Genomic DNA, 72,089 nt, shown 5'->3' with positions numbered 1-72,089 from the left:
TTCTCCTTTTATTTTTTGACTATTACCTCTTCTACCACCCTTGCATTTGTATTTAACCCCTCTCCTTCCCCAGCAGTCTGCCCCTCTTTATGACCCTCTCTTTGCTTGTTGACAAAGTAAGAGAAAAAAAAAAGGAGCTTAACCAGAACCTAAATGCCCTTGGCCCTTACTGAGTGTTAATATGCTCATTTAATGATGGCTATAGCATTTTCCATAAGGTTGGTAATACTAGAGTACAGTTACCATAACTACTCTGACCTTATATACAAATGTACAGAAATATACAAATGTACAGAAATATAAAAGGATCCTTTGCACATTCTTCAGATTTATAATAACTCAGTATTATTCCAATTGTAAACTCAGGCTTTTGTTCTAAATAAAAAAAATGTCCAAAAAAAAGAAAAAAAGGCTTGTAATGCAATAGGTTCACTTTCATACTCATTGTTCCTCAAACACGAGAAATGTATTGTGCCTATTGATATCTCAAACAGGAAAATCTCACAGGAGAATCTCAAACAGGAGAATTACAGGGGAAAACTCTAGTAAATACTTATGTGCCTTCAATATCAAGTTTGGTTGGTGACAATTTGTTCCTGTAATATTATACAGCAATGACAATGTGATAATCACGAATAGTTTACTTACTGTATTATTCACAATATCCCATTCAAAGAGACAGGGGAATGACATTGGAAACCTCTGGTAAATACTTATTCATCTTTATGTCAAGTTTGGTTGCGGCCAATGTGTTGTTGCAATATTATATAGTAAAGACAATGTAATAGTCAAGAATAGTTTACTCACTGGATTATGTACAATATCCCCTTCAAAGAGATCCAAACCTGAAGCTAACAAACACAGATCATGTTAAAAAAAAATATAGGATTTTTAAAAATAACATTAAAAAATATATTTAAAGGGGAACAGTGAGGATAATTCTAAGGGAGCTGAGTTTGAATGGGGCAAACTGATGAAATGTTATCCAAATTCTAGATTTATTGATCTAATACAATATAAGAGAAAATGAACTACCCAACATTTGCCATCATCCAAAATTAAGAGGAAAAAGGGAAATTGTGGAGAGCTGTGGGCTAGAAAACCAAAACACAGCTTGTTCTGCACAAGAACACAAGACTGGACTTTCTAAGGCACACCATAGAATGAATCATAGTGACTCACAGTTTAATAAAAGACGTAGACCTAAAGATCAGATAGGATTATGCAATATATGATGTACCTAAATACTGTGAACTTATAAACAATAACCTACACGTTTCTTCCATTTATCCTTAGAGATTATATGGGCTAGAAATAGTCTTAGGTTATTCGATTTTAGTACTCTTGTTTTTTGTCTTGTGTCATGTATGTATTTAATGAGGACAACTTGTTTTTTGCCCTCACTTTTTAATTATATTCAATAAATATTTTTTTATTAAACTGTGAGTCGCTACGATTCATTCTATGGTGTGCCTTAGAAAGTCCAGTCTTGTGTTTTTGTGCAGAACAAGCTGTGTTTTGGTTTTCTAGCCCACAGCTCTCCACAATTTCCCTTTTTCCTATTGATCTAATACAGTAAAGGAAGATGGGAGTTCAGACTTTTTAGAATGTACTGCTTTGTTCTTGGTTGGTGACTTAGGTAATTCTTTATCTCCCATATTTGAATCCTTACCAATTCACATTACAGCATCATAGTTAGGAAAGAGTTGGTCAAGGGTTTTACCAGACCCTCAGTAAACTGTGCATGCAAAATATTAGGGGCCCTGGTGGGTGATGTTAGCAGGGAATGTGGGTTGGCAAGAGGTTACAAATTATGTTCTAGACAGGTAGTGCTTTACCAAATTTAGTAGTACAAGTTGCTGGAAGTCTGGTGGAGATAAATCCTTACAAATGCCCTATTTGCTACTTGTAGTTGTGAACTTAAGGCAGCCAAAACTATGATAATAATAGGTGCCCAAGCCAGCCAAATTTTAAAATATAATGGATGGTAGTAGCAGGAAACTTTTGTACTGCCCTGAGATAGGGAGGCTGTCAGGGGTTTCTGCCTGTTTCTCCTGCTAAAATCTAAAACTATCCTGCCGGGCAACTATTCAATTGATTGAATAAGATTGGAAAAATTGATTCTATTGCTATTGTTCCTCACTTAAATTTACAGCATCAATAGCCTGTGACACTCACCCCACCCCTTAGTACATTACCATCCTCAAATCTCTTGATACAAATATGTGATGAGAGAAATATGGCACCTGGTATTGCTGACCCTTCTTTTGAAAGATGATAGTTGTTTGGATGTGATGCTGAATGTATGATTTTAATTATTTAAAGCCCAAATTCAACCAAAACATGTTTCCAGTCTAACTCTGGACAGTTTAGCTCAGCAGTGGCAGCCTCCTATGCCTCTTAGTGTTGGTTTCTATTAAAGCTACTTTATGATACAGACCATGTAAACCGTTTTTTTAGGAAACTCCTATCAATATGAATACAAATACCCTTTAACTTGGCACTGTTAAGATTTCCATTTGTTTCATAACATGGAATGTACTCCCATATGAAAAAAATGTAAATTTACATATGTAATTATGAAATTAATACAACCACGTACCCTGTGGTCTTTACTGCATAATAAAACATTCTGAGAAATTAAATTAAAAAGGGGAAAAAAATAATAAAACAAAAAAAAAAAAACAAACAAACATGTTTTTAAAGAAAAGAACTATAGATAGATACCAAATTTACATACCTTGATTAATTTCAAGAATATTGGCTTGTGTCGAATTAAATGTACAATTTTTTGCTGCAAAAATACAGAAGAGTAAAAATTTAGAGGTTCAGACTAAATCAAGCTAATCAAATCTCAGTATTTGTTTTTTTCAATACATTGACAAACCTCATCTTTCATTCAACTTTCTATAGAGAATGAAAACTAGGTTATTCTAGCATTATTGCAAACTGTATGTCTAGGCAAAAAAAAACAACTTTAGTGCACATTAAGTTTATGATCAGGTGAATGCTTCAAGGTCAGACAAGAGAAGAGACATAACTATAGGTTAATTTTCACAATATAATACTGTATATGGATCACTACTGAGGTGGAGAGAAAAATTGAATAAAGCTGTACATAAAGTACACAGGAAGATGGAACCATCAAAACTGCCCCTTTTCTTTTGTAGGCAACCTAAGTCAAAATAGGATTTAGCCATCCATATTATGGTCAAAAATAATAGATGTGGGGCTCCAGGTAAGTAAAAACAATTCCATTGCCTATCGTAAAAGCCATTGTATGAGAAAGACTTTTACATACATGCACCATGTGGCTCTTCAGTATTCAAGTCCAGATGGAGTTGTTTGCTCCCATATTTTGGACATTTGTCAAACAAAACATCTGGTTAGGTGATGTAGAAAGAGCTTGTCCAACTACATGTATCTATAGACTTCAGAGAAGGATATCTATGAACCTCAGACCTCAACAGACACCACCAACAAATGGATCTCCAAGGAAGTCTATCAGTCCAGGGGCTATTAATCTTCCAAGATAAAGGAAAACAAGCCTGAACATCTATATAATAAACATTACTGATATTTGGGATTTTAAAAGGCACATCTTGATAAATACATTTATAAAAATATTTATCAAAAAAGGATTTTTTATTAAAAAACATTAAAATCTTAACATTAAAAGTAAAAAACGGTGTAATTTTATACATAATCACTGAATACAAGTTACATCATGGTGTTCACGTAATCACACTGATCTGATATATCACTTGCACCTTGTATAAACGAATAAGCCGCACATTTGTAAAGAACAGATTGTCTAAATGGTGGCATTGTGATTAAATACATAACTGCTGTTTAACTAGTTTCAAGCAGATTTGTATACATCCAAAGACAAGTAAAACATAGGTAGCAGCATACCTGCCCAGTAACACGTTTAAATAATGTAAAAGATTAATCTGTGTAAATTATTAAAACATTTTTTACAAGTAAATAAAGCAAGAATTTGCATTTGTTTTCTACATGTAGGAGATATTAATCAGCTAATAGAAGGTACAAACAAACTCATTTTCAGCATTATCCTGTTACTTTACACAGAAAATACAAAATATACAGCGTGAACTCACCAGGAATATCTGGGAATGGTGGTAAAGACTGAAATAAAAGAACAAAAGTAACATTACCAGGCAGCTAATGCCAATTATACTGTAAGTCACAACAATATTACCACTACAGGCTGCCGCTGCTAGAAATAAGTATTAAAATAAAAAATCATTTTACTAAAATAGTCCACAGAGGGGCAAACGCATCAAAAGAATTTTGAGCCAAGTGGGTGACACTGACCAAGACATGGCACTTGGGGGTTGATTTGCCAATACTGGAGAGTGCAAAATCTGGTGCAGCCGTGCATGATAGCTAATCAACTTCTATGTTCAACTTCTTTAAATTAAGCTTTACCAAAAAAAAAAAAAAAGCTGATTGATTTCTATGCAGAGCTGCACCAGATTTTGCACGCTCCAGTTTTGGTAAATCAACCCTTTGGTGCAGCTGTGCATATTAGCCTTTGACAATAAAACCTAGAAGCTGATTGGTTTCTATGCAAAACTACACCAGCTTTTGCACTGTACAGTTTTAACAAAATCTCCCCTTGTAGTCAAAGGACTGATACCTCATGTGTAAAAACATTGGAGGTTGAACTAATATCAAAGCTGGTACTGTAATGCCCGATTTTCAGGTTAGATGTCCAGGATAGTTGTGTATTGCCATTTTAGTGTGTGTCTGTATCTCTATTCTACTCTTGGTAAGATGTCTTCGTCCATTACTAAAGGCTTACAAATATATAAATGAAACTATCTATATAAAATTCAATCTAGGGTGAAGATTTAGTTAAAGATTTTAGTTAAAAATGATTGTAAAAATAGTAATAGAATACAGTAAATCTGTCAATTGAATAAATATAGGCTGTCAGGTTATGATGAAATCTTACAAATTCTCATCAATGTACACTGATTTGATTGTATGGCTGTATGTATGATATCTTATGTGTACAGACTTACCAGACCGTGGACGACACGGAAAGCAATTAGTAGCAGAGAGAGAGCAAAATTCATTGCACCCATCTGGTAAAGGACACAAAAATGAATGTCTCAGAAAATTTTACAACCATAAGGTGCATTGAAATTTATCTACAGAAATATGATCCTGGAAGAAAATGTACCAGCCTTTTTGTTTCTTCTTCTTCAATAAAAAAAAAAAAAACATACAAAAGGTTACTCCCCATTCATATTTCCTACATTTAGAAAACAGCTATTTCTATAGTAGTTATAAAACACCACTCGCATTGAATTTCGCTTTTGTAGACGTGATTGAGTGCTGCTGCTTCACTTTGCATATACATGTGCTTCACACACGTAATCATTTATTTTATTGTAGATTTACGTTGATCTAATTCCCCTTCTAATTGTGATGATACACTGGTACATTTCTGATATCCAAGATTTACACAACTTATTACTATAGGGGAAAAAAAAAAAAGGGTGACTTTTGGGTAAACATCGTGTGAATCTTGTGTGAAAAATGTATAATTGACCTCTGTGGTGGTATAAAGTCTGATGGTCTTTGTTACTCGCTTTTCAAGATATTAGAGAGGAACTGAAGAAGGAAATTATAATTATCTTTTAATGGGAATTTGAACTTGAAATTTTATTATCTGACAAGACTACACTCTCTTAGATGTACAGTATAGTGTATGGAATGCCCAATATAGTTTACATAGTACAGAGTCTGTAATGTACAATATATTGTATATAGTGTGGAGGTCTGCAATGTCCTATATAGTGTATTAGTCTGTAATGCACAATATAGTGCATTAGGTAATGTACATTATAGTGTTTTAGTGCAAGAGTCTGTAAAACTGGCCACAGGCATTTGTTTTTTGGTCAGCCAGCGAACTGAACAAAAGTCAGCCAAGTCAGTTTCTCTGCATCCCCTGTACAATCCCCCCTAGGTTAGTCTGCTTCCTCAGGTGAGTTGAGTCTGAACCCAAAACAATTCCTCCAAAACTATCCCCCCAGGTTAGTATGTGCCCACTACAACTTCTCCCCTCCAGGTTCGTCTGGGCCCACTACAATAAATTTCTCCCAGGTTAGTCTGTGCCCACTACAATCTTCCCCCGGTTTAGTTTGTACCCAGTAAAATTCCCCCTTCCCCAGGTTAGTCTGTGCCCACTACAATCTCTCCCCCCCCCCCCCGGTTTAGTTTTTACCCAGTACAATTCCCCCCCCCCCATCCTCCAGGTTGGTCTGTGCCCACTACAGTCCCCCCCCCCAGGTTAGTCTGTGCCCAATATAATTTTTCCCCACCAGGTTAGTCTGTGCCAACTACAATTCCTCCCCCCAGTTAGGTCTGTGCCCAGTACAATTCCACCACCAGGTTAGTCTGTGCCCATTACAATCCTCCTGCCCCGGGTTAGTCTGACCAGAAGGGTTGTACTGGGGTACAGACTCAATCTGTCAGTCACATCTGCACGACCCCCCATTTTGTCTCTACAGATTCACAGCTCACATCAGACAGACTGGCAAGGGAGATTTCCTATCTCAAGAGGACATTAGCGCCCCGCCCCTCAAATCCCAAGGGATCCTCTGTGACAGGAGCCAGAGAGCAGGCAGTGACTGGCGTGACTACAGCCCCTCAGACCTGTTCCATTTATGGGTGTAGAGGGGATGAGGTCACCGTGGGCATCATCCCCCTTGGGGTCTGAGTGCATTGTACACATTGATGATACACCACTTCCTGGAGGTTAAGTAGAGCAGGGAATTGAGGAGGGGGTGTATGGTGTTAGTTCACCTTTTATTTTATATGGTGAACACTTTAGAGAAAAAATAATTCATAACACCAGAGGCGAAACTTAAATAATTAATGTGTATATCCCCAACTTATTTTTAAGACTACTCACATTACTATTAGGCAGATGCAGTTAGTATTCCCATCTGTAGATGACCTTGTACCTTTGCTGCATGGAAAAAGGGGATATCGTAAGGGAATTACCATAAAGGCGAGGTTCCAGTCATTCATGGAAGGCTCTCTCAATATTAATTTCACTCTAGTGGCTGGTCTGGCAGCGTGGCTCTAGTGCAGTTTGCTGAAAACACTCCTCTAGTAATTGGCCAAGGAAAACTACCCCTGGTAGATGCCATCTTCCAGTAACATGTTTTCGACATATGGTGAGACTGATGGTTCACTGAAATGTTGTAATAAGCAGAGGTGGGGGACTCGAGTCACATGACTTGACTTAAGTCAGTTTGAGGACTTGAGACTTGCTTGACTAAATTAATAAAAATACATATTCAAAAAGGCAGCGCTAAATCAGAGAGAACTGTTACAGCTCTCCATACAAATACAAGTGATGGTATAGAAATTATACATAAAAAAGTCCCAATTAAATGTATAAGGTGAAGACATCCAAGGTGGTCAGGTGAATCATACTGTGAACTTATCCCGTCACCAACACCAGAATAACAAATGCGCTCACCAGAGGATGTTGACCCAAGATAACGTAGTACAACATAAGGGTCAAAAAAGGCTTATGTGATGGTACTGCGATTCCTAAGATGGACTGCAACCACAGGTGTATATCCAGTGGGATGAATGGAGGATGAAACTCGCAGACATCAAAGACCATAAGGATAAAGACCAAAGGGAACAAATATAGTGTAAAACCCCAAAATAAAATGTATTCATATAAGGGAAATGCACTTACAAACAGTCCAGTGTTACAGGCAAAATATAAGCAGGCAAATCAGGCTACAGAGGCACCACTACTCCTGCCAACTTTGTGCAGGAAATGACAAGCCAAATCCTTGTTGGAATAGAGAACCAGCATGTGCTCTGTCCTTCAACTCCTCATGGTACCACACGCAGCATTCATAATCAAACAACCTCCAGACATGCATAATAATAACACAACAACTTCTTATTGGCAAAATCTTATGGCCACGGCCTTTATTAATTGGTTTCAAAGTATACTTATTTAAACTTCATACGAACAACAATACCACTGATAACTTTACTTTCCATACCATTTTCAACTCAGCTATTACAGCTCGAGTTGAATTACCACATCTCAATATTAAATACACTGTCCCCCAACCAGACAGGGGGTGTGCCCTGGCACAACACCTGTCTACCCCCACAGCACGGCCTTCTCAATGCATGTCTGGAGGTTGTTATTGAATATGTATAACCCGATGTCGGATAAATGCACTCCATCACCTCTATATATCCCTTCCACATTACCTTCCAACTACAAATGCCGATAGGAAAAGCCGAAATCCAACCTTAAGAATTTATCCATAACCATTATCCATGTTAATTCTTTTCCTGATTTTCTCATATGCACGGAATGCCACTGAACCTGCCCATCTAAACCTAGGTATGATTTCGGAGAAAACCACCACCGAGCTGGGATATATTGCTTTAATAGTCCTAATATCCTTTTTTAATTGAAACATTAGGTCTAAAGTTTTTTGCTTCCCCATGTCTTTCCCACCCTCGTGCACAATAATTACATCTGGCTGGGGATGAACAGATGCCATAATACCCAACTCAGCTAGCAGATCTCCCAAAACCATACCTCTCTTACCATGCCAGCAAATTGTAAAAAGTTTATTGTTCAAACCAAGGGTTTCCATATAGCTTCTGGCTTTTGCTCTTCTTTGCACCCAAAATATATACGAGTGGCCGATTATCCATACTATCTGATGGACACCTAAATGGGTTAGAAGACAGAATTAGGTCTCACATATATTTTAAAAGAATCTGATTTCCATCTACCTATTTGCTTTATCCTGTTACCTTGGAGCCCTAATCTTGCTGCTTCCGTGGCCGCCCCTATTCTGAAGGAGTGCGATGATGTACCAACGTCAAATAACCTATTATACTTTAAAACTCTCCTCAGAACCGCCTGAAATTGAAAAATTGTCATGGGTAAACCATTCTGGTGAACAAAGAGAAAACTCCCCTGTGGCGGCCTGTGCACCAGATATGAATTTAATAAATTCACCGGGCACACTAAATTATTGGAGGACGCAGATAGCATGATCCAAGAGCCTTTCCCCAACTCGTCTGTCTTTGACTGCCTTAGAAAAAATTTTACATTCTTTTCTGAGGCACGGAAATCCCCAAACATCAACCCCGTCTTACTATGAACTCTTTTTGGGGCCTATTCCAAGACTCTTAATGCAGCGCAAAAACAAACAGAAAATGCTGCTTTAGCTACCTCAATACTGGGCACTTAAACCCCCTTCCTTCCCAGACCAATTTTCAGCTTTTAGCACTGTTGCAATTTGAATGACAATTGCGCGGTCATGCAACACTGTACCTAAACCAAATGTGTGTCATTTTTTCCCCACAAATAGAGCTTTCTTTTGGTGGTATTTGATCACCGCAGGGTTTTTTCTTTTTTGGTGTACAAATAAAAAAAGACCGAAAAGTTTGAAAAAAAAAAAAAGTTTTTTTGTTTAGGTTATAAAATTTTGTAAATAGATACGTTTTTTCCTGCACTGATGAGTACTGATGACGCCGCACTGACAGGCGCTGATGAGGAGACACTGATGGGGTGGCACTGATATGCAGCACTGATGGGCATTGATAGGTAGCACTGATATGCAGCATTGGTGGGCACTGATAGGCAGCACTGATGGGCACTGATCGGCACTGATGGGCGGAACTGATGGGCACTGATAGGCAGCACTGGTGGGCAATAATGGGCACTGGTGGGCGGCACTGATAGATGGCAATAATGGGTACTGGTGGGCAGCACTGATAGATGGCATTGGTGGGCAGCACTGATAGGGAGGGCATCACTGGCAGGCTCTCTGAGCCCTGATTGCCATCCCTGGTGGCCATGGTGGGCATCCCTGGTGGTCATGGGTGGGCATCCCTGGTGGCTCTAGTGGCACAACCCCCCCCCCCCCCCCAGGGCTGCAGTGATAATCAATGTTCTGATTACCAGCACAGACCCCCCCCTGTGATCAGTGAGTAATTAGAAAAACTCACTGATCCCCCTGGCTGCAGCACAGATCATCTTCTTTTCCTCACTGACAGGATCTGTGTGAGGAGAAGAAGAGATCAAAGCCGTTACAAAGGCTGTATTTACATTACATGATGGCTGTGATTGGACACAGCCGTCATGTGATCAGGAGGGCGAATCACAGGGCCCTCCTGCCGCAACTTGTTGCTCTGTGTCCGAGGGACACAGGCACATCGAGATTGCGCCGCTGCGCGTGCCCGCGGCGGCGCGATCTTGCTCCTTCTGAAGGCAGTTCCGGAACGTTCGATCAGAAGGACGAGACTCCCACCCGGCCGTATATGTACAGTGGCCGGGTGGGAGGTGGTTAGACAATAATGTTTCATAAACGGAATAACAAACATCTTTTAGACTATTACATAGCTCGCCCAAAATCCGCATAGTGATAGGACGTCTCTTAACGGAGCGAAGTTAGCCTTCTTATATCCCTTTGCTTTATCGAGAAAAATTTTAACAAAAGGTGGGAATGAGTGCAATTTTAAGAAAAAGGAAACCCCTGATAACACCTTTTTAACGTGTGACCAGGAGTAACCCTTTTCTATTAAAGAGTTCAGGAATAGCAACCCTAGATCCTCGGAACACTCAAAAATACCAAGATTATGCACGTTCAAGAAGGTCAACCATAACAACCATGATGCCCTGTATCCTGACCATGTCGCCAGTGCCAACGATTTTATAATATTATCCATGATCATACTATTTCCCATAGTTGCGGGGGGCATGAAGATCCTCTCACGTCTGCTTCAGGAAACAACTGGAAAAAACGATCCATTTGAAATCTGGATAAAGAATTTGCTATTACATTACTCTTACCTTTTATATATTCAGCTTTAATCCGCAAATTTAGACACAAACACTTATAGACCAGATACCTAAGTAAGCATATCTCTGGCCTAGATTTGGATGACAAGCAACTTAAGGCGTATAATACACCTTTATTATCGGTTGAACATAAAATTCTCCTATTCCTGAATTGTGATCCCCATAACTCAATGGCAACCACAATTGGGAATAATTCCAATAGCACTATGTTTCTTACCAGACTGCTAACTCTCCAAATATTTGGCCATTTAGCAGCACACCAGTGGGTCTTCCATATGACTCCAAAGCCCAAAGACCCTGCAGCATCTGAATATAATTTGAAATCACTATCTATAACAAAAACTCTTCCTGCCAGGCTGATCTGCCATTAAATTCCTCAAGGAATTTATACCAAACCAACAGGTCCTCCTTTATGTCCAATGTAACCCTGACATGGGCGTAAGGGTTCTTATAACCAGCAATTGCCAAATACATTCTACATGAAAAAATCTGACCCATAGGAAGAACCCTTGTAGCGAAGGCTAAGGATCCTAATAATTGCTGCATCATTTTGACGGATACTTTCTTGAGGCGTGACACCTTCAAAACAAGACAGCAGATATGTTAAATTTTTCATGAGGTAGTCTAAACTCCATAGCTATGGAGTCTATAGTTATACCCAGAAACTCAATACAATTTAATGGGAAGACTTATCCACAGCCAATGGGATGCCGAACCTTCTGCATACTTCAAAAAATTTTTGGAGTAAGTTCTCACAATCTTTCAAACCTGACTTACCTAAAAATAAGTAATCACCTAGGTAGTGCAATAAATTATTAGACTTTGCCTCCTTAGCGAATACCCATTCTATGAAAGATTCAAAACTCTCAAAATAGAAGCAAGAAGAAATTGAGCATCCCATTGGGATACATTTGTGGAAAAAGTAATTTACCATCAAATTGAAAACCAAGCGAATTGAAACTTGCCGGGTTAATAGGAAGCAGTCTAAAAGCCGATTTTATATCAGCCTTAGCCAATAACGCTGACCGCCCTATCTTTTGTAACTTTACAATAGCTTCTTCAAACGAAGCATACGAGACCGAGCATAAATCCTCACTGTATTCATCATTCAGTGAGCTCTTATGCGGGTAAGATAGGTGGTGTATTGGTCTTTTTTGGGGATAATTCCTAATGGGGATAACCAGAAATTTGCAAATGGGGGGGGGGGGTTCAAAAGGACCTTCTATCCTACCCTCTTGCCATTCTTTAAACAGTTTATCTCTAACTACTTCAGCAAGCTCATCCACGGATTTCAAATTATGTACAAACTTACACCCTGTGCCTTCAAAAATTGGCAGTTTAAAACCTTCCACGAAACCTTTCCTAAATAACCGTGCTGTCACTAGGCCTGGGTACTGCTGTAGCGACGGCTCCATGTTTTCCACCTTCACTGGCGTGCTGGATTTTAAGAAAAATATCCTTACTCACCTGCTGCGTTGATTCTTTAAAACGATTCCTTATAGGGTGAGGTCCCGAGCAGAATGCACATTCATGGCAAAAACGACATGAATTAGGCCACTTGCATTGAGCTTCATTAAAAGGAAAAAACAAACCCCTTTCTTATAAGTGCCAACTTGACTATTAGCTACCGAGCTATTCAAACGAGGGGTAGGGGGTCTCTGAGGAACAAATCAGTTCAACCAGAGGCCCACGTCCTTGCTTCCCCATCTAATGTTTGGATTTACCACCATCTTTTGTCTAAAGGCTTCGTCATAAAAATAGCACGACAGCCCACCAAAAATTTTTGTACGCCTCCAATATAATGTCAATGTGCTGAAATAATCCTGTGCTATTTTCAGAAAACTTTTCACACATGATACTTGAGAAAATAGCGAAGGCTTGCAGCCAATTATTGAATGATCTTGCAACTGGTCTTTTTTTTTTTTTTTTTTTATCATCCTCACTCTTTTCATCTATAATAATAAAATCCAAGTGTCTCTGCGTCCAATCCCTGTGTCCGTGGCATTGCGCTACTGCGCATGTGCCCCACGGACAGCCGTTGGGGCTTGGAGCGCAGAGACTTTGCCCCGCCCTACTTCAGTCTGTTAGGGCAGGACTTCCCAAACTGTGAGTCACGACCCACAGCCACATCTGAGTGGGTTGCCGGCAGTCACTGCTGCCAGCCTATAACAACTGCCTTTTCACATTACGGTGATAAATTCTGTCATGAACAATAAAAGCCATTTAAATGTTGTATTCAATGTACTTCATAATGCTCATATATATTAAAGACTTTACATTTCATTCTGCGCAATATATATTAGAAAAGAATAAATACAGCATGGCACTTCAGCATGTGATCAGCTCTGCAGTTCTGTGGGTAATTTGCATAAACCACTCCCACCTACCAGACAGTAGAAGTTATCTGCTCAGGAGCACACATAGGCTCTGTGTACACCATCGGGGTTACAAAACAGATAAGGAGAGAGAGAGAGAGAGAGTAGGAGGCGTCTCATTACTCTGTGAAGCTGATATATATATATATATTTCAAAAGGGTGAAAACCGCGCTAGGCTCCTAATTGGTAGCAGCAACTTAAAGTGTGACAAACACAAAAAGGAAAACAAAATAAAGTAAGCTGCGCTGAATAGTGACTGTTCCCTCCCTGGTAATCAATCACTGGAAACCATATGAAATAACAGCAAACGACAATAAGTCCCAACACAGCTCAATGTGTAGACAAATAATGTCTAGGTGATATATAAGAGTCAATAAAGTCTTAGTAGAATCCGGGACAATCTCCACCTTATGAATGAGAGTCCATAAGCAGAGGTGGGGGACTTGAGTCACATGACTTGACTTAAGTCACCAGTTTGAGGACTTGAGACTTGCTTGACTAAAATTAATAAAAGACTCAACTTGACTTTGACTTGTTATTCATGACTTGAGACTTGACTTTGACTTGAGACAAATGACTCGAAATGTCTTCACTTTTTTAAGTTATTAAATATTTGCATTTTCTCAAGATGTGTTAAAGCAAAATTAATGTGCCTGTTATGTTTCTGACACCACAGTCACTTAAAACACCTCAGTGTGTTTTGATTTTTAGGACACTGGCTGTTTAACAATGGAAATACTTAACATGTTTTCAGTGACTGTGGTGTTGAAACATGACCGAACGAAGGATTTTGAGCTGTTTGGGCATTCAAAGTGTTACATAGTTACATAGTAGGTGAGGTTGAATAAAGACAATAGCCCATCCAGTTCAACCTGTGTAGGTTTTTGTGGACGTATTCATTTCTCATACCCCTGAATGTTTAGATCCCTGAGATGCGTACGTCCAAGAGTCTTTTAAAAGTAGCCATACTCCCCGCAGTTACTACCATTTGTGGCAGGGAATTCCAAAGTCTTGTAGCCCTTACAGTAAAGAACCCCCTGCGTAGCCTGAGGTTAAATCTCTTCTCCTCTAAATGTATTGAATCACCTCATGTCCTCATGCATTCCTTGCGACTTAAAATGTTTTTCTTTCTATGCTCTGATAACCGTTGAGGTATGTGTAAATTGCGATCATGTCCCCTCTCACGCTTCTCTTCTCCAGGGAGAATAAATCTAGTGCTTCTAAATGCTCTTCGTAATTAAGGTCCTCTAATCCCCTAATAAGTTTTGTTGCCCTTCTCTGTACTCTCTCAAGCTCCAATATGCCTTCTGAGGACTGGCGACCAGAACTGGACAGAATACTCCAGATGTGGTCGGACCAGAGCTTTATAAAGTGGTAGGATTATAGTTTTATCTCTGGAATACAACCCCTTCCTTATGCAAGCCAAAATTCTGCCAGCTTTGGCAGCTGCAGCTTGACAATGCATGCTATTGCCTAATCTTCCACTAAGATCCCCAGATCTTTCTCCATTTTTGATATCCCCAGAGGTTCCCCTCCCTAGCTTGTATATTGCTTTTATGTTATTGGTCCCTAAGTGCAATACCTTGCACTTATCCACATTAAACCTCATTTGCCATGTAGTTGCCCATTCTGTTATTTTGTTCAGGTCATTCTGTAAGATTTCTGCCTCATGATGTGAAGTTATTGCCCTGCCCAATTTTGTGTCATCAGCAAAAACTGAGATCGAGCTACTGATCCCGTCCTCAATGCTACTTATGAATAAATTGAACAAAATTGGTCCCAGAACTGAACCTTGCGGGAACCCACTTACCACCCCAGACCAGTCTGAGCATGCGTTGTTTATTGCCACCCTTTGGACATGCCCCTTTAACCAGTTCCGTATCCAAGAGTAAACCTTGAGGTCGATGCCCGTCGCCCTTAATTTATAAATCAAGCGTTTGTGGGGAACTGTATCAAACGCCTTAGCAAAATCCAGGTACACCACATCCACAAGTCTCCCACTGTCTAGCTCACAACTAACCTCCTCATAGAATTTTAACAGATTGGTTTGGCAAGAAAGCCCCTTTATAAACCAGTGCTGATTACTGCTGATGATGTTGTTTTCTTTAGCAAACTCTTGGATATAGTCCCTTATCATCCCCTCCAGAAGTTTACATACTATTGACGTCAGGCTGACCGGCCTATAATTGCCCGGGACATGCCTCTGTCCTATTTTGAATATTGGTATCATGTTAGCTTTTCTCCAGTCCCTTGGTACATTTCCTGTCAAAATACTGTCAGCAAAGATCAGGAACAGTGGTCTAGATATAACCTTACTGAGTTCTTTAAGTACTCTTGGATGTACGCCATCCGGACCTGGTGATTTACTTGTGTTAATTTTATCTAGCCTTTCCCTTATTTCACCCTCTGATAGTTATAGTGGCAAGTCCTGTGAAGTTCTGCTAACCAAACCGTCATGGTCAGTGTACCCCTCCTTTTCCTGTGTAAAGACTGAGAAGAAGAAAGCATTAAGCACAGTTGCCCTATTCATGTCCGTCTTCTGTAACCATCCTCCCCTCATCGTTAATTATGTGTGCAACATGCTCTGACAAAGAGGCGTACCTAGAGCATTTGGCACCCGGGGCGGATCCTATATCTGGCACCCCCAGGAGACGAACATTGACGTGTCACGTGTAAAATGTATGGAGACCCCCTTTTACATTACACAGCCCCCTTACCCCTGGACCCCTTTACATTACACAGCCCCTGTACCCCTGGAACCCTTTACATTACACAGCCCCCTTACCCCTGGACCCCTTTACATTACACAGCCCCCGTACCCCTGGACCCCTTTACATTACACAGCCCCCCATTGGAACCCTTTACATTACACAGCCCCCCAATAGAACCCCTTTACAATACCAAGCCCCCACCAATAGAACCCCTCTACAATAAATCCCCCCATAGAACCCCTATACAATACAAAGCCCCCCCCATAGAACCCCTATACAATACAAAGCCACCCCCCCAAAAAAAAGAACCCCTTTACAATACAAAGCCACCCTCCCCAGAAGAACCCCTTTACAATACAAAGCCCCCCCTCCAAAGAACCCCTTTACAATACAAAGCCCCCCCTCAAAATAACCCCTTTACAATACAAAGTCACCCCCCCCTCAAAATAACCCCTTTACAATACAAAGTCACCCCCCCCAAATAACCCCTTTACAATACAAAGTCACCCCCCCTCAAAATAACCCCTTTACAATACAAAGCCCCCCCGCCCCCCCCTAAAAATAACCCCTTTACAATACAAAGCACCCCCCTCAAAATAACCCCTTTACAATACAAAGCCCCCCCCGCCCCCCCTACCTTTTCAGGAGGAGAGCGGAGGAGGAGGAACTGTTTAAAGCAGAGAGGATGTGAGAGACTCACTGTCACTCCTGAGCCCTGAATACACAGCGATCGGCGCCTCGGCGGGAACTGCAGAAGTTACTGAGCTGGTTAATGAGCAGGTGATTGGTTGATAGGCGGTCCTAGCAACCAATCGCCTTCTCATTAACCAGCACAGTAAACTGCGGCAGCGCCGATCGCTGTGTATTCAGGGCTCGGGAGTGACAGTGAGTCTCTCACATCCTCTCTGCTTTAAACAGTTCCTCCTCCTCTGTGGTGGAAGCAGTCTGGAGGCCGGCCCCGGGTGTCACCCTGATCTTCCCTGACACCCCCTAATGTGTGGCACCCGGGGCGGACCGCCCCCCGCCCCCCCTATTGGTACGCTACTGCTCTGACCTTGTTCTTTTGCTGTTGATATATTTAAAGAATTTCTTAGGGTTCATTTTACTATCCTCCGCTATTTGTCTCTCGAAGTTGATTTTAGCCATTTTGATTTTGGATTTACATTTCTTATTTATTTCCTTGTATAGCTGGAAAGCTGATAACGTCCCCTCTGATTTATCTTTCTTGAAGGCCATTTTTTTTCCCCTAATAAGTTTATTTACATTACGGCTAAGCCAGCCAGGTTTGGCTCTTTTAAATTTATTTCCCATTGGAATGCACTGTGAGATGCTTTTGTTTAATATGTTCCTAAAGCATTCCCATTTTTCCTCTGTGGTCAGTGTTCCTAAGGTTTGGTCCCAGTTTTTTTTTCCTCTATCATTGAGCACAGTGTGGGAAAGTTTGCCCTTCTGAAGTTTAGGGTTCTTATGTTTCTTTAATATGCCAAGAAAAAAGCACCAAGCTGTTTTGTTAATGTTGAAAATAAGACAAAACCTTTCCTGACCACTGACTTTTAACTGATTTAAAAGGTGAAAATTGGGGTAGATCAGTATTTTGACTTGATTTGGGACTTGACCAAAATAAATGACTTGACTTGACTTGCTTGACTTCTAGCAGGGACTCGACTTCACTTGCTTGCTTTTCGCCACAGTAACTTGGGACTTGCTTGAGACTTGAAGGTTAAGACTTGAGACTTGCTTGTGACTTGCACACGTGTGACTTACTCCCATGTCTGTCAATAAGTGTATAAACTGCTTACCAGATCCTCATTAATTTGGAGCAAGATTCAAAAAAGATCTCCGGGTTCCAAGCCAAGATGACCCTCTAGTTGGTATGATCCTCAAACGATATACAAATCGCGGACAAAGTGCATGTAAAAAATAATAATCCTCATAGTGTGATACTGTTTATGCACTCAAAATATCTCATTCGCCTTAAGTGCAATCATAAAAATGAGTGAACTAAAAGGTGCTCAAAGGAAAAACCTCCACCGGCAGTAAGGCTGCTTACCAGATGAGAGGATGTGCAAAGCCAGAAAAGATATATAAACCGTCACCCTTAAGCTCAGTCTGCTTACCGGATGCAGAAAGTGTTAACGCAGAGAAAAGGGGAAAGATCCCAAATCCACTTCTACCAGCACTCAGAGAAGAACCGCCACCAATATCACAGCTGCTTACCAGATGCCATAGGTTTACTGGCCAAAACATCATATGTTCTCAATGGATTCCAAATGGGGATGCACTCCAAACGAAAACACCAACGGGCAATTGATCACCATGTTGTATGGAAGAAATAAATATGCCCCATAGTGTAAAACCATCACAATTTATTGTAGATAAAAGAATAAAACTTACAAACACTGGACGAACAAAGGCAAATAACATGTGAGCCACCGGCCGGTCTGCTATTGCCCCCGTCCTCAATCCTCGTAGTGGGTGACGTCAGCACGCCGCGACCTGTCTGTTTTTTTTATATATAGATGGAAGAATTAAAAATAAATATATATATATATATATATATATATATATATATATATATAGGAATATTGTCTGATTGTCTGAATATTGTCTGATTAGAGAACACAAAAACAGCTCTTATCGGAGCACATTAAAGGGGACTCTGACCACATTATTAAAGGGGACTCTGACCGCATTATTAAGGGGGACACTGAACGCATTATTAAAGGGGCTGAAGGATCAGCAAGGCATCTGAGACATAACTTCAACCCATGGCTACATTTCTATGGGAGAGCTAGGTGACCAGTCAAGGCATAAAGGTTCATGCTGTGGATCGAATCATCCTTGTTGGACTAATTGGGAAAGCCGTCTACCCTATCCAGAGGAGAAGGGATCAGCGCCATTCCTACACCAGTGTTTTCTTAAACATATATGGTTCTTTATTTTGGTAAGAGGCCATTACCTTTACATGCACCTGTGTTTTATCACAAGGTTGGATATCACATGAAAAGTACATTTTGGAATAAATTTGATTCACTTATTGCACTTACTTTTTTCCGCCGGGTAAGGAGGAAATTCACCAGGTGGAGGGATATCACAGTTATTTATTGATTTGGCTGTTTTTTTTCACATCTGTATTTTGCATCACAGTAATCACCATTATTTTGGACTGTTGGATCACCCATTGTTTGTGTTTTGACACAATACATCTGTATTAAAGTTTCATTCAATACTGTTATATATTCAATACACCACAGGTTGTATATACATTTTTATATATTTACCTTTTTAGAAATAGCGCACTTTTATATTTTTTGTTCATATATATATATATATATTTTTTTTCTTTTTTTTAAGATATAAATGGAAGAATTAAATATATATATATATATATATATATATATATATATATATATATATATATATATATATATGAATATTGTCTGATTAGGGAACACAAACACAGCTCTTATCGGGGGCACATTAAAGGGGACTCTGACCGCATTATTAAGGGGGGACTCTGACCAGGGGCACTTTAACCGGGGCTCATACAAGGGAACTCTGACCCAGACACATAAAGGGACACTAATGTAAGGAGGCACTCCGATGGGGACACTGATGTAAGGAGGCACTCCGATGGGGACACTGATGTAAGGAGGCACTCCGATGGGGACACTGATGTAAGGGAGCACTCTCCAGTGGGGACACTGATGTAAGGGAGCACTCCGATGGGGACACTGATGTAAGGGAGCACTCCGATGGGGACACTGATGTAAGGAGGCACTCCGATGGGGACACTAGATTGGATTGCTAGAGCAAGAGGGAAGCAGTGCACAGTGCGTGATAGGTCGGACAAGGAGGCTGGTGAGGGAGACTTAAAGATATTAAAAAGGACATTGTATGAGGAAACTTATACTTGGAATTGCATGAGGAAACTTATACTTGGCAAACCCTTTGACTGTAATTATTGTGGTGAAAAAAGCGAATAGAGCCATGAATAATTTTTAAAAGGAAAAAAGCTGTTGCTGTCAGGAAAAGGATCATTTAAACAGAGGAAAAAACCTGTCACACTCAGCAAAGCAAATCTGCGACTGTAGAAACGCTGTTAAAAGGGACATTGCCTGATTGAAATCTACCACTGTAAGTTAATTATTGTAAATAAAAGAAATAAAATAAAAAAAATCGCAGAACATAGACACGCTATTAAAGGGACATTTATAAGTAAACTGACTTTAGTAGCAAAGTACGCCTTACTGGAACAAGTCTGTTTTTACAAACGTTTGACCACATATGTTCTAGCGCCCATTAATTTAACGGGCTTAATGTCTAGTATTATATAATAATATTCCTTTTGGTTGGGAAGTAAGGAAAGAATTTCAATATACTCCAACCGCCAGATCTTCTCTCTTAAACTAACACTAACATGAAAACCTAGCGGTGAAAGTATACAAGGCATACATTCCCTGCTTATGTCTGACATTGTATTTTTAACTAATGCTTCTTTGTGGCTATTCAAATTTATTGGCAAGTCCACTGCTATCTCTACATCTCTTTTTAAATGCTCTGTCCCAGCATCACCCCTCCATACTTATGCTAAATCATCACTGCATTGCTTATTAACATTTCTGGTGGGAGCTGCGGACAAGCTATTAACCAGCTGCAAAAGTTTTGAAGACAGAGAAGACAGCATACTAACTGCCCACACTCACCAGCTTTGGAATTATCCTGCTCATCCCTTATAATCAGTACTTCAGCTTCTTCCTTTTGTGCTTTGCTGCTGTCATGGCCTGGTATCAAACCCATGGCCTCTTGCTGCGTACGCTGCCTTTGATGGACAGCGGTATCCTTTAAATCCCCACCTCCTGGCGGGACCTGCTTCCTCCTCTCTCCGCCCCTGCATTATTTTCTTTACTTCTTCCTCTTCTCCCTGAAGCTGCTGCAGTACCTCTTTCGCACGCTCTACTGGGCGGGGCTGGCGGGCTATAAGGTTTCTTCGGCATGCTCCTCCTCCTTACCGGCATCTTCGGCGGCTCTTCCTTTTGCCACTCTTCCGTGCCATTCAGTCATTTTAGGCTCCTCTTTGTCCATTATGGAGTCAGCTCCGCTGCTTGGACTCCCTCTGGCTTCCTTCACAGGGCGCGGCACCGCACCGGGTCCACCGCCGCTTCCAGTCATGCCTTCTTGACCCGCAGGTAAGTCCAGACAATTGCGCAGCCAGACCTCTCCACCCTCAGTTTCGGCCCTCTCTGAGTTGCCGGAGTAATGTCTTCATGCTTGCTTCCTAAGGTTGCGCTGTGTCTGACAGGACGCTAACATGCCTGAGCTCTGCCGCTTGACTCTTCCCACGACGTCTGGCACAATTTTCCAGTCAGGACCCCCTATTTATAACCATCTCGGGGGGCTTCTAGCAGTTTCCGGCACTTTTTTTTATTTTCACCTATCAGGTGCCAAGCCCCCCAAGAGACCATGCCCTCATCTGAGGGGGAGACTTGAAACACCTTATAGCTGCAGTGGTACCATGAGGAAAAGGGGGCTTTGAAACTGCTATCGCCCTTTTCCCCACATCCTGCCACAGCAGCGCTCTTATCGGAATGGTCAGATCAGGACTGTGCAGTTTGTTTACCTGCTCCCTACCCACATTCTTTGCTGGGAGGAGATTGGGGAGGATATACAAACACTGAAAAATCTCGATATGACAGCCAGTGGAGTCACCAAACAGCAATCCTTCACGCCTGCAAGAGGCATTTCTCCCCTTCAGTTTGTCAAAAATGTTAGAAGCCAGCTTTGGTCCTGCCCTCCTTCACTACTAGACTCCTCAACTCTTGAGGTCAATATGAGGAGGAGCCTGGGAGGAAGGACATACCATTGCACGCTGCACCTGAGGTCTGTGACTTGCAAGAAGGGAAGAATTGTACTGGGTACATGGGTTCTGCAGAGTAAGAAACATTTTTGCCGGCGATGGGTGTGTTAGGAGGGGAGGGGGGAGTGGAAATTTGTGCTGAGATGGGAAATAAGGGGCAACGGGAGAAAGAGTTAATCTAGAAAAGAGGGGGGGGGGATGAACAGGCAAGATTTGCTTTAGGAAGCAAAATTTAGGGGGGGGGGTAACATTGGTTCTAGGAGAGTGAGTTTTTTTTTTGGGGGGGGGGGTGTAATTTTGGTCTTGCAATGGGAAATTATGCTCCACCTGGGGGGGGGGGGGGGGGCAGTTTGGGATCTCTGCCCTGGGTGCTAGGATGCCTTGTCCCAGCACTGGTGCCCACTAAAATTCCTCCCCCCAGGTTAGTCTGTTTTCTCGTGGTAACCATACGAAAATTAGGGTAGGTACATACACAAAAAAAAGGATAAAGGCTTTTCAGGAGTTTTACCCTCCCCCCCCCCCCCACTCAGCTTAAAAAAAAATAATTATATTATATTTTATATATATATATATATATATATATATATATATATATATATATATATATATATACATACACACACACACATACACACACACACACAGTGCCTTGCGAAAGTATTCAGCTCCCTAGAAGTTTGCGACCTTTTGCCACATTTCAGGCTTCAAACATAAAGATATAAAACTGTAATTTTTTGTGAAGGACCAACAACATGTTGGACACAATCATGAAGTGGAACGAAATTTATTGGATATTTCAAACTAACAAATAAAAAATTGAAAAATTGGGCGTGCAAAATTATTCAGCCCCATTAAGTTAATACTTTGTAGCGCCACCTTTTGCTGCGATTACAGCTGTAAGTCGCTTGGGGTATGTCTCTATCAGTTTTGCACATCGAGAGACTGAAGTTTTTGCCCATTCCTCCTTGAAAAACAGCTTGAGCTCAGTGAGGTTGGATGGAGAGCGTTTGTGAACAGCAGTTTTCAGTTCTTTCCACAGATTCTCGATTGGATTCAGGTCTGGACTTTGACTTGGCCATTCTAACACCTGGATATGTTTATTTGTGAACAATTCCATTGTAGATTTTGCTTTATGTTTTGGATCATTGTCTTGTTGGATGACAAATCTCCGTCCCAGTCTCGGGTCTTTTGCAGACTCCATCAGGTTTTCTTCCAGAATGGTCCTGTATTTGGCTCCATCCATCTTCCCATCAATTTTAACCATCTTCCCTGTCCCTGCTGAAGAAAAGCAGGCCCAAACCATGATGCTGCCACCACCATGTTTGACAGTGAGGGATGGTGTGTTCAGGGTGATGAGCTGTGTTGCTTTTGCGCCAAACAGAACATTTTGCATTGTTGCCAAAAAGTTCGATTTTGGTTTCATCTAACCAGAGCACCTTCTTCCACATGTTTGGTGTGTCTCCCAGGTGGCTTGTGGCAAACTTTAAACGACACTTTTTATGGATAGATTTAAGAAATGGCTTTCTTCTTGTCACTCTTCCATAAAGGCCAGATTTGTGCAGTATACGACTGATTGTTGGCCTATGGACAGAGTCTCCCACCTCAGCTGTAGATCTCTGCAGTTCATCCAGAGTGATCATGGGCCTCTTGGCTGCATCTCTGATCAGTCTTCTCCTTGTATGAGCTGAAAAAGTTTAGAGGGAAGGCCAGGTCTTCGTAGATTTGCAGTGGTCTGATACTCCTTCCATTTCAATATTATCGCTTGCACAGTGCTCCTTGGGATGTTTAAAGCTTGGGAAATCTTTTTGTATCCAAATCCGGCTTTAAACTTCTCCACAACAGTAACTTGGACCTGCCTGGTGTGTTCCTTGTTCTTCATGATGCTCTCTGCGCTTTAAACGGACCTCTGAGACTATCACAGTGCAGGTGCATTTATACAGAGACTTGATTACACACAGGTGGATTCTATTTATCATCATTAGTCATTTAGGTCAACATTGGATCAGAGATCCTCACTGAACTTCTGGAGAGAGTTTGCTGCACTGAAAGTAAAGGGGCTGAATAATTTTGCACGCCCAATTTTTCAGATTTGTTAAAGTTTGAAATATGCAATAAAATTCGTTCCACTTCATGATTGTGTCCCACTTGTTGATTCTTCACAAAAAAATTACAGTTTTATATCTTTATGTTTGAAGCCTGAAATGTAGCAAAAGGTCGCAAAGTTCAAGGGGGCCGAATACTTTCGCAAGGCAGTGTGTGTGTGTGTGTGTATGTGTATATATATATATATATATATATATATATATATATATATATTTAGTAGTCTTCTAGCTGGAGAGATTCCACATCAAATCTTATCTGAGAAATCTCCCCAAAGAGAAACACAGGCCTCAATGTAAACCTAACAGAGGCTGACACTATTTCAAGTCTCTAAGACGTTTTGGCTGGAGCTGGTATTAGGCCATTTATATTCTAACTAGACATTAAGCTCGTTAAATTAACGGGCACTAGAACAGATGTGGTCAAACATTTGTAAAAACAGACTTGTTCCAGTAAGGCGTACTTTGCTACTAAAGTCAGTTTGCTTATAAATGTCTCTTTAACTACCTCAATACTGGGCACTTAAACCCCCTTCCTTCCCAGACCAATTTTCAGTTTTTAGCGCTGTTGCATTTTGATTGACAATTGCGCAGTCATGCAACACTGTACCTAAACCAAATTTGTGTCATTTTTTCCCCACAAATAGAGCTTTCTTTTGGTGGTATTTGATCACCGCCAGGTTTTTTCTTTTTTGGTGCACAAATAAAAAAAGACCGAAAAGTTTGAAAAAAAAAAAAAGTTTTTTTGTTTAGGTTATAAAATTTTGTGAATAGATACGTTATTTTCCTGCACTGATGAGCACTGATGACGCCGCACTGACAGGCACTGATGAGGAGACACTGATGGGGTGGCACTGTTCCGATTACCAGCACAGACCCCCCTGTGATCAGTGAGTACTTAGAAATACTCACTGATCCCCCCCCCCCGGCTGCAGTATCGATCCTCTTCTTCTTTTCCTCACTGACAGGATCTGTCAGGAGGAGAAGAGATCGAAGCCGTTACAACGGCTGTATTTACAGTGCATGACGGCAGTGATTGGACACAGCCGTCATGTGATCAGGAGGGCCAATCACAGGGCCCTCCTGCCGCATCTTGTTGCTCTGTGTCCGAGGGACACAGGCACATCCAGATCGCGCCGCTGCGGGTGCCCGCGGCGGCGCGATCTCACTCCTTCTGAAGGACGTTCCGGAACGTCCGATCAGAAGGACGAAACTCCCACCCGGCCGCATATCTACAATGGCCCGGGTGGGAGGTGGTTAATAGAGTGTCTATGTTCTGCGATTTTTTTATTTTTTTTTACAATAATGCACTTACAGTGGTAGATTTCAATCAGGCAGTCGCAGATTTGCTTTGCTGAGTTTTTTCTTCTGTTTAAATGATCCTTTTCCTGACAGCAACAGCTTTTTTCCTTTAAAAATTAATCATGGCTCTATTCGCTTTTTTCACCACAATAATTACAGTCAAAGGGTTTGCCAAGTATAAGTTTCCTCATACAATGTCCTTTAATATCTTTAAGTCTCTCCCTCATCAGCCTCCTTGTCCGACCTATCGCGCACTGTGCACTGCGTCCCTGTTGCTCTAGCAATCCAATCTAGTGTCCCCATCGGCGTGCCTCCTAACATCAGTGCCTCCTTACATCAGTGTCCCTTTATGCGTCCGGGTCAGAGTTCCCCTGTATGCCCCGGTTAAAGAGAAAGTAAACCCTCCTCTGCAAGTTGTACCTATAGGTAAGCCTCATCATAGGCTTACCTATAGGTACTGTAAATATCTCCTAAACATGTACCTTTTTAGGAGATATTTACCTTACATGCAGCCAGTGACGTCACTGGCGCAAGCGCTTTGAAGGAACGGCCGCTGGTTTATGACTGTCGGGAGTGGACTCTATTGGGGCACGTTGCATGAATATATGGACTGTATTCCCTTCCCAGTGGACTGCACTTTATTTGAGCGCTGCTAGTGCGTTTTAGTGCACTTTTGACTAATTGCCACTTTATATGCACCTTTTACATATGTTATTTGATTTTATAGCAGCAGCTGATTTGTATGTATTTTATACATTGTATTTTAAGGTACTTTTTAGCGCCGGTTGAGCAGGTGTGTTAGTCCCCCGTTGAGCCTTGTCTTACTTGCTCCTTTACATATACATTATATATATATATATATATATATACATACATACACACACACACACATATACATACACACACACACATATACATAATATATATATATTTATTTTATATATACATCTCAGCTTCACAGAGTAATGAGATGCATCCTTCTCCCTCTCTCTCTCTCTCTCTCTCTCTCTCTCTCTCCTTATCTGCTATGTAACCCCCGATGGTGTACACAGAGCCTATGTGTGCTGCTGAGCAGATAACTTCTACTGTCTGATTGGTAGGTGGGAGTGGTTTTTGCAAATTACCCACAGAACTGCAGAGCTGATCACATGCAATTACCCACAGAACTGCAGAGCTGATCACATGCTGAAGTGCCATGCTGTATTTATTCTTTTCTAATATATATATATATATATATATATATATATATATATATATATATATTGTGCAGAATAAAATGTAAAGTCTTTAATATATATATGTGCATTATGAAGTACATTGAATACAACATTTAAATGGCTTTTATTGTTCATGACAGAATTCATCACCGTAATGTGAAAAGGCAGTTGTTATGAGCTAGCAGCAGTGACTGCCGACTACTCACTCAGATGCAGCTGTGGGTCGTGACCCACAGTTTGGGAAGTCCTGCCCTAACAGACTGAAGTAGGGTGGGGCGAAGTCTCTGCGCTCCAAGTTCCAACGGCTGTCTGTGGGGCACATGCGCAGTAGTGCAATCCCACGGACCCAGGGACTGGACGCAGAGACACTGGATTTTATTATTATAGATAAAATAAAAGCTCCAAAATCTGTGGCCAGTCTTACCAAACACTACTAAAGCCTATTCATATAGCAAAAGAGCGGTGAAGGGTTAGATATGATATAGAACAAAAAAAAACAAAAAAAAAACACAACACTAGGAGTATTATTATTATTTTATTAACATGCATAAAAAAAATTGATGATAGTTTATTGCTTATGGTATACTTTGCTGTCAATTGAAACTTTGACAGGATTTTTCAATTGCAGCTTGGTATTGAGCGTCTTCATCAAGATAAACATTCTGGAAGAGATTAAAAGAAAATCTTTATCTACAGAATTAGGGGGCACCTACACATGTATAGAAGTAAAATAAATTTGCTGTACTTTACCATAAAGTCTTCATAACTGAACCGATGTCGGGCATTGAGATGAGCAACAATATTTGCAGTTACTTGACCTGGATTTACCCATGGCAGAGAGCAACAGATTGGGCACACCTACAAGAGGAAGGTCTTATTTATATATTTTAATCCTACAGAAAACAAAAATGTTCTCATCATCAGGGACGGTGCTAGACTATTTTGCACCCTAGGCAAAACCAGCTACTTGCACACACCCCCCCCCCCCCAATAAAATAAAAATAACTGTACACATTGCCCCCTTTCCTGTACATAATGCCCCCCTTTTAACACTACACTCTGTTACACCCTCTTCCTGTACACACTGCCCCTCTTTAACCCTATACCCCCTTCGTATACACACTGCCCCCCTTTAAGCCTACCCACCCCTTCATATACAAAGTGCCCCCCCTCTCTAGAGGGGACATCCACCGGGGATGAGGAGGTGACAGGAGAGGAATGTCTCACTGGCCATGACTGCGCCCTAGGTGGTAGTGCGCCCTAGGCGGCTGCCTAGTGGTAGCACCAGCCCTGCTCACCATTTTAGTGCCTGTAGGGCAGCCCCAGTCAAACCTTTATTTCTATAGTCAAGATCTAGCACCTGACCCTGAACACCACTAATGGCAAATGCATGGCTACCAGCAATACTGCATTATAGCTCATAAAACAGAAAAAAGCTAGTTAAAGGCTCCACAAAACAGGGGACAAAAAAAGAAAGAAAGAAAAAAAGTATGTTTTTGGCACTTTTCTTACTCCCCTGTTCTGTGAAGTCTTCATAAAACAGCTAAGGCTTATTATGGGATGCTGACTTTTTCTGTCTTGTAAGCTTTTTATTATAAGCTTTTCATTGCCTGGTTCTGTAGACGGTTTGAACTTTTCCTCAAGTATTACTCCAGGTTTCTATGTACATCCTAAGGCACATGTGTTTTCAGGATTCCCTTAACCAGTGGGAGGTGAATAAATTGCCAGTCACCGAGAATCACTCCAGTGCTGGGACCCACCAGGACACTCAACAGACAAGCTATTTAGCAAAGTGCAGCATTTTATTTTCCATCCCTTTTTTCTATACGGGAGGAAAAGAGGAAAATATTGCGTTCTTTTTCAATGTCAGAAAATGTCTCTGTAAACTGAAACGGGTCAATGATTACCATATGCTTTTTGCCATTGTCAGACAAGATGTTTGGAGTAGCCCTATGGCTGAAAGCAATGCTCAAAGCTGGAAATATCCCATTTTTATCAGACCATTTAAAGCCATCCCAAATCAGAGGGTCAGAATTATTTAGTGTTATTCGTGGAAAATCCTGAAAATATGACCTTAGAAAAGCTTCACTGTCATGATAAAGGCAAATGTAAAAAAGAAGCAGCCTAGTCAAGTAAAAAAATGATTTAATTCAGTCATTCTCTTGAAGAGCTAAATCCACTGCTGGAACCTTTAGAACTTGCGTCTACCTGTTCCATGCTGTGGCTCCTTGCCTTCTTCCCATCACTAGTGTGTCATGCACCCCACAGGCTAAATATTTACGCTTTTAAGATTTTAGCAGACATCCTTTGGCCCCTTCCACACACTCCGTCCATTGGACGGAGTCCGTTTTTCTCAGCAGGGGATAGTTCCGTCGATCCCCCGCTAAGCAGGAGGATGACAGCTGTGTCTCCGCGCTGTGTGCGGAGACACAGCTGTCAGTTCCTCATGCATCTCTATGGGGGAAATCGGATGGGAACGGACCGTCTGTCCATTCTCATCCGATCCGCTGGACAGATGGAAAATAGGGTTTCCATCCGTCCAGAATTTGACGGATCGGATGTCAGCTGACATGCCTCCGCTGACATCCGATGCCCCATAGGAATGCATGGGGGGACCGTTCAGTTCCGCCAAAAAAACGGACAGGTGGATCTGAACGGTCCATCTGTGTGAAAGAGCCCTTTCAGTTCCGTTGCAGGTCAGTGACCAGATCCAAGCTCTTCTCCAACTGTGTCAGTTTACCCAATATTGGCACAGATGTCACATTACCATTTCAGCTCCAGAAGGTTTTACCCCTTTTATAACCAGGCCATTTAGCACTGTGCTAATTTAACTGATAATTGTGCGGTCATGCAACACTGTACCCAAACGAAATGTATGTCACTTTTTTCACAAAAAGTTGGAGCGCATTTGATTGCCACTGGGGGTTTTTTTTTTTTTCTTAAATCAAATAAATTAAACAAAAAGGCCAAATTTATTTTTTCTTTTTAAACTTTCTCCTATAAAAGCATAAAAAAAATACAATTTGTAAATAAATTCAGACCAAAATGTATTCTGCTACATGTTAAAGTCACGGTGCACGGGCGACGGCATTAGTTGCCCGAAGTCGTGTCGGATCAGTGTGAATATAGATACCAGTGGGTGAACCACAGTGTAATGGGATAATTGGCAACATGATGCAATGGGGCAAGCACATTGTGGCAACACACACATACAGTAGGTGTGAATGGTCCCTACACAAATGCTCCTAGGTCTGCTAGAGAAGGAATACTGGATTTATAGATAGTAATAGGCTCCACTTAATGCCTGTAGATCTATTTTATTGTGTGGTAAGCAGAGTGAGGGAGCAATGTTGATTTCCTGTCTAGTAAACTAACTTGCAATCAAGCGGGGGCAGCTGCAGGTGTAAAAAAAAGTTATAAAAACTGTGAACTTATCTTTTAACCTGTTAGGAAATAGAAAGAATTACCGCTTCCCCATCTTCAAAATAATGCATAAAGATACAATGATCCAGCAAAGCAAGTCTGTTCAGGTCCTGCCGTAGGCACAGAGGGCAAGTGTAGGTCTTTTCCAACCTAAAATAGAGGAAATAAAGCGTTCACAAAACATTGATGTGAGCAGCAGTTGCATCATCTATAAAATTCAGAGGTATCATGGCCACAAAATGTAGGTCAACAATTAGGTTTGTGGACCTTTCTAGGTAGGTTTCTTGTTCATAGCATTTCCTGGTCATATCATGAGAACCAGTGTTTTGCAAAAGTCTTTCTCCCCCTCCCCCCCCCCCCCTCTCTAATCTAGAAGGAATCGTAGTGTGAGCGAGTCCAGATAAGTGTTCATTACATTTTTTTTTTTCCAAAGACAATAAGGCATACATGCCCTTGTTAGGCTAATTTATTTTTTTGGCTCTGCTGTACTCGGAGTAGTGCTCAGTTTTCTAGGACTAGTCACATTTCCCTAAGCTTGGTGGTTGATTACTTCTGCCTGCCTTCTGAAGAAGCTTCCAGAGAGTAGGAGGGTCAGCCACTCAAGTTATGAATTTTTAATCGGACCTCAGCCAATCCCTGGGAGAGGCACCCAGAAGGTGGTAGAGGGAGAAAATAAATGCTTATGGTGCTTGCTCAGTGTTTTTTTTTTTTTTTTCCTCGTGGGGCTGCTGCCCCTGGAATGCAGCCTGGAAATTGATGAACTGGTGTTAGGCCTCAGGTAGTGCTTGGCTGAGGTTCTGAAGGAATCTGGATTGAAAGATAATTTTCTCAAGAGCAGCACCTGCAGAAGCTGGTCTAAAGAAGGATCCTTTATCACAGAAGAGTGTTACATGTAGCTGGTGATCGACAGCTACTGTATTCGCAAGGCCGCTGATCGGGAAGGGGGGGGGGTAACCACCAGTCCTCCTGTAGGGGATCCAGGCACACAGGGGGGTCCCAACAGCACAAGGAATTGGTTCGGTCGGGCTGAGGGGCAATTACAGAAGGAAGCCCTGTACAGCTCTCTCTGCAGCAGCTGAAAGCCAGTTTCTCCCCCTCCTGTCAGCATTCACCTGGTGCAGGGAGAGACACAGACATGGGGCATCATTCCTGTAATTGCTTCTCCGACACCAATCCCCATCTCTGTTCTGCCTGTCTTTGACCTTGCCCTTCCTGTGTTTCCCCCTTTCACTGTGCCGCCGCCTTCCCCCCTTCCCACAGTACTGCAGGCTTCCCTGTCCTGTAATAAAAAAAAATATAATATTATATATATATATATATATATATATATATATTCATTTTTTTAATGTAAAGAATAAAAAGGGCTAATTCACACAGGTTCTCTGTTAGGTTTGTGTCTGCTAATAATGATTTTAGTGTATTTTGAGTGAAAATATAATGATAAATTCAGGGGGGGGGGGGGCAGCCTGTCGGGTAGGCTGTACAGGGCCCGTGATTTCTAACAGCAGCCCTGGCTCTCAATGGACCCTTGTTAAAGCTGCAGGTGTGCATGTGCTTTTAGGGTTGAATGCCAGACGTGGCTGTAAGGAATGCAACGGCTCATAAAGATTAACTGGCTAGCCCCTTCAACCTCAAACCAAGGCTGCTGCTGCTGGAGGATTCATGTTAAGAGACTGTTCTCCAGTTTGTTTGGCATTTTGGAGTCTACGCTTCGGCATCCCTCTCTCCTGTTGATTGCTGCAATGAATGCACAAAAAGACAACATCTAGACTGAATGTGTTTGTACATTCAGAACTGGTGTTGAGCTTGGCAGCCTCTGAACTGATGAGGGAAACATGGGGTGAGCGCTACACATATATCCAAACAAACAAGGAATTCCAATTTTGCCTTATTGCAAATAGATTTGCTCCTTAGCAGTATTGTTCCAAAACAAACTTCAAATCTGTGGAGTACTATAACCTACATTTTAAAAAGGATTTGGCATTGTAGGTGCGCCTGAATGAGGAGAACCCTTTTGCTCAAGACCTACACCTTGTGTCAAGTGAGATTTACAATCTTCAGCCACAAAGTGCACACAACACCAAACAAGATACAGGAAAGAAGGTTTCATGTTCCCACCTTCACTTTCTTTCCGAGTCCTCAACATACCCTGCACCACCATCTTCTTCCCGGGTTTATCCACAAATGTCCAGAAGTGGACAAAGATGGAAAAATACAGCAATCAATCACAATTTGTACAACGCTGTTCTAGGTACTGGCCCACCAGTGCCTTATGGTAAATTCAGACATCACAACAGCAAATGGTAGAAGGGCATCATCACTTAACGATATTCTTTTAGTTTCCAAGAAACAAAAAGCTACGCATACTGCATAACTATCCAAGAACGTAGGATTATATATATATATATATATATATATATATATATATATATATATATATATATATATATATATATATATATATATATATATATATATATATATATATATATATATTTTTGCATATCCAATTATGAATTATACATTTGTGAGTTTGCAGCTACATAAATAATGTAGCTAAACTATTTGAATATTTCTTTGAAATTCATGTTAAAATATCCAGTGTTAGAACCCACTGAGAATTCTACCTCTTTACAAGTATACACAGTTACATTTTTCACCACCTCCAAGCTCAAAAGCCACCATTTTACATAACATTTCTGTAAAAAACATGGATTGCAGAAATGAACGCAACATGTTACATGTTTGCGTCTATTTATTGCAGAGTACCAGAAAAGACTAATGTTAAAAACATCATCTGATGGTGCCCCCGGAAAAGCGATTTGTGGTGGTGGAAGCTTTTTAGAGATGTTTGCCAGGCAGTGAAGAGGCGTTAAATGATTTCCTCACTACCTGGGTTAACCGTAAAAGTGGTGCAGATTCATCCAGTTGCAATAGGGGAGATCATTTTTGACGAGCAACAATGCAGCCATGGTATTTGTACACACCAGAAGGGGGACTGAAGGGCAAAAACATCACTCAACCATGCGCTTTTTCTAGCCCCCCCCCCCCCAACCGCAAGTATAAACAAGGCCTAACAAATAGATCTGTCTTAACTTGATGAACATTCCATAGTTCAGTTGATTAAACCTTTGTTACCAATGTCATGTTAGGAGAATGAACACACACACACACACACACACACACACAAGACCACCACATGAGCAGAATGTATTTTAGCACACTGTAGTCTTACGGCTTTGTTGCACAGGCAGTGTTCTCCCCTCTGGATTCTTTGGGTACAATCCCGTATTCTTCCTGGTAATTTTTGCAGGACTTGTAATGAAGCCGCATGCAGGACAATTTCACCTGGAAGGAGCCATTGTTAGTCATACAATGATAGTGTATAGAGTGAAAAAGTAATACATGTGAAACCACTTTTGTATATAATAATTAAAGAAAATATCCCATACTTCGTTGAAAGGGCAAATTTATGCATAACATAACAAAGCTAGGGCGAGAGCAATGTCTTAACTGGCAGCCTACCAGAGGTCTGCAAACATTAAATATAATTTCTGTAAATGTTCTTTTAGCCCCCCGACAGTTATGCCTTTTTATTACTGGATTGCAGGCACTGAATGATGCCAAGAGCCAGTGGCATATCGTTTATGTGTACAGTACACATAGGCCCTGAGGGGGGGGGGGGCCCACTGTGCTCTAACACATTGCACACTCCATTCCACCGGTGCTTCAAATTGCCTCCCCCTCCACAGCACCGATCCCTACGGTTCCCCTGCAGCCGCCAGTGTAGCAGCAGATTCTGTGCCCATGGAAATTTGCACCCCCTGTACCTTCTGTGCATGCGCGGACTTCGGACCCCACAAGCAATCAGGGGGATAGTGCCAAGCACGAGCCGGAGGAGAACATGAAAGCAGTAAACCTAAGGCTCCATGCACACAGGGCGTCATAAAAACGTGCTCCAAAGCTGTTTACATAACGCCGGGAAACAGCAGCTGTAAAAACGTGCTTTCAGTAGCTTTTTCTACTAGCGTTATTGCACGTTTGGCCACAGTGGCTGTTAGCAGCGTTTTTTTCTGCCTCCATTCAAAATCAATGGTTCCCTATGGGAGCCTATTGATTTGAATGGAAGTCACACCGCAGGTCGGATCGGGGTGATCCGACTTGCGGTGCGACCTGCACTGTGAGAATCTTGAGGGGGAACTCCACGCGCGTGGGGTTCCCCCCCAGGTTCCAAACCAGGCCCTTCGGATCTGGTATGGAATTTGAGGGTAGCCCCGCGCCGAAAAAACGGCGTGGGGTCCCCCCCCCAAAATCCATACCAGACCCTTATCCGAGCATGCAGTCCGGCATGCCAGGAAAGTGGAGGGGACGAGCGAGCGGCCCCACCCCCCCTGGATCATACCAGGCCACACGCCCTCAACATGGGGGGGGGGTGTGGGTGCTTTGGGGCAGGGGGGGCTCTGCACCCCGCACCTCAAAGCACCTTGCCCCCATGTTGATGAGGACAAGGGCCTCATCCCCACAACCCTGGCCGGTGGTTGTGGGGGTCTGCGGGCAGGGGGCTCATCGGAATCTGGAAGCCCCCTTTAACAAGGGGGCCCCCGATCCCGGACCCCCTCCCTATGTGAATGGGTATGGGGTACACTGTACCCCTACTCATTCACCCCATAAAATGCAGTGTATGGAAATGACAGGAGACGTTTTGGAAAATTTATTAAAAATCTTCATCTGGCTCTTGTCCTCTCCGGGGGTCTTCTCCTCTCCGAGGGTCTTCTGCTCTTTTGCTGTCCGCCCTTCTTGTCTTCTCCTCTCCGGGGTCTTCTGCTGTCTTCTCCTCTCCGGGGGTCTTCTGCTGTCCGCCCTTCTGCTGTCCAATCTTCTTGTCTTCTCCTCTCCGGCCTTCTGCTCTTTTGCTGTCGGCTGTCGGCTGTCCTTCTTCCTCCGGTCCTCCTCCTCCGACGTCTTCAGCGATTATGCCGGCCTCTGGTCTCTGCAGCTTATTATATAGCCATTAGGGGCGTGGTCGCCAGATGACGTCATCGGGAGACCACGCCCCCTTGTGTCACAGATGACGTCAGGCCATGACAATTTGCATTCCCTCTGTTTCCTCCGATATTGAAGCCTGTGATTTTCTGCATCCTTGCTACATCTCTGATAATAATGCAGGCTGTAACATTCTCCAATATAGTAACACAAAGTGGCACCTGCACAGAAGATTGCAACTTGAAGCTTTTAAAATTTGTCACAGGTAAAAAGTTACAAATTAGATCCCAGCGCTTTACACATTTCAGCCCTGTGTGGGCCTTAGTCATAGCAAGGTGGGACTGCCAACTAGGGCTGGGGAATATAATCGAAAGATCGATGCATCGCGATTCGACCCTTCGCGATTCTGCATCGATGCGGCTGCCGGCATAATCGATTATACGAAATGACGTCATCAGCCGCGGCCACGCCCTATCGCGCAAGGGGAAAAAAAAAAAAAAAAAAAAAAAAAAAAAATCACAAGATCGCAGGATCGGCAGCTGATTGGTGGGTTAATGGCGGGAGCTTAATAAAAAGGCTCCGCCCCTCCCCTTCCGCCTCTTTGACCCGGGCCGAGGCGCAGCAAGACATCCCCCGCGTGTATCGACGTCCCACCTGCGGCCTAGAAGCCAGCCAGCCAGCCAGCCAAGCCAGAAGCCGCCAGTCCAGTGAGTCCACACACAGGAGCGAGGAGCCCCAAGTGCATCCCCATCGCAGCCAGCCAGCGCCGCCAGCCTCACCTCACCGTAGCCGACAGGCCCTGGAGGCCCAGCCGCCACGCCACTGCCAGTGACGCCAGCCGCCCGCCACAGAGCCCAGAGAGCAGCACAGCACCTGTCCTCCTCTGCAATGCAGTGTACAACAACCCACACAGTCACACAGCAGGTATGTCCGAACAAATAATTGTGTAATCATTCATGGGGGTCTCTCGTCTGTATCTCTGGGGGATGTCTGTGATGGGGGGGGGCCTGGGACAGGGGACGGTGGGTCGGGGCCGGGGGTACTGTTCTGCTGTGGCAGTCTGGCAGCCAGGGGGGTCTCTGTCAGTGTCAGTCAGCTATGGGGGTCTGGGCAAGGGGGGGACTCACTCAGTGTTTGTCAGTGCTGTGGGGGATTGGGGAAGGTGTGGGGGACATCCAGGTCTCTGTCAGTGTGGGGGTCTGGGCAAGGGGGGGGGACTCACTCACTCTCAGTGTTTGTCAGTGCTGTGGGGGATTGGGGAAGGTGTGGGACATCCACCCAGGTCTCTGTCAGTGTGTCAGGCTGCAGTCAGCTCATGGAAGTTATGCAGCAGTGCACTATTGCCAGGTTCACCCTTGATGTTTGCTACTAGTCAGGAAGTGCTCTGTTTTGTAGAGGACAGGTTATGGCACACCTGGAATTTATTGCAATGCATATTCACATAAAAGGATTTATATATAATGTTTTGTGGGAATTTATGATGACCATTTTCACAAGAATATTAGCTTGGCTGGCTTCTTCCATCTTGGCTTGCCTTAAAGTACAACTATAGACCAAACTTTATCCAAAAAAAGTTTGGCCTTTAGTTGTACTTTAAATGGTGGTAGGCCTGGCTTATATTAATATTTTCTTTTATGAAGCAGTAAACTGCACTACTACAGTTTTTTACTAATTTTACTGTTACTTCTAGTAAAATACTAGTGTTGTTGTCTGTCTCTGCTATGCTGTTTGCATTTTCAGACCTTCCTATATGTTTGCAGTGCAAGTGCACTAAAGTATGCAGGGCTTGCCGGCCATGACAGGGTCCAGGAAAGTGTCCTTTGAAGCAAATGAAAATAAAAAAGGATTCTTTTATTTGTGACTGCTTGATTGTTTGTTTTTTTTGATAAAGTTTTGAAAACCATTGGGCAGTGGGCTGGGCATGGGCATTGGGCAGTAATCGTGATGCATCGTGGAATCGAATCGCGACCCTAATAATCGTAATCGCATCGAATCGTGAGGTAAGTGAAGATGCACAGCCCTACTGCCAACACCAATTGCATTTAGAAAATACACACCCAATGAAGCACGCCTTACCACAGGTGCAAATTAAAACATGTTGGCTCTAAAGAAGGTGATGGCTAAAGAAGGTGCCAGTTTGGACCCCGGCAGGGTCCCCCCCAAACTCTGGAGTGCACGGTGTCCAGAACTGTAGAGCTACAGGCAAGTAGCTCAATGAGAGTTCTTTATTCACACATTTGTGAGAACATTTTATGATCATTCCCTAAAAAATATTGTGGATAATGCACTAGGCTGGTGCACTCTTTGGGTTTGTTTCTCATAGCAAACGAACACAACTTAACCATGACAAAATTATGAATATATTTTGATAATTTTATGCGCCAACAACTTCTAAACTTCCAAGAGAGGCATGGTGTCCACAAGCAAACTTTTTTTATTAAAAAGGAAAAAATTAAAAAATAAAAAATATCCCATCGCCGATTTAACCCTCAAGGTAATTGAGTATTCAGTTTATGGATCCACCATGCTTCAGGCTTGAGCAGTTTCCTCTGGAAATCACCTCCCCTAACTGGATTAGTAACCCTTTCTAAGTCATAGAATTGGAAACCAGATAAACCCCCTCCATGCATGTCCCTAAAAAGTTGGGACACTGTTGAAAAAGGTTTTGTAATAACATGGTTAGCAGCTGTTAAAATGCTCACCAATTCTGGGTCACAGATGACGTGTACATCCTACCTACTGTAATGAACACATTGTACAAAGAATTGTATACATGAACATTAGATGTGCCACAGTTAAAATCGTTAAATTGGAAAAGTCTCTCCAGCTGCCACATACTGAATTTGTGTTATCTTAACGTGAAGTTTGCTATACTTGCAAGACTACTCCCATTTCCCTGAGAATTAAGGCCCGGAGATAAAGTACCCAGAGCAGGGGCTTCTCGACACGAAAAAGGATACTTTTTTCCCCAAAATCTTCCGTAATGAAGGATCTTTAAAAAAGAATAGCTAAATGGTTTCCAATTCTATTCATTATATTCTTAAATTCTTCTGAAAATGCAGTCACACCCTGTCTTGAATATCTGTTTCCTTCTATTGTTGTCAAAAGTTGCCAACATGTGCATTCAGACGTTGAGTCCAGATACATCCGAGCTTTTATTATTTAAGTAAATGATTGCGCTTTCCTCCGTGAAGGCCTGTTAAGTCTAGCAGCTACTGTATGTCCAGCTCTAATGAATTTAAGGGAATAGCTTTCAATGTGTGTTAAGGTGGCAACTGCATGTCAGCATAGTAAAGTAAACTGAACATTCCTTGCAGTAAAGTTCTAGTAAGCACATTATCTGACACTATCCCTCTGCCCCCATCCAAGAAACATGTATTGCTCGCCCAAGTAAATTGCAAATTGAACTCGTTGCAATTGAGTGTATCCACAAATTTGTGGATAATTCCTATGTCACCTTGCCAAATCAACAAGAGGTCTATAGAGTGCCCATAGCTACCATTATGGCTAACAGAGGGTGACATCAGGGAAAGGCTGGATAAAGTGAACACAAGTAAATCACCAGGCCCGGATGGCATACATCCGAGAGTACTCAAAGAACTAAGTAATGTTATATCTAGACCACTATTCCTGATCTTTGCTGACAGTATTATGACAGGAACTGTACCAGGTGACTGGAGGAAAGCTAATGTGATACGGATATTCAAAAAAAGGGCAGAGGCATATCCCGGAAAATTATAGGCCGGTCAGCCTGACGTCAATAGTATGTAAACCTCTGGAAGGGATGATAAGGTACTATATCCAAGAGTTTGCTAAAGACAACAACATCAACAGAAGTAATCAGCATGGGTTTACAAAAGGGCGTTTGTGTCAAACCAATCTGTTCTACGAGGAGGTGAGCTGTGAGCTAGATGGGGGGGGGGGGGGGGGAGACCTGTGAATGTGGTGCACCTGGATTTTGCTAAGGCGTTTGATACAGTTCCCCGCAAATGCTTGATTTCTAAAATAAGGTCTGCAGGCATCGACCACAAGGTTTGCTCTTAAATACAGAACTGGTTAAAAGGGTGTGTCCAAAGGGTGGTAATAAATAATGCATACTCAGGCTGGTCTGGGATGGTAAGTGGGGTCCCCCAAGGCTCAGTCCTGGGACCAATTTTGTTCAATTTATTTTTTATAAAAAGCATAGCATTGAGGACGAGGTCATTAGCTCAAGCTTAGTTTTTGCAGATGACACAAAATTGAGCAGGGCAATAACTTCACATCGTGAGGCAGAAATCCTGCAGAATGACCTGAGCAAAATAACAGAGTGGGCAACTACATGGCATACGAGGTTTAATGTGGATAAGTGCAAGGTATTGCACTTGGGGACAAACAACATAAAAGTACGATACACTCTAGGGGGGGGAACCTCTGGGGGAATCAAAAATGGAGAAGGATCTGGGAGTCTTGGTAGAGGATAGACTTCGCAATAGCATGCAATGTCAAACTGCAGCTGCCAAAGCTGGCAGAATATTAGCATGCATAAGGAAGGGTATGTATTCCAGAGATAAAACTATAATCCTACCACTTTATAAAACACTGGTCCGACCACATCTAGAGTATTCTGTCCAGTTCTGGTCGCCAGTCCTCAGAAGGGATGTGTTGGAGCTGGAGAGAGTTCAGAGAAGGGCAACTAAACTAATTAGGGTAAACTAATTAGGAGATTGGAGGACCTTAATTAGGAATAGTGTTTACAAGCGCTTGATTTATTCTCCCTGGAGAAGACGCCCGAGAGGGGACATGATAGCAATTTACAAATACCTCAAAAGGTGATCTGAACATAGGGAAAAAAAAAAAAAGACGATTCAGTCGCAAGGAATGCAGGGAGGACACGAGGCCATACACTGCGTTTAGAGGAGAACCGTTTTAACCTCAGGCTACGCAGGGGGTTCTTTACAGTAAGGGCTACAAGACTGTGGAATTCACTGCCACAAATGGTAGTAACTGCGGGGAGTATGGCTACGTTTAAAAGACTCTTGGATGTACATCTCAAGGATCAAAACATTCAGGGGTATGAGAAATAATTACAGCCACACACACCTACACAGGTTGAACTGGATGGACTATTGTCTTATTGTCTTTATTCAACCTCAACTACTATGTAACTATGGAAGAGATTGTGCTCAGGGGGAAAAAAAAAAAAGGGGGCGGTCTTCCCACTTACCCGTATACTGTATAGGTTCACCAATAATGGTGAAGATATTGCCCTCATTAAACACCCCACAAAAGATGCAGAAAGGTGACTCCCATCAATATAAAATAACCAAAATGTCCTGTAACCTCTCAACATACGAGCTTGATCTGTAAAGAGGTTCTTTAAAAAAAAAAAAAAAAATTTGACTAAACAGCTAAGTGAGGCATGGTCAAGTATAAAGATTGAACATCAAGAGTAACCAAAGTAAAAATGTTGCTTCCCAGCTAAGCTCTTTAAGATAGGCCAAAACCATCTGTTTACTTAATGTAGCCAGGAAGTCTCTTTACCAAAAGGCTGGAGATGGAAATCTACCCACTCACTGCGTGACTCTAAAAGAGAACCAATCCTGGCCACTATGAATCTACCTTTGGTTTGTTCCCTAGATTTATGGTTTCTAGGCAGGTGATGGAATATTGGAGGTTACAGGATCCCTCACGATATTCCCACAACCTGTAAATTATTCCAGAACCATTTCAGACCTCCTGAAAGATATCAACCAAACTATTCTTGGCCTGAACAGGATAGAAAAACATCCTTTTAGTGGGGAAAGGTTTACCAGCCCTACAGGAGCAGTTGCTCTAGGAGTCAGAGCAGCAGACAGATACTGAAAAAGAAAAAAAAAGGTGAACAGAAGATGTGTGGTGATCTGAGATTTTGACATCCCCCTGCTCCTCAGAAACATCCTGTCTGAAATGCTTTCTGGGCAGGACACTTCAAATCCATTGACATCTAGGATAGTTTCAAATAAAAAGGATTTGTAGGAGGAAAAAAAAAAAAAAAATGAATACATCTCACTAGCAAAAACGGTTCCTGAGATGAAAGGCGCACACCTGAGGAGGTTTATCACATTATCAGTGCCTGCCTCCTTTTTATCTTTTCTTTCCAATTGTTGTGGGTATCGTTTGGATGACCCGTCTCCTGTATCTTCTTTGTCCTCTTCTACAGCTCTTCATTTTATCCTTAATAAAATACAAACTTTGTTGATGATCTTGGTGTGCCTGAAAGAATCTATGATGGTTTTAGACTGGTCATCTGATTGATCAGATGAGCTACATTTGTCATGCTCTTTTTCTGATGGCTGGGATAATTTTCCAATATGGATTTAGGTCTCTTTTGAGGTCTGTCTCCCCAACTCTGACGATCATGCAGTACTCCAGTTTCATAATCACGAACATCTTGCAAAAATTTCTTTAAGTTGCCATAATTTCCGGTTCACATTTCTGAATGTTAACTTCTTATTCAGTGAAACAGTGAAAAGGAAGGAGTTTTGTGTCATTTCAAATGAAGCTTTTAATCCTGTGATTTTAGATGCAGCAGAATTCAAAGCAGTTAGTTCATACTCTGATCAAGAATAAGGAACGCTCATCCAATATCTCATGCCATCTCTTTGAAAAAGCTCCTGAATAAATTATAGTAGGCATATAGTCGGGAAAACACCCAATTAGGAGTTCAACTTGAGTGCAATAAAGGGAAAAAAAAAATAAGTTTCTTGGATGCCACGCTAGAGAGGGATAGTGTTTCAGGCAAGGTGCTTACTAGAAGTTTGTGTAAGGAATGTTTAGGCAAGTACTTTGCTGACAAGCAGTTTTCACCCTTACAACACGTTGAAAGCTAGTCCCTTAGGGGAAACTCCTAAGCTAGACACAAACGGCTTTCATGCAGGAAAGTGCAGTCTTTACTCCAAGAAAAAAAAAAAGATCGGATGCATCTGGATTCCCTAATTTCTAGGGGGTTCCAGTTAGCACCTGAATGCACACGGGATTCCCTGCTGAATGAAATGTCAAACTTTTGACAATAGAAAGAAACATACAATAGAATAGATATTCAAAACAGGGTGTGACCTTTGACTGCCTATTCAGTAGAATGTAAGTATATAGCGGATAGAAAAAAAAAAAAAAAAAATCCCTATTCTTTTCACAGATGCATCATTACGGAAGATTTTGGGGAAAAAAAAGTGTCATTTTTCGAGTCGGAAAGCCCCTACTCTGGGTACATGGTTATCGTCAAGCCTTTTTAATTCTCAGGGAAAAAGGAATAGATCTTACCTTTCCTATAAAGACTCTTATAAAAGTGTGAGGCGAAGTCTTGCAAACTTCATGTTAAGGCAACACAAATTCAGTACGTGGCAATTAGAGAGGTTTTTCCAATTATAAACTATATTAATAGTGGCGCATCTAATTTTGACATATACAATTGTACAATGTACAATTTACTCATTACCGGAGGTAGGATGTAAGAGTCATCTGTTGAGAACAAGAATTGACAAGCATTATACAGCCGCTACCAATGTTACTACAAAACATTTTAACGCTGTTCTGACATTATAGGGACATCGATGGAGCATGTTTATCTGGTTTTAATTCTTGGCCTAGAAAGGGTTACTATACCAATTAGAGGAGGGGATTGCCATAGAAAACTGTTCAATCCTGAGGCATGGTGGGTCAATAAACTGAATACAAGTGTACCGCGAGAATTAAATCAATGATATGCACCATGCCCACAGCCTCCGACCATCTCCGGCATCAGACCCGCAGCCTCCGACCATCTCTTGTCTTATGTCTGCAGTCTCTGAGGGGGGAGAGTTTGGAGAGGATTCAAGAGTGGGAGCACCGCCTGGATGGGGGGGTTCACGGAAGGAGCCAGACGTGCGTGGACTGTGGAAAGGAGACTAGGAAAAAACTAGGGCCACCTGAATGAGCCCTGCACCTGAGAGGAGGTGGTCAGTGACATCACCGTTAGTCTGGGGGGGGGAAGGAGGGGTTTGGAGGGGGGAGTGAATACAATAATGTAAAGGGGCACTGATCTAAAAAAAAAAAAAAAAAAAAAAAAAAAAAAAAGGTACCACCTTATATCAATACCCCCCCCCCCCCCCCACGCACACACCTTACCTTAGTGTATTCACTCCACGGAATGTTGTCTCTGGTCACCAGAGCCCCCCCCCCACGTCAGAGTTACCAGCATTCCCCTTTACACGAGAGTCTGCAGGATTCCCCCTTACAGTGCAAGGAGGAACTCTGCAGACCCTGATGAGAAGGGAAGCATGGTGGACTCTGGTCACCAGAGCCCCCCTTACATCATGATCTGCAGCATTCCCCTTTAAGTCATAGGTCCCTTGCAACGTAAAGGGGAATCCTGCTGACTGATATAATTTAGCCAGCACAGGGTTCCCCATATATCAACCTGGCCTTCATGTAAATGGAGAAAAATAGTTGACTTTTGTTTAACACCACATATCTAATAGCACTAGCTACATGTTTCTAGTTTAAAAATATTGATATTTGCACAGTTTAGCGCTGAAAACTGTTTAGCGCTAAAAAATTCCATTTATCTGCAGTGCAGCTTTCTCGGTCTCAAAAAGACATTAGGAGTCTGTTTAGACCCCTGATGTTCTCAAAGCTTAACCCCCCCCCCCAAAAAAAAAATAAAAAAATAACATTGATGTCAATTGGGAATCAGCGGCTGCATGGACACAGCCACGGTTCTGCATTTGACATCCGTGTGGATGCGAGTGTATGACCCTGAACTCGTCACACGGTCTGCATTTTGGGCTGTGTATCTGCATCCAAACGGAGGTCAACTGGAGAGCAGTGGCTGTGTCCATGCAGCTACTGCTTCCCACTTGACATGAATAGATTTGCATGCGCGGAACACCTCTGCATCCCCATATGCATAAACATGGCACTCACACGGGCATACTCTTTGGTACGCCCCATGCGAATGAGGCCTTAGTAGGAATTTGAACAGGAAATTGTTCATGTTTGCTAATGATTTTAGTGTATTTTATGTGGGGAAAAAAAAAAAAAAACATTTGCCCAACTAATGCAGGCCCTAAAAATCAACTATTGTGGGAATTGTATTGGCGTTGTCATTCTGCCCCCCCCCAGTACAATCCCCTTAGGTCAGTCTGACTGATCTGGGGGTGACTGTACTAGGTGAACTTAACATTTAAAACAGATTTTAGCAGATTAACTGCAGTTACATCACCATCCACTGCTCAAGTATAGGACTACCCTTCAGCAATATTCAGTACATGTAGCCATGTTGTGATCATCCACCATGAGCAACGACAGAGCAGCAATTCAGTGCTGGGAATCTGCCATGTGTTCCTGTGTGGCCGCTACCCTTACCTCTACCCTACCCTCCCCTCCCCTCCTCCCAGCCCCGCCCAGTTAATGTAGACTGCATGGTGCAGGCTTTTCCTCTCCCCACTAGCATCAGCTGGCAGGGAAGGTAGAGTAGGCTTTGTCTGAAATTCCGCCACCCCTCCTCTAGCAAGAGAGCCAATCGGGGGGGGGGGGGGAACTTACTACACAGGCATCAGGGATCATGGGAAACATAGGTCTTAAAGAAGCACCATACAAAATAAGTAATTGGAGGCTAATGGGCTGTGAACATCTATACCCAGGATCCTCTGCACTTCAGGAGGAGAAGACCCATTTTCCCCAGGCAAATCTGGAGAAAGCAGGTCCTTTGCGTCTGGGATCCAGAGAGCGCGCAGAATTGATGTGTTTTCTGTAAAAACCCGTGCAAGACTGATCTATTTTGAGCACCCATAGAGCCTGAGGACTGAGCCACATAGAGTCGCTGTGTATTGAGACCTGCTGCTGTGCGAGTGCCTACACCAGAGCTGAGAGACTGAGCCAGTGAGGAACCAACCTTGAGGTCTGCGACTTCTGGTCCCATATGCCAGCCGGTCAGCTGTTTCAGATCTGTCACTTGCTGGGAATTATACAACACCTAAAGCAGAACTTCACCCAAAAAAGGACACCCATTATTACTTATGGATACTTTATTTTTTGGGCAATTCTTCCCCCACCTTTTTTGGCTGCAGTCTTCTGGGGCACATTACAGGTCCCAGGAATCTGTGGAGGAAGCTGGCTTCCCACACTAGACATAGTGGTGCCAGGGACCCAAAGACCAGTGAAGAACCAGCCTAGGTGAGGACAATGCTCAATTCTTGGGCAAATGACTGTCCTTGTATTCAAAGTCAGCAGCTACAGTATTTGTAGCTTTTTTATATATATTGTGAGGGATTAGCTCGGTGGTAGGCGTGGATGACCCCTTGGGGGGTGCGTTTTCACAAGAAGATAGCCGAGAAGTGCTTGCAAACAACAGTTTGGTTTATTAATGCATTTTTTCTTCACCAGACTGCAAGCGTCAAAACCAGCAAAATAAAATAAAAGACAAAATAAATCCTTGCCTCTGTGGGTGGCTACCTTCTTACACTGGAACCTACCTAAGAGTCTGTCCCCAACCTACTGTTGGGCAGACTTTGCTGTTCCTACAGCAAACCATCAAAAGTCCATTTACTTTCTCTTTACATAGGAAAAATCCATTGTTTTTCACCTTCACATAGCAAATGTTCATTGACCTCTTCACACAGAAAACATTCCTTTGTTTTTCCCTTCACATGAAAAACATTCCTTTGTTTTCTCTTCACATAGGAAAACAGTCCATGTCCTCACCTTGTGAATTCTTCAGCCTTAATTAGTTCCCCCTTCTCAGGCGCACACCGCTCCAGGAGGTATATTCCTCTCCCATGCCCGCACAGCGTCAGGAGGCATATATCTGACTGCCCTCCTGTCCCCAACTCACACAGCTTTCAGGAGACAGCTTCCGGAGGCAGCCATCCATAGACTTTCTTTGGACAAATTATAGAAGCCTTAATTTCCTCATTCTGAACAGCTGAAGTCTGTTCAACGTCTTTAGACATTTCTGCTGGCTTCTGCAGCCGACACCCTATAGAAATTGGTGAATTGTGTCTCCAATCTGTGACAACACTCACAGATTTATCTGACATATATATATATATTTTTTTTTTTTATATTTTATTTTAGGGGGGGGGGGTGAAAATCTTCTTGAAAACTTTACTACACACACAGTTAATGCAACGGAGATTGCAATTTACTTAATAGCCCATCTGCCATGTTCACTCTTAAAAAAGGACAGCTCTATGTGCCCTACCTCACAGAAGGGCCCCACCAAAGCCAGCCAGCAAACACTAACATCTAGGATCCAGGTACTTTGCAATCACCTCTAGGGGAACCCTTCCATCAGGAACGGATAGGCCCACCTGTTATTGGGGCTGTATGCATAGTGTGCACAAAAGGATCCTTTCTGGGTTAGTCAAAACTGATATTTTATAGCTAAATTCCAGGAATTCAGCCACTTTGTAAAAAGCACAAGCACACTATGAGTTAAGTCGAAGGAGGTGAATGACATCTCTTGAACATCTCTTCTTTTTATCTGACTCTGTTGGAACACACAAACACTCAGGACTAAGAGGGGAGAGAAGCGCACAGAGCAGCTAGAGAAGCCTTTGTAGTTTGGGAGGGAGTTCACATAATACAAAGTTTTTTGTAATTGGGCAAGAGGGGCAGGCATAGCAGCTGCAACAACTCTAATGTTGAAGATGCTTAGACCTGAAGCATCAGCGTCCGGCTCCTGGAAATACAGTGATCGTGGTCTTCTGGGAATGCAATAAAAACAGTCAGATGTAAATAGAGATAAGCCCAGGAGATGCCATGCACCTCCTTGGACTTCCCTCATAGCATGTCTTCACTTTTTACAAAAGGAGATGAATTCCTGGAATTCTTTGCCATTTTATGGGTTAGTGTTTTACTACCTAGCACAGCATCTTTGAATCTGTTAATTTTCCTGTTGAATGATTTATGCATTGTTTAACTGCCATGCTTTAATACATCCATTTAACCTCCAGTTGCTTTCCCCGTTTCCTGTGTAGTGTTACAGAGTGTAGCATACTAATATTTAAGTTGCACGGGAGTGAGCTGCCTTCTTATAACCAGGTGTGGCAGTGAGGACTGGGCAGCTTGAAGAGTTGTGGCAGAACAGAGAACCCATCATAACTAGCGGCTCCTGTCATGAGAGGCATACAGTAGGTGCCATTGCTGGTCCATTTCCAAAATGAGAATTGCCTGGATTTTTGGCTGCAATATTTTTGAGTCTGGAATATGCATGCTGTAAACAAGGGGCAAAATTTCTCATCTTTATACATGTTCTTTCTCAAGTGAAGTACTGAAGTGTTACCATCAGCTTGATAGTAAGGAAACTTCACATGCTCTAGTCTACAGCAAGGATTTGTCCTCTTCAACCTGTATTGAAAAGCATGAAGGTTGCCATTGTCAAACTTCCTTTCTGAAAAGAAGATGTTAGCTTACTGGCTGTCATGCTGATGCAATGGCTTCAGTACTTCCTTGACAACAATTATGGTCCTGGTAGTGCTGCAGTGTCTGTTGCAAAAAGTCTTTGGATGCTGCTGCCTATTAATGCACCCATAGCAAAAATATCTGTTTTGGCTGTAATCTGCCCCTAAATAATGAATTGTGTAATTTCCACACTTTGATATTAAAGCCACTGCCTCTTATTTTACATGAAGATTTAATCACAAATGTACTAAGACAGAGTAGCATTCAAGGACTACAGACAACCATTTTGAAGTCATCTGCGATTCTGAATCATTTAGTGCGAACTCCGATTTAATACTGCAAGATACTGTACATCCTCATACATCACCCTAGCTAATAATAAAAAAAAATTATATATTATATATATATATATATATATATTCAGAAGCTAATTTCTATTCTACCAACTCAGTACCTTTGTAGTGTATTGATCTAGTACACATTTGCAAAAAAAAAAAAAAAAACCCAAAAAAACCAAAAGGAGCACTTGGAGACATACCCACATTCTGTGGATTATACCAAGACGAAATGCCAACTTACTTGCTTTCCGCAGTACATACATCCAGCTGAGTGCATTCTCATTTCTATCTCGAGATCTGATGCCCTGGTTGGTGCCGATCTCTCCCTTCTACATATGGCCCCGCGGCAAAGAGGACAACGTGCACCACTTGCTTTAACAGCCGACATGAAGCATTTTCTGCAAAAACTATGATAGGGTTGCCTTAGTAACTTTTTACTATAATTTATCATGCAAATAAGTAAATAACATATTTCCCCCACTAAGGAGAATTACATTTAAAATCCACATTAGACAAAGCAGCCTCAGTACAGCCAGATTAGAGGGCTCCAATAGTTAAGTAAATTCTCTTTTACCACAGTAGAGCAGTCCCTGAAGCTTCTGCACCCTCATGCTCTTGCTCGGTCATCGAACCTAGAGCAGCATCCACAGCTCTGCTCTGGATGTGAGGAGACCAGGAACAGTCCACCGCTGGATCGCGGGGAGATCAGAGGTTCAAGTATGCATTAGCCCCTGTTCACATCGGGGCGATTTGACATGTCAAATCAGAGCCTATTACCAGCAAAGGCACTGTGAATCTGTGCGACGCTGACTTTTGGGAATCGGTGTGGCGCTGCACTAATGGTCCCATCATGGTTTTCAGTTAAAAAAAATACACTCAATTTAAATTTCTGGGCACATAAATGCAACTTATGTCTTTAAAACAAATGTGTTGGTAAAATGTAAATAGATACCCAACATGAACCTCCAAATGTGTGTGCTCACAATGCTTTAAAAGCCCCTACAGGTCATCAGTATAGTGTTTCTCAGAAGCGCTGTTGCTAAAATTATTGCTTGCACACTGATATGACGTGTATGAAAATGTTGTTGTTTTTGTACATAGGCGCCCTGATGCATGCATTTTTGTAGGTGTAGGCTGTAAAATTTTAAAATGTGTGTGTGTTAGATTATTTATATATATATATATATATATATATATATATATATATACACACACACGGCATTGTCTGCAGGTGCGCCGCGTGGGACTCACTGTCACAGAACCTGGAAAAGAAGAAGACTGTGTCAGACAGCAGGTCGTGGTGGTGAGAGGCAGCCTGGGCAACATTATCAGGTAGGAGGACATTGTGGTGTGGTGCTGGGTCTTCATGATTGAGGCTGGCTCTACATTGTTGCCTGCTCTGATGTTGGAAATTGATGATGAATTTACTGTACAGCAGGTGGCATTGTTTTTTTATTTATGGAGTTTTTAGCAAAATACTTTTTCATGACTTGTGTGTGTTTATTCCATTTTGGAGGTTATTGGGGGATCAGATATTTGGGGGCACCTTTACTATAAAGGGGCTTCCACTCTAATAGGCCCCCGGGACATGCCCGTGAGTCACATGATCCCTTCTGGGAGCAAGATGTAGAAATTACATCCATGTCTCCTCATCCTGGGAACAAGTTGCCTTACAAAGAGGGGGGGGGGGGGGCTTCATTTTGAAAGGAACCCTCGCAGTGTTAAAAAAGGGATGTGGCCTGGTATGATTCAGAAGGAGGGGGTATGCTGCCACCCCATGCTCTCTGCGGAGCCTCCACCTTGGAAGGCACCTTGTCCCCACCACCACGCATTCATTCATATAATATTGTGAGACAATTTAAGATGAAAAAAAAAATAAATAAATTCAAAATAGCAATAACACTTTACAAACCATTGTGATTTTTTCTGACTATTACTATGATTTTTATTATACAGTAGTTTGGAAAGTTTATTATTCAGTACTTCTTATTCAAGAAAAGTAAGGGCTTGCTTCTTGCACATGGGCGTTACGATCAGATCCGCCTGTCTGATCTGATCGGATGCCCCATTCAGCCCTATGGAGAAGTGGATGTCAGCGGTGACATGTCTGCACCCGCATCCGATCCTGTCCGTGAAATCCGGACTGATGGAAACCCTATTTTCCATCCGTCCTGGGTGGGGGATCGGATGTGAGCAGACAGGCAGCCCGCTCTCATCAGATTCCCCATAGAGAGCAGCGGGGCTCTGACACCTCCCTCTCCGCACAGTGCGGAGACAGCTGTCATCCGCCGGCTCAGCGGGGATCGGCAGATCGATCCCCGCTGAGCAGAGCACGGTACGCAACATTTTTGTTTGCCATTAAAGAAAAAAATATTAAATCATGCTTGAATGTCGGAACTGGTTACTAAAATTTTTGAATCCCACCACTATATATTATATAAAAAAGGCCTCCTGAAAACACAAGCGCGCTCGGTCGCGTTTTTGCGTTTGAAACGCTGGGAAATACACGTTCGAATGCAAATAATTTCTTTCCAAAAAAACGTCACTGAACTCAATTGCCTGTAAATGACTGTAAACGACCTGGTGTACATGGACAGATAAGATAACAGGAGGTGGGTTCAGGGGCTTCTGAAAAAAAAAAAACGCCCAACTGCTCCTTAACATCCGTTTATGGGTTGCAGTGTACATGGACCCTAAGAGCAGTGTGAACAGGTAATATTTGCAGATAATACAATCATAAATAAACAAATAAGAAAAAAAGTGAAAATTTGAAAAAGTCCTTAAGGCTCCTTTCACACGGCCGCTCCGTGTGAAAGGTCCGCTGCGGGACTTTTTTTTTTTTTTTTTCACGGAGCGGATGACATTTCTGTCATCCGCTCCGTGTGCCCGCATATCATCCCATCCGTTTGCGGATGATATGCGGACATAATGTAAGTATATGGCACTGCGGATGTCAGCGGATGACACCGCTGACATACGATTTTCCTTCCTTTCCGTTTTTTACACGGAAGGAAAAATGGGGTTCTGTTCCATTCGTAAAAACGGAACAGAACTGAAAGGAGGAAAATCGGGTGTCAGCGGATGGTATTTCGCTGACATCCGCAGTGCCATTCACTTACATTATGTCCGCAAATCATCCGCAAACGGATTGGATGATTTGCGGACACACGGAGCGGCCGTGTGAAAGGACCCTTAGTGTGCAAGTCCCAGCACCATAAAATGGTTAAATATACAGTATGACCAGTTCTTCACTACTAGCACAGCACTTTATCCATCCTCATATGTTGTATTTTAGGCAACCCATTAAGGATTATGCCCATTTATATGCAAGCGCCTACTTTTTTACTGTTTTGACATATTGTAGAGGGGTTAGTCTCATTTAAAAAAGGGACAGCTACACTTTTTTTTTTTTTTTTTTTTAGGATTGGAGTTTATTCACTTGTACCTTTTCAGTTGTTGGTTATTTAATATATTTAATCATACTAGGTAAGGTGCCTCAATATATTAAATATCCTTTCCTTAAGCATTTGCAGTTTTTTTGAAGAGTTGATGGCTGCGCTGGACTGACCTGCTCGATAGAGGGTCTTCAGGTAGGTGAGAGAGGGCCACTTGGGGAAATTAAAGCCCCATACACACGCACAGATTGTTGGCCATAAATTGTCGGCCAACGTCCGATCTGCCGATTGTAGGCTTGTTAGTATGATGTTTCCGACAACCAATTGCGAATTTTTGGCCGAAAAAAATCTGGTGTGCATGCTATAAAATTTTTGTTGGCCAACAACAGAACGGCCGATTGTTCCTCAGTCAGTACAGATTTCGGCAGACAAAAAAAATCAGATGAGCAAGACTGGGCATGCTCAGAGAAGAAAAAAACACAGGGAAAGTCAACCATCACATGACATCACTTGTGAAGTTGGTTTTTGTTGGCCAACAAAAGTCCAGTGCAAGTCTAGACCACATTTCAACCAACAAACAACACTGGACAAAAGACGGCCGATTGGTTGGCCAACAATCTGTGCGTGTGTACGGGGCTTTACTCCCAATCAATCTGGCCCGACTGGATGAAAAAAGGCAGTGGACCCTTGTTAAGGGGTCTGGGCTGCAAACTTAAGATACGGTCTAGTGGTTGTTTCCAAAGTTTCTAGTGGTAGTTAGTTAACCACTTTAAGACCGGAGGACTTGGCTGCTCAATGACCAGGCCCTATTTTGCGATTTGACACTGTGTGACTTTAACGGACAATTGCGCGGTTGTGCGATGTTGTACCCAAACAAAATTGACATCCATTTTTTCCAACAAACAGAGCTTTCTTTTGCTGTGCGATTTTTATTGTTTGCGCTATAAACATAAAAAGAGCAACAATTAAAAAAAAAAAAAAAAAATCAAAATTTAACATTTTAGGCCAATTTGTTTTCTACTACATATGTTTGGTGAAAATCGCAATAAGCATATTTTAATTGGTTTGTGCAAAAGTTATTGTGTTTACCAACTACAGGAAAGATTTATGTCGTTTTTATGGTTTGTTTTTTTTACTAGTAATGGCGGCGATCTGCGATTTTTTACGGGACTGCGACATTGCGGCGGACAGATTGGACCCCTAACTGACATTTTTTACACTTTCAGGGGTACCAGTGACATTACTACAGTAATCAGTGTTAAAAATATGCACTGTTACTGTAAAAATGTCACTGGCAGGGAAGGGGTTAACAGTAATGGTGATCAAGGGGTTAAATGTGAGCCTAGGTGAGTGATTCTAACTGTGGGGGGTGTGGCTTGTAAAAGTCATCACAGAGACATGTGATCCTATATAGTAGGATCACATGATATCTGTCATTCTCCCTGAAGTGATCACAGACGGCTGTGTTTACATCAGCCATCGGTCCTCTCTCAGCTTAACCACTTTAATACAGGGCACTTCCCTCCCTTCCTGCCCAGGCCAATTTTCCCCTTTTAGCGCTGTTGCAATTTGAATGACAATTGCGCGGTCATGCAACACTGTACCTACACCAAATTTATGTCATTTTCCCCCCACAAATAGAGCTTTCTTTTGGTGGTATTTGATCACCTGTGCGATTTTTACTTTTTGCTAAACAAATAAAGAAAGACCGAAAAGTTTGAAAAAAAAAAAAAGTTTTTTTGTTTATGTTATACAATTTTGTAAATAAATAAGTTTTTTCCTGCACTGATGAGCACTGATGAGACTGCACTGACAGGCACTGATGAGGAGGCACTGATGGGGTGGCACTGATGGGGTGGCACTGATGGGCGGCATTGATGGACACTGATAGGTGGCACTGATGGACACTGATAGGCGGCACTGATGGGCACTGGTGGGCGACACTAAAGGATAGCAATGATGGGCACTTGTGGGCAGCACTGATAGGGAGGACACTGGTGGGCATCACTGATGGGGAGGGCAATGGGGGGCTCCCTGAGCCCTGATTGCCATCCCTGGTGGCCATTGTGGGCATCCCTGGGGTCATAGTGGGCATCCCTGGGGTCATAGTGGGCATCCCTGGTGGATCTAGTGGCATCCCCCCCCCCCCCCCGAGGGTCTGCACTGGTAATAAATGATCTGATTACCAGTGCCGACCCCCCCCCCCTGTCAGGGGAGCCGCCGATCGGCGCTCCTTTGCTTGTGCCTGTCAGGCACGAACTAATGGAAAGCCGATCAACGGCTGTTCCTATTTACTATGTGACCAGCCATGATTGGACACGGCTGATCACATGGTAAAGCGCCTCCGTCAGAGGCTCTTTACCGAGATCGGAGATGCAGGGTGTCAGACTGACACCTCGCATCACCGATCGCCGCTCTGCGCGCCCCCGGGGGGCGCCCAGAGCTGTGTTATCCTGCCGCCGTCATATGACGTCCGGTCAGGATAACACAACCACATTCCCGCCGTCAATTTGTAATAGGGCGGGCGGGAAGCGGTTAAGCATTTGCACAGCTTTCCGCAAGTTTTGTTGATACTTTTAAAAAGGTACCATTCAGCTCCAGTTTGTAAATGTTTAACATAGATCCTAATGGGAGTATTGACTGCAACTCTAAACAAGCTGCTAGCTGGCGTCAGGACTACTTGACGCTTGTTGAAAGCCTGCTCAAGCCTTCCAGTAGCTTTCTTAAAATGACAATTGCACTCCCATTGAGATCTGTGTATAACATTTCCAGAGCTGAAGTGCGCTTTAACCGGTTGCCGACCGCCGCAAGTACATATACTACGGCGGTCAGCCCCGGACAGGCAAAGTGACGTACCGTTACGTCACTAGCCTGGGAGCCAATAGAGGGCGAGCGCGCGCCGCTCCCGCCTCTCGTTCACGGACACCTCTGTGCGTGTGACCGGCAGGCCCGATGTCTGCCGGTCACTCGCGATCGTCTGCTGTGAAGGGAGAAAGGCAGGCGGCTAATGTAAACAAAGCCGCCTGTCATTCTTCCCTGTGTAAAAGCACTGATCTAACGGTCCTTGCTATGTAGGACCGTTGATCTGTGCTGTTACACACACAGCCACATCCCTGCACAGTTAGAAGCACGCCCCTAGGAACACACTTAACCCCTCCCTCTCCAATAAAGATAACCCCTTCCCTGCCAGTGTCATTTTTACAGTAACAGTGCATATGTATATATGTATAGCACTGATTACTGTAGTAATGTCACTGGTACCCCCAAAAAAGTGTCAAAAATGTCAGTCAAGGGTTCCGATCTGTCCACCGCAATGACGCAGTGCCGAAAAAAAAAAAAAATTGCGCAGGTGATTAAATACCACCAAAAGAAAGCTCTATTTGTGGGGAAAAAAAGGACGTCAAATTCGTTTAGGTACAGCATCGCACAACCGCGCAATTGTCCGTTAAATTCATGCAGTGCCGAATTGCAAAATACCACCTGGTCAGGAAGGGGGTAAAATCTTCCGGGGCTTAAGTGGTTAAGCCCCCGCTCACACCGGAGCATCTTGTCATGCATGACAAGTTGCACCCTAATGTCAGTAATGGCAGCGTTCCAAGCAGACTTTGCGGCGCCGCATCAATTTGAAAAAGAGTTGTTATTGCACTACTTTTGGCGATTTCAGGTGCGACTTGCATAGACATCTGTGTATAAAGCCTCACAGATGTCTTCCAAGTCACACTGACATGCGGCTTTGAAATTGTGCAAATTCAAATTAAGTTGAACAATTCAATATGAATGAGGGCTAAAGACTTAAAAGTAGAGCTATAAGAAAAACTTTTTTTTTTCTTCATTTTTGGATAGAGGGGTTATAACCCGTCAGATTTTTTTGTTATTTTTTCGCCATCTGTGTCCGATTGCAGAGATTTCCATTCACTTCCTGTCCTAGAGCCAAACAGGTACTGAAAGGAAATCCCTGCAAGATCAAGGGAATTCTTGGGACCCCCCCGTTTACCAGAACTAGTGTCCCTATTGAAAGAGATCCCCTCTAACAACCCAAAATGTGGGCAATTTCTTTTACTTTCAACGATAGTGGTAAACAGGACAAATAGAGAATATATCTAAACGAGGGCACAGACAGCAATAAAAAACGGACAGCAGTTCTAATCTCTCTCTCCAAAACATAAAGGGAGGGAGGAAGGTTTTTGTCTTTAGCTATACTTTAATCAGTCAGATTTTCTGCGGCAGGGCGGCCGTCCTGCTCGAACTGACGTCTGACGTACCTGTACATCATTTCATGCACTTGGTCTGGGGCACATCTGTGCGCACCGCTGGCGACCTGCGCCCGCTGTAATTGGACACAGTGAAGGCAATCAGTGTTCACCGGCACCCCGCAAATCGATGAGAAAGGCAGAACGGCGGTTTGCCTATGTAAACAAGACAGACCGCCGTTCTGGGAGAGAGATAGAGGAAGATCTTACGTTTCTGCTAAGCAGGAACACAGATCTCTGTCTTCCCCCAGTCAAAGCACTCCCAGGGAACACATTTAACCCTTTGATTGCCCCTGATGTTATCCCCTTCCCTACCAGTGTCATTAGTACAGTGACGTGTTTTTTTTTTTTTTTTTTCTAGCTCTGATCACTGTTAGTGTCACTGGTCCCCAAAAAGCATCACTTACTTAGTGTCAGATTTGTCTGCCGCAATCCCGCAAAATAAAAAAATTAAAATTCCATAAATATATCCCATTGTTTGTAGACGCAATACCTTTTGTGTAAACCAATCAATATTGTGCTTATTGAAATTTTTTTTTTTTTTTTTATTTTGTTTTTTTTTTTTATAACTGAAAACATGAAGCAGAACACATACTGGCCTAAATTGATGAAAAAACATTTGATTTTTTACATTTTTTTTATTGGATGGGATTATAACAAAAAGTAAAAAAAAAGTTGTTTTTTTTTTTTGTTTTTTTAAATTGGTGGTCTTTTTTTGTTTATAGCACACAAAATAAAAACCGCAGAGATCCAATACCACCAAAAGAAAGCTATTTGTGGGGAGGGGGGGCAAAGGGAAGGAGGAGGATCTCAATTTTAATTGGGTACAGTGTTATGTAACCGCGCAATTGTCAGGTAAAAGTAACAGTGCTGTATCACAAAGAAAAATGGCCTGGTCATGGGGGGGGGGGGGGTGTAAAACCTTCCAGAGCTGAAGTGGTTTGAGAAAGCTGCTCAAAGCTTGCTAAAAATGTAATACTTGCTGTACACACTGCCCTTATTTGAAAAGATAGTCCTCTTATAAAATTGGTATATTAGAGTAGCACAGATCCCAACAAACATGGCGAATTTCACAGAAGCCTGGAAACCGATGTACATCTAAAGCCCCGTACACACGTAACGATCGGCCGATTGTCGGCTTGTTAGTATGATGCTTCCGACAACCGACAGCGAATTTTCGGCCGAACAGAATCTGGTTTGCAGACTTTAAAATTTGTGTTGGCAGTCACCAGAACGGCCGATTGTTCGCCAGTCAGTACAGAATTCGGCCGACAAACAGCAGATTAGCAAGACTGGGCATGCTCAGAAAAGAAAAAACACACGGAAAGTTAACCATCACATGACATCACTTCTGCAGTCGGTTGTTGTTGGCCGACAAAATTCATGTGCAGTCTTTAGCACTTTTCAGCCGACAGGACAGCACCGGACAAAAGACGGCCGATCATTCGGCCGACAATCGCTACGTGTATACGGGGCTTAAGTCACATGAAAACACACATAGAAAGGTGCAAGTCCCAGCCTAAAATAGGAAATATGTATATATGAAACACAAACACCATGATCAGCTACTCACACATGCCGACAGCTCTCAGTTCTCACTGGAGTCTGGAAGATCTCCTGACAAATTGGACAGCAGAAATCATCTTTATCATGGGACAGTGCAGCAGATGATGAGGCTGTAGCTTCTTCCATCAACACTCTGTTTTAATGACCCCGTTTAATGTATATTCATGTATGGCAGTGGGGAAGAGTGTGAGCTTGGTGGGTGATTTCACAGGAAGAAAGTTAGACCAAGAAATTGAGTTTTCCCTGGGTCTAGATGTATATCACCTGAAGCTCACATGTGCTTAATGATAATTAGCTTCTGCACTTCTAACTGGGTTCACACATAGGCTTTCCCATCAGGTCCGCCTGTCAGTTTTTGTTCCATACACTTCTATAGAGCAGCAGATGTCAGTGGTGACATCTCCTCTGATACCCGCTGCTCTCCGATCTGATCCGGTCTGTGAAATCCAAACGGATGGAAACCCTATTTTCCATCCCTCTGGAGGATTTGATTGGATCAGATGAATATGGACAGGCGGTCTTTTTTCATCAGATCTCCCATAGAGTAGAGCGAGGATCTGACAGCTCCGTCTCTGCACACAGAGCAGAGACGGAGCTGTCATCCACCTGCTTGGCGGGGATCGGCGGATTGATCCCCACTGAGAAAACTGAGTCTGCCAGGCACAAGGCCCATGTGAAAGGACACCTATGTGAATGGGATGTGGGTTTCCCCATATCCAATTCACATGACAGGAGAGTGTGATAGGCTCTTAATGGAGCCCATTCACACAGCTCCGGGGGGCTATGGAGCCCACTGGAAAAGGGTCCTGTACGTCTTCTGGTCCGTTTCAGGCCCAAACATTAGGCAAAAATTCGGACTTGATTTGCACCTGAAACATTGAACAGGGACACACCGGACCCCCTGCTGTGAACCCAGCTTCATGGTTTGAAAAGAAGGAGTAATCCCAGTCAAGTTAAGCACCGGTGTACACTAGTGGTGTGTGGTGGATTGCTTTTCAGAGGTTGTTTGACAGGCAGTGAGGAGACATCCTCACTGCCTGTTATAACCCCTAAATTTCCTCACCAATGCGTTTGCAACAGACATCCCTGTTAGGGTTGTCACCTCATCCCTTTAATCCAGGACACACAATTACACAGGTTCTGTGGCTGATTAAGGTGGTAATTTAAATCACTTGGTGTCTTATCTGCATTTTATCAGCCTCAGAACCTGTGTAATTATTATGTGTCCTGGATTAAAGGGATGAGGTGACAACCCTAATCCTTGTCTATGGCTCTTGCAGCGTATGGCTGGATACACACTATACAACTTTTGTTGATAGATTTCCTTTAGATTTACCTTTAACTATGTAGTGTAAGGGCCTGCCTGATTGCATACAAATTGAAAGTGTTTAGATTTGACCTCATATTATATGGTTTTGGTAAATCTAAAGGAATAAATCTAAAGACAATTGGAAAGTGTGTATGGCCCATTAGGGAGAACAGTTGGAGGGCCCAGTAAAAATGCTCAGCCATGTGTTTTTATCTCCCCCCAACTGCAAGTATGAACCTAACCTTGCATCACGGTAATGTGCATTATTAGCATTCGCGTGCTGCAGTGCCACTCATTCCCTTGCACTGTGGTGCGCTGCATTATAAAAAATGTTGCATGTATTTTTTACGGTGCTCATTTAGGTGGACTGCCTTAGCACAATGCATGTTAATGCGCGATATAATGCACAATTAGACGCCGCAACAGTGTGAATCCAGCCTCATACTTTTGTAATAGCTGTTGTTTTAAATCGTATCATCCTCTTGACAAGGGTATGAGATTGCCATGGAGCAATTGTCAGTCTTAAGGCCCGTACACACGTACCGATCGTCGGCATACAAACGTCGGTGGACGAAGGATCTGCCGATTGTACGCGTGTTAGTATGGTGCCTCCGACAGATGTCTGCGCACAATCCGCGGACAAAAGTCTTTCGTGCAAACATGAAAATATTTGTATGCCGACACCAGAACGGACGATTGTTCGCCTGTCAGTACACAATTCGGCCGACAGACCGCAGATTTGCAAGACTGGGCATGCTCAGAAAATAGAAAACACAGGGAAAGTTAACCATTACATGACATCACTTCTGCAGTCGGCGGACAAAATTCTTGTGCTGTCCTTGTGCTGTCTTTGCACTTTTCAGCAGACACCGACATCCCGGGGAGAAAAGAGGAACATTTGTAAGCCGACCATCGGTACGTGTGTACGGGGCTTAAAGCCCCGTACACACACACAGATCGTCGTCATACAAACGTCGGCGGACGAAAGATCTGCCGATTGTACGCGTGTTAGTATGGTGCCTCCGACAGCTGTCTGCACACAATCCGCGGACAAGAGTCTTTCTTGCAAACATGAAAATTTTTGTCTGCGGACACCAGAACGGACGATTGTTCGCCTGTCAGTACAGAAATCAGCCGACAGACCCCAGATTTGCAAGACTGGGCATGCTCAGAAAATAAAAAACACAGGGAAAGTTAACCATTACATGACATCACTTCTGCAGTCAGCTGAAGTCTGCGGACAAAATTCTTGTGCTGTCCTTGTGCTGTCTTTGCACTTTTCAACAGACACCGACATCCCGGGGAGAAAAGACGAACATTTGTATGACGACGATCTGTGTGTGTGTACGGGGCTTTAGAGATTAATTATTAGTTATTTTAGTATCCTGACTGAGCTAGTAATACCACCCATGCATCTCTTTTAGGCCCCTTTCACACATGCGGTCCGTTCAGGTCATCAGTTCAGTCACGTCAAAATGTATCCGTTTTTGATCCGTTTTTCATCCATTTTTCATCCATTTGTCATCCGTTTTTCATTCGTTTTTTTCTACATCCACTACCAATGCAAAAACGGATGAAAAACGGACCGTTTGTCCGTTTACATCCGTTTTTCGTCCGCTCCGTTTTTTTTTGGATGGATGAAAAATAGGGCATTAATCCCTTCCAAAAAATGGACATTGACGGAATCGGATGAAAACGGATGTAAATGGATGATCATCCGTTGTTATCCGTTTTTACATAGAGATGCATTGATGTTCGTTTTTCATCTGTCAACGGATGGATGAAAAACAGGCAAACGGACCGTATGTGTGAAAGGGGCCTTACATTGAAAATATGAAATGCTTCTTTTTGCGACACTTTGTGGCCTAGCAGAGCCTCTGATCATAAGGTAAAACTGCCTTTTTCCAGAAAGTGCTGCAGTCAGTGTTTTCTATGGCAATTCCTAGTGATACTGCTGACATGGGCATTGATCCCTCTATAGAAAATGTCACTCTGATTCGGATAAAATGTGCCGCTTACAGATTTGCCATGCTGACTTTCCGTCAGTCAGAAAGGATGCCGTTAGATCTGATACCAGGTTATAGGATGGCGCAGGACCTTTTATTATTAGGTTACATCATTCAGATCCAACAGATATCCAATTACAGAAGTAAACTATGCAAATCTGAGCAGGGTGTGATTTTTACCTTTAGGCCAGGGCCACACTGGCACTTCTTTGTTATAAAGACATGGGCTTACTTATTACCTTTCATTTCATTAGCAGCATATTGCTTTACATTTGTTGCACTTGAGGATAATACTGATGAATAGCAACATCTCTCAATAGCTTCTAATTGCTAGTGTGCAGAAGTCAGTATGAGCTTGCAGCTTCTGTAGCAAATTGCTCCCTCTGGTGTCTGTAGGTAGTATTGCACAGCTTTTGGCTTTCCATATAAGTAGTTGTCCGAAACATGCTGAAAAACAGGAACAATGATGAAGACTACATACAACCACATTTCTAAATCCTTAGAGGTATTAACCATATAAAATGACTTATATTGAGCTGATAACTTTTACATATATTACTAAATCATTCCTGTTCCTTACATGGTGGATGTTGACAGGGTAGTTACCAAGAAAGGAATGGGAAAATGGGGGAAAGGAAAATTAAAGATTTTTGTATGTTTTTTTTTAATATATATATCATTTTCAGACCCTGTAGATCAGTTGTGGTCACCTGCTTCAAATACAGACCCTCAGTTCCAGAGAGCCCCAAAATAGTACTGTGTTTTCATGCATTGATGTGCATTTCATATAGGTAGGCAGCCCATTTAAAATGAACTGACTGTTTCAAAATGGAGGGATCTCTTCTGCATATTTTCTGGGACTGCCCAGTGTTAGCCAACTCCTGGTCTGGTATCAAGACTTCCATTAAGACTGGGTTCACACTGATGCTAATTGGATGTGGTTTTCCCCGGATCCCTCCTATTCGCATGACAGGAGAGTGTGGCTGGCTCTCAATGAAGCCAGTTCACACAACTCTGGGGCGGCCATGATCCACACTGGAAGAGGGTCCTGTGGGGCTTTGGCTCAGAATCAGGTGCGAATTCAGGAAGAAATTCAGACCTGATTTGCACCTGAACCGGTGAACAGGAACGCACCGGACCTCCTGCTGTGACCCGCGGCCACAGTAAGTGTGAACCCAGCCTGAAGATTTAACAGGCTGGTTTCTTCTGAATACACCAGCCGCCTACCTTTTGCATGATATACAAATATCCTTCAAACATTAAAAAATCTCACTTCTCAAACCGCTCCTGAACGCAGTGAAGGCTTGCATACCTGCTCTCTGGAAAAAAACAGACTCACCAACCTTAGCGCATTGGCCTGCAAGAGTTTCTGACATTCAACTAATGCCTCATTTCCACTTAGTGGTACGGTACGGTTCGGTTCAGTACGGTACGGTTCGGAAACAGTACACCTTGCGTTTCCACTGCCAATAGTACCCTTTCATGATAGGCGTGGTGTAGCAGGAAAGCTGTGATAGACTATTCTCTGTCAACCAATCAAAGTTCTGCAGAGTGTAGCTCCACCCTGTTGGTACGGTACTAATGTGCTTGGTACCCCAACGAAAGGGTCCCAAAAAAGTGGTACGGTACAGTTCGGAATTAGGGTACCATTCACAATGGAAACGGCATAAATAGCGTACCTTACCGAACCGAACCAGAAAGCTCAGTGGAAACGAGCCATAAGGGATTACGTCATTTATTAAGAATGAGTCTGACAAACATTTTAAAACTTGGACACCCTGGTTACTGTATAGGAACTCAACTAAATCTTACAACTTTGATAAGAAATAGCCACAGAGGGAAGACCCCCCCTCCCCCTTAATTCTCATTCCTTTTCATTTCCTAGTCCAAGTTACTGCTAATTATGAGGGACTAGCCTAAAATGCGGATCTAGAAACTTATTGAACTATTTTATTTTCAACTTACTCGACCTTTGCCTTCTATTTTTGAACCAGTGATTCTGTTCTAAATAAAATCTTACTTCCTTGTATAAAATATATCTTTTACTCTTATGAATAAGTATGTGTGTGTGTATATATATATATATATATATATATATTAGGGTTGCACCGATACCACTTTTTTAAGACCAAGTACAAGTACCAATACTTTTTTTCCTGGCATACCTGCAAAGGTGAAGTCCAGCAATTATAGTCCTGTAGAGGCAATCTCATGCAGATGTACTGCAGTCCTTCAGAAGCATTCTCCAGTGCTGGCATCTATGGAGATGACTTTACATTCCAATTTCTATAGATGCTCATTGTGGGTATCATTCTCTGTCTCTCACTTTTACGGGCCTCAGTTTTAGCTTTCTCTCTCTCTTCCTTATGCTCTCCCCCTTTCCCGGGGGGCTAACCTCATACTAGACCACAATATAATATATATCACAGGATTAGTGGGCCGGACCCAGAGAAGAACCTGCCAAAAGACAAAAGAACCGGGAAAGGCATTAACTCCTACCCTCCTGCCCAGGACAGCACCTATCTGGCTATTTTAACCCGCTTACATTCAGGATTGGCATTTTAAACACAGTGCTTGAAATTTAAAAGGTAGCAGATCTACTGAGAAATGTAACACACACAACTCTGAAAAAGGTAACACATAATTCAGAATTAGGCTCCATTCACATGGGGCGTACTATAATGTATGCCCATGCGAGGCCATGTTTACCCGCATGGGGATAAACAGGTGTTCTGTGCATCCCCATGTAGGCAGTCCCATTGATGTCAACAGGGATGCAGCCACTGCATGGACACAGCTGCCACTCCCAATATGACATCTGCGTGGGTACATGTCCCTGAACTCACACAGTTGGGGGGCATGCCGCGGCATCCCAATTGACATCAATTAGACTGCCTGCACAGGGATGCACAGGTGTTTGGATGGGTAAACAGTGTAGTACAACGTGTATGAAAGAAGCCTTATAGTTCAGTGACACAGGGAAGGTTGACACCTTGAGGTTGATTTACTAAAGCAAATAGTCTGTGTACTGTAACATGCAAGGAAAATAAAAAAACGTATTTTTTGTTTGCACATGATTCAATGATAAAAATAAGCAGAGCTTTTTCCCTCATTTCAGAGCTTTCTGCACTTGCAGTGCACAGTATATTTGCCTTTAGTAAAACAAGTTCATTGATGTTACTTTGGGAGGTTGAACCTAGGACAACTACAAAGTGGCAGTTGTACTCAGCAATGTCATGTGATTCCGGCTAATCCAAACGTCCGAACTAAATGTTAAATTATATTCCAGTGATTTAGAGGGGGATTGATACAAACACAAGGCACACATTCAGTAGAATTGAATCCATGACCACATGTATGTGGGCAGTACACTACCACTACCAAGATCTCAGCATCAGGTGTAATGCCATAAAGTGACATATGAGACAAAAGCTAGAAGCGGATTAACCACTGGATAACTAAAATATTACTTATAGCTGAACTTCAGCCAAACAGCTAAATTCACAGATTAAATACATATATGGGGACCGGTTTACCTGCAAAAGATCTCTGTCCATCCAGTCCTGGGACATATAGTAGCGTGGTTGTTTGTCACGTCCTCCTTGCTTTCCCATTATTCATTGGGAGCCAAGTGCTGGGTCAAATGGATGGCCTACCCCATGTGTGTTCTTCTAGGCTTCGTTTTCTAGGGTCACTTTGCACACACATGGGGTACCTTTGTTCTGTGTCATCTCCATCAATACCCAGGGACAAGATCGAGACTGCTGTGGGAGAATACTCAACCTTAAGGCGGACCTCTATTCTTACAGAAGTTTGATACATTCTGAGAAAAGAAGAACGCACTGGTGAGCTCAGCAACATAAAAAAGCCTTTACCTCCATGGAAGACAACAGTGGTGGATGATCACAGGATCCTCTCTATTGTAAAAGAAAACTTCATTCACAACATCCAGACAAGTGAAGGACACTCTCTAGGAGGCGTATCATTGTCAAAGTTTACAAGCAAGAGAAGACTTCACGAGAGCAAATACACATTACAAGGTGAAAACCATTCATAAGCATGAAGAATAGAAAAGCCAGATTAGACTTTGCCAAAAAAAAAAAAACATCTAAAAAAGCCAGACCAGTTTTGGAAAAGCATTTTTTGGAAGGATTAATATGTACCAGAATGTTGGGAAGAAAAAAGTGTGGGGAAAGCTTGGAACAGCTGATGATCCAAAGCACATAACGTCATCTGTAAAACATGGTGGAGGCAGTGTGATGGCATGGGTATGCAAGGCTTCCAGTGGCACTGGGTCATTGGTGTTTATTGATGATGTGACAGAAGAGAGAAGCAGCCGGGTGAATTCTGCAGTGTTTAGAGATATACTGTCAGCCCAGATTCAGCCAAATGCAGCAAAGTTGATTGGACGGTGCTTCACAGTACAGATGGACAATGATCCAAAACACACTGCAAAACCAATCCAAGAGAAGTGGAATAATCTGCAGTGGCCAAGTCAATAACCTAATCTCAACCCAATTGAGCATGCATTTCATTTGCTGAAGGCAAAACTAGAGGCAAAAAGACCCACAAATAAAGAACAACTGAAGACAGCTGCAGTTAGAGCCTGGCAAAGCATCAGGAAGGAGGAAACCCAGTCTTTGGTAATGTCCATGGGTCCCAGACTTCAAGGAATCATTACCAGTAAAGGATTCTCAACAAAATATTAAAAATCAACATTTTATTTATGATTATGATCATTTGTCCAATTACATTTGAGCTCCTGAAAATGGGGGGACTGTGTATAAAAATAGTTGCAGTCCCTAAAATGTGTCATTGATATTTATGTTCAGCCCCTTGAGTTAAAGGCATTGGCTAAACCCTTTAGGCAGGTGTGTTTTCTGCTTGACACAGACACAGTTGCACAATAATATGAATGCAATTATGTAATTTGTATAGTACTAACTCATATTTTGCTTGTATTTAAGAAATCTCTGATACAAATTTGGTCCTGAAGAAGCAAGCTGCGAAATGCGTAGACCTACAGATCAGATAAGATTCTGCAATGTTCAAATTAATATGATATTGTAACATTTACAAAAATAACCTACATATTTCTCCCAGTGATCCCTCTTTTGGGATCATTCGGATTAGAAATAGCCCTAGGTTACTCATTTTAGCTTTGTTTTTTTTTTCTGTTTCTTTGATATGTATGTCATGAATGAGGATTGTCTGTTTTGTCCTGATTTTTTAATTGTTTGAATAAAATTACATATTTTATTAATTGTGAGTCGCTATGTTTCATTCCATGGTGTGCCTTAGAAAGTCCAGTAATTTTTTTGTGCAGAGCTAGTTGGTTGGTATTTCCAGTCCATAGCTCCCCACAACTTTTTTCTCTTAAAGCTGAAAGTCTGCACTTCTAATTCATTTGGATTGTTTCTTTTTAATTTTATTCTGATGGCATACAGAGCCAAAAGTATGAAAATTGTGCCTGTGTCCAAATATATATAGACCTAACTGTATTTCAATACTTTACTTGGAGAAAGTGCAAAAATAGATAATAATAGAATAGAATAATCATTCTACTAACATCCTAAAAACTTTATTGAAAACATTGTTACCTCACTTGGGGCTTTAGAGGAAGAAGGGAGAGTAGCAGAAAGTAGTAAAAATTGTAAAAATGTTATTGTATACAGTCTAAAAGCATGACCAAATAGGTCAGTAGAACAATCACATCATAAAACCATATATTGTAATAACATATAACAAATAACAACTATTCTCCTGCTCCTATGAGTCTCTTCATCCGTCTCCATCTCTTACGAGTCTCACAACCCAAGGTTGCAATGGAACTCCTTGGTTTCTCTCTTTCTTGCGGCTCTCTCCTACGAGCCAACGACAGTTTTTGACAATTCATTTAATAAAAATGTAAAAAACAGTGTCCCCCGATGTAAATCCATTGTCAATCATGCCGCCCGCCACACCCAAGAAAGAAAAAAAAAAAAAAGCTTTGCACCCATTGATCGTTGACCAGCGAATGCCTCCTCCGCCATTTGACAGTTCCTATATAGGTAAGAGTGGGGCCACCTGGTGAGGTTACCTGGGGGCACCGCCACCCTTCTGATATCACCAACCCAGCATGCACCATTCCATGATGTCATAAGGGGGAGCATTGCCCCGCCCTTATCTGTATAGGAATTGTGAAACAGCGGAGGAGGAATTCGGTGGTCAGCCCCCAAAGAGTGTGGCGCTTTTTGTTTGTTTTCTCTTTTTCAAGCGTTTTGACAATTTTTTTGGTGAATGGGTAGGCTATACTCATTTACATGAGGGGGCCGGGATCTGGCGGCCCTCTTGTTACAGGGGGGCTTCCAGATTCCGATAAGTCCCCTGCCCGCATACCCCACAACCACAGCCCTGGGTTATAGGGAAGAGACATGGGGACAAAGTGCTTTGGGGTGGGGGGGCAGAGTCCCCTCTGCCCCAAAGCACCCTCCTATGTTAAGGGCATGTGACCTAGTATTGTTCCGAGGGGCGCTCGCTCTTCCTCCCCTTTCCTGACCTGTCAGCTTGCATCCTCAGATAAGGGTCTGGTATGGATTTTGGGGTGGGGTTCCCCTTAAAACCCATGCCAGACCTGAAAGGCCTAATATGGACGGGGGGGACCCCAGGCCATTTTTTTTTTTCTTTCTTTTTTTTTTTTTTTTAATAGCCAGGTTCCGGCAATTGCAACCGTGAGTCAATTTAAATGTGATTTGATTTTTTTTCTTTAGAAATGTTATTTTTGCTGCAGCATGTTCTATATATGCTACAGAAGCGCCACTTTCCAGGCAGACTCAGGGGACCCCGCAGGCACTATATTTAACAGAATTTTTCATTTTTATTGTTGCACGTTAAGCTTAATTAACATTTTTTTTTGCAATGATACCCGGACTCCTATACCCCTTTTATGGCCAAGTACTTGCATATAAGCTTTCAAAATGGTCACTTTTGATTTCTCATGTTCAGCTTCCATAGACTTCAACTGATTTCGCTGTTCAGAGCAGAACTTTTCCCCTGTTCAGGAGTTCTGCTGCAAACCGAACAGGGGGGTGTTTGGCCCATCTCTACTCGGAAGAAATAATCTTTTCTTTTTGAATTAAACTCTGCCAATACATATGCATTTGTGTACACAGAATATAGACAGAGAGCTAACAATATCCCTGACCCCACCTTAACCACTTAAGGACTGTCCATTGTAACTGAATGTATCTGTCACTGGACAGTGCAGATCACAGAAAAAAGGTACAGAGCCAATGAAAGTGGGTCTGCACCAGATGATTGCTGTGACCAGTCACAGCAATCACAATTTTTAAACAATGCATGTGATCACACTTGTCAGTGGGCAAATGCTAATTACAGGCAGATGGTGAGCCAATGAAAGTGGATCTGTACCCCTGTGATCACTGTAACCAATCAGAGCAATTACAAGTGTAAACACTGGCTATAATCCACAGACAGCATGCCCTGCCCGTTTCACACACACAGGATTTTATCAAAACTGGATTAGATAGAACCTGGAACAGCTGTGCATGGCAACCAGTAAACGTCTACATTTCATTTTCAAGGCTTAACTGAACATGCTGAAAACAGCAGCTGAATGGTTGACATGCACAGCCCAACTAAAGCCACTGTCAATTACACATAGCAGCAGTATACAGCCAGCATCTGATTACAGTCAGCATCCAATTTCAGCCAATGCCTGATTACAGCCAGTGCCAGAGTTTTCAGTTTGCTATTCACAAAAATGTGGTCTTGTGGAAATACCCACATGTGATAAATGTAATAAGTCAGGAAATTATGTGTGTGATTTATGCCCCTTAAAAGCCTGAAGGTGCTCGTTGGATTTTGGGTCTCACTGTGCATCTAGGCTGCAAAAAAAGTCTCACACCTGTGGTATGCCATCCTCAGGAGCAGTATCAGAAAGTGTTTTGGGATGGATTTCTAAGTATGCCTACACTGTGTGTGAGTAATATTTGATTGCATTTACAACTTTGTGAAATAAAAAACACATTTAATTTACTTTCTATACTACAAATACAAGTCCCTCTCTCCTTTTTCAAACATTATTAGAATTTCTAAGCATTCTTGAAGTTCTCATTTAATATCAATTTGATTAACGAGAGATGAGTGTCTAACTATAACTGATTTCAGAAGATATCATATTGCTAGCCTATTGATAAAACCTATAGACCGGACATTAGCAGACAAAATGTAAAACTTATCAGTACTGAGAAATCCCTAAGTGGAGTAGACCTATCAAAACATTTTTGGATAACTGCTACTTGTTTAAAGCTGTCGCCTGCTGTCTTTCCTATTCCACTTTTGGTGTTATGTCAATGAGATTTCCTTCCTTAATGACCATTACCGGGCACAGCATGTTTCCTCCAGGCTTGAAGCATAGTCACTTTTTCAGGATGGACACAGAATTCCATATTGCGTTTACCTAACTTTTTTTAACAGCCCTTCGTTATCAGTGGCAGTTTTAGGGGAAAAGTCAGGTTTTTATCTAAAAGCTGGATACACACTATCCAACTTTTGTGGTTAGATTTCCTTCAGATTTACCTTTTCTATGTAGTGCAAAGGCCTACCTGATTAACTACAAATTGAAAGTGTTTAGGTTTGACCTCATATTATATGGTTTTGGTAAATCTAAAGGAAAAAATCTAAAGAACATTGTATAGTGTGTATCCAGCTTTAGGGACTAATGTAAGTATGCTCAGGTAAAACATTTCATACATTCTCTTTCTCAGCCTATTTAAGACATAGAAGATTTAAATCCAGTAGAAGCTCTCCTAGTAGTACCTAACTCAGGAAAGTGCTACAGAGGATGTGACACAGAAGGGACCATTGCACATAAAGTATGTGTAAAAACATACTGGTCCACAGCAGCAAGTGGATATCTGTTTGTGATGCATGCTTAGTGCTTTGGGTCTGTTTATTTCACTATTCTGTTCTCTCATATAATGATTATGAGAAATCTTAATTGCTCATTTATTAACCACTTCTGGATCAGAAGATTTTCCCCCTTAATGACCAGGCCATATTTTGCGATTCAGCACTGCATACGTTTAACGGACAATGGCGCTGGCTGCGATGCTGTACTTTTTTCCCACTAATATAAATTTCTTTTGGTGGTATTTGATCACCTGTGTGATTTTTATTTTTTGCGCTATACACAAAAAAAGAGCGACAATTCTGAAAAAAAAAAAATTTTTTTTTCACTTTCTGCTATATAACATTCTCAACAAAAAATAAAAAATATTTTTTTTTTAACATTTTAGACCAATTTGTTTTCTGCTACATATTTTTAGTAAAAAAAAAAATCACAATAAGTGTATTTTGATTAGTTTGCGCAAAAGTTATCGCGTCTACTAACTACGGGAAAGATTTATGTAATTTTTATTGTTTTTTTTTTTACTAGTAATGGCGGCGATCTGCGATTTTTAGCGGGACTGCGACATTGGGACGGACAGATCGGACCCCTAACTGACAATTTTGACACTTTTGGGGGGACCAGTGACATTACTACAGTAATCAGTACTAAAAATATGCACTGTTACTGTAATAATGACACTGGCAGGGAAGGGGTTAACATTGTGGGTGATCAAGGGGCTAAATGTGAGCCTAGGGGAGTGATTCTAACTGTGGGGGGGGGGCGTGGCTTGAGAAATGATCATAGAGACCTGTGACCCTATATAGAAGGATCACAGGGGATCTTTGATCATTCCATGGAGAAGGACGGTCGGCTGTGTTTACAGCAGCTGACCGTACTTCTCTCTCATCGGGGAGCGATAGCGGGTGTCAGGCGGCAATCGGAGCTGTCTGCCCCATGCATCGGCTTCCCCGCTGCCGTCGGTTTGCGCAGGAGGTAAGTGAAAAGTAAAAAGGCGGTGGGCGGTCGGGAAGAGGTTAAACTGGGCAAACAATAATTAGTCTTTACATTTGCCCTGCCCATTATGTCATAGTTTTATCAGATAGATCATATAATGTTCATAAAGGAATTAACACAGCACAACTGACAAGTTTTATCTGGGAGAGCATTTCAGATATCTATAAATATTCTCAGCTTTGCAGACCTTTTAGTTTGTGATGCAATGACCCCTGGACTAGGTGATCCCTTTAAAGTGGTTGTAAAGGATATTTTTTGTATTTACCTAAAGTGGTTGTAAACCTCAGACATGAAACATGAACAAAGCATATCACTCTATAGCACGTCTTTACCTCAATTAGGAGCACTACGTGTCACTTGTCTACTGCTTGGTTCCTCTGCTATCAGCATAAATCACTTCAGACAATTTACCCTGACACTAAGGGAAGAAAGGTGATAGGGGAGGAACCTCCGCAGAGTGACAGCCTCAGCACTATTGCTGTGTGTTGGGGGGTGTGTACCCTCTCTCCAATCAGCTCTCAGAGCTATCCTCACTGAGCTCTGCAGAGTGTAACTTCAGCTATCAGCCCCCTTTTTTCCAAACTCTCGGACAAGCTTTATAATTCAACACATTGAACAGATGAAGAGAAGACTGCAGATATACAGGTAGGTACAACTTATGTAGGAGGATTTGTTTCATCTCTGTGTATCATTTTAGGCCAGTCACCTCACTCGGTATATGTAACGATTTACAACCACTTGCAGTTCTTTAAAAAATAAATATATATACTCACTTTGGTGGATAAAGCATTAGTTCCCCACTGCTTCTAAGACTGAGAATCGATGGGGATCAAAGACTGCTCTTCAGTGAGCAGAGAGTCAGTGACTGTCAGTCTCTGGCTCTCTGCTCTGCCCCTCCAGAGCTCACTGGAGCACCAGTCTGTGGAGGAGGCAGGAGTGGCTGGTCCAGGCTCTCAGCTGCTCACTAAGTCCAGGCATCTGGGTGGATCCCGATTGTAAGATACAGCAGCAACAAGGAAAGAAGTTCAGCAGCAGTTATCAGTTACAGTCCAGGTTATATTTTCTTGGAAGAATTAAAAGTGTTAGCCATTAGATGATACAGCTGTGCAAAAATTGGCCAACAACAGGACAATTTTGCATTAGCATGGACTGGGACAGTCTACTAATTGCTGGCCATTGTTTTCAAAGAAGTTTTGAAATTTGCTGTTTGCAAATATGCCTGTCTGACATCACCATTGTGCACATTTTATGATCTAAGACTACATGATGGCATTAAGATTGTGCAACAACACAATGTTAAAAAGCGATAAAGAAATTACATTCTTCAAATTCAACATACTTTTGGCCCCATTCACACTTGATCGCTTTGAAGCTCAAAGCTCCAAAAACGCAAAAAATTCAGAACTTCATGGGTTTCAGTGGTATCTGATCACTCCAGAGTGTATGTAGTGTTTATAGAATAGAAGCCGCGTGTAACGCTCCTGCGTTTCATGTATGGTGTGGATTTTCAGCTGCAGAAATATTCCACTTCAGTAGTCATGTAAGAGAGATGCTGAGATACCATTCCCAACCTCAATGACTCATCATGTGTGGAAGGTCTTAATTCAGCTAGTAAATACACACACTCAACAAGCTGGTTCCTAGAGTGACTTTATGTATGTAGTAACACAGTGATGAAGATTTAAGAGACAGGTTGAGTGGAGGTGGTAGGTGACAGACACTTGAAGGTAAGACAGTAGCAGATGGATGCAGGTAGGTTTAGCAATCATGTATGGTAGCAGATGACAGAGTAGCAGGTGGACATACAAGAGAGATCAACCCAGTGCAGGAATAAGTAGCAGTAGTCTTAAGAGCTAGCAATCTAGATATGCAGATGTGATAAATAGTCTTTACTATGCAGAGCTAGATAGTGTAAGCTTAGTATAAGTTTATAGAGGGTTCCCCTGCGGGGTACTTAGCACTAATAGCAATACAGCCGAAGGTTGGTTCAGGAGGAGCGGATGATCCGGAAGCGGGATGCAGGGATCAGCGCAGCGAGGTTCCGTCAG

The 72,089-nt window shown here is 42.4% G+C and overlaps 2 protein-coding genes across 2 annotated transcripts in view; both read right to left on the bottom strand.

Annotated features, from left to right (window-relative positions):
- The window catches only part of LOC309556037 (meprin A subunit beta-like), a gene marked incomplete at both ends in the record, with an annotated part of 52,772 nt that extends 47,658 nt beyond the window's left edge, over positions 1 to 5,114 (bottom strand). The window contains 4 exons of the mRNA XM_082258312.1: positions 808 to 851; positions 2,741 to 2,794; positions 4,122 to 4,149; positions 5,052 to 5,114. Of these exons, the coding sequence (XP_082114438.1) occupies positions 808 to 851; positions 2,741 to 2,794; positions 4,122 to 4,149; positions 5,052 to 5,114 (189 nt within the window). The remainder of the gene's footprint in view (positions 1 to 807; positions 852 to 2,740; positions 2,795 to 4,121; positions 4,150 to 5,051) is intronic.
- A 21,944-nt stretch (positions 5,115 to 27,058) lies between these two features.
- On the bottom strand, positions 27,059 to 56,945 carry RNF138 (ring finger protein 138; the record flags this gene model as incomplete). Its single annotated transcript, XM_082258984.1, has 6 exons — positions 27,059 to 27,127; positions 27,216 to 27,323; positions 29,933 to 30,038; positions 33,124 to 33,236; positions 47,850 to 48,015; positions 56,827 to 56,945. The coding sequence occupies 6 exons, from the start codon at positions 56,943 to 56,945 to the stop codon at positions 27,059 to 27,061; spliced, it is 681 nt and encodes a 226-aa protein (XP_082115110.1).
- Positions 56,946 to 72,089: the final 15,144 nt, after the last annotated feature.

Source organism: Pelophylax lessonae, assembly GCF_965119305.1.
Source record: "Pelophylax lessonae genome assembly, chromosome: 5".
Taxonomy (NCBI): domain Eukaryota; kingdom Metazoa; phylum Chordata; class Amphibia; order Anura; family Ranidae; genus Pelophylax; species Pelophylax lessonae.
The sequence above is the reverse complement of the archived record's forward strand: the minus strand, read 5'-3'. Positions and strand labels throughout refer to the sequence as shown.